At 50.7% G+C, this 61,965-nt stretch overlaps 2 protein-coding genes across 2 annotated transcripts in view; both read left to right on the top strand.

Moving 5' to 3' along the window:
- The first annotated feature begins 3,320 nt into the window (after positions 1–3,320).
- Positions 3,321–32,266, top strand: PDILT (protein disulfide isomerase like, testis expressed). Its single transcript, XM_036460230.1, has 11 exons — positions 3,321–3,525; positions 9,665–9,871; positions 12,046–12,179; positions 13,043–13,180; positions 16,043–16,153; positions 16,227–16,352; positions 25,754–25,951; positions 29,349–29,469; positions 29,715–29,893; positions 31,006–31,095; positions 31,988–32,266. The coding sequence occupies exons 1-11, from the start codon at positions 3,321–3,323 to the stop codon at positions 32,264–32,266; spliced, it is 1,788 nt and encodes a 595-aa protein (XP_036316123.1).
- A 28,515-nt stretch (positions 32,267–60,781) lies between these two features.
- LOC118731579 (pancreatic secretory granule membrane major glycoprotein GP2) overlaps positions 60,782–61,965 on the top strand; it is an 11,861-nt gene continuing 10,677 nt past the window's right edge. The window contains exon 1 of the mRNA XM_036460231.2: positions 60,782–60,944. Coding sequence (XP_036316124.1) covers positions 60,872–60,944 — 73 coding nt within the window. The 5' untranslated portion in view covers positions 60,782–60,871. The remainder of the gene's footprint in view (positions 60,945–61,965) is intronic.

Genomic DNA, 61,965 nt, shown 5'->3' with positions numbered 1-61,965 from the left:
CTGGCAGTGATGACAACTGCCTTTCATCCTTTCTCCTCTGGCAGGAGGGTGAGCTGGGAGGTGGAGGCTGTGGTGCTGTGGAGAGAGAGGCGTCTAGACAGACTGAGGATGTAGGGGTTGGAGGGGGGCGGCGGGAAGGCCTGGCTGAGAGCCTCCGGGAGAGGAGCCAGCACACGGCGCAGAGCCGCCCGCAGAGGGCGCTGCGGGGCTCAGGCTGCCTGGTGTGGGTCCAGCAGAGGACTGGCAGGGCCTGAGGCGGGCCTGCTTCCTGCCATCCAGGTCCTAGGAACCTCTTGTGACCCCGACAGCACCTGGGGGCTGTGCATAATTTTCTGGGGACGAGACTGAGCCTTGGAAAAGCCCAGTAACACCCCAGGTCACAGCGCTGCTCAGGGGCAGAGCCTGGGAGTCAGCATCCAACCTCCAGGCACAAAATTCAGGGTCTTCTGTGCCACGTCCGGTTCAGACAGGGGAGGAGGAGGCGCCCCCAGCTCCCTCCCCCTCCCCCGCCTCCAGGACCACTCCTGCCAGCAGCACAGGCAGGGTCCTCTTACTCAACAATGGCCATTCTCCCCCCCACCCTCCCAGAACCCGAGCTCAGAACCGAGCTCAGAACACGGCTGCGAGGCTGTGAGGCTGTGAGGCTGTGAGCTGTGTGGTCTCGGTGTCCAGGAGGGACCTCTTTCTGCCTCCGGGTCGGGTCTCAGAGCCCAGCCGACTGGTGCGGGACCAGGAGCTGCGTTGGCCTCAGCCCCCATAGGCCAGGCTCTCCAGGTACAGGTGGTATGCGGAGGGCAGAGTGAGGACGGGCCCTGCGAGGGCACAGGCTTCAGCTCCGAGGGCTGAGCATCGGCCCCCCTGCACCCCCGAGTGTGAACGCGGGCTGGTGTCGGCAGCAGCACCTTTAGGCTCCTCCAGAGCCTCACGCGGGGCTGGGCTGGGGGCACAGGCAGGTGTGGGTGTGGGAGAGCTGGACGGCATCCAGAGTGGCGGGAGCCTTGAGGGAGGCCAGGTGGGGGGAGCTGCAGCCTCAGGAGAGCGAGGAGAGGAGACGTCTTTGCGATAGTGACGCGACGGTGCCCGCATTCGCTGCTCTGACACCCGCTGGCTCCGGAGCAAGCCTTCCCGTGTCCCTGTCACACCTGCTCTGGCCCCCACTCACTGGTGGATGGTGCTCTGAACTGGCGGGTGTGAGCCTGGTCGGCGCCTGCATGGGGCGCCAGTCAATGTTCCCTGCCATATTGATGCCTCCCCCTCCCTTCCTCCATCTCTCCCTCCGCTTCTCTCTCCCCTTCTCTCCCTCTTTCTCTTCCTCTCTCTCCCTCCCTCCCTCTCCCTGCTCTCCTTCCCTCTCTATCTCCCCCTCTTGCCTCTGTCAAATCAATGAGCACAGACTCGGGGGAGGATTTTTAAAAAGTCCCCAGTCCCCCTCACCTGTCACTTTCCAACCTCCTGCTTCGTTGGTTCTCAGCACTCCTCCGAATCTGCACTCCGAGTGCCCTCTCTCTCTCTCTCTCTCTCTCTCTCTCTCTCTCTCTCTCTCCCCTCTCTCCCCTCTCTCCTCTCTCTCTCTCTCTCTCTCTCTCTCTCTCTCTCTCTCTCTCTCTCTCTCTCCCTCTCTCTCTCTCTCTCTCTCCCTGTCTCTCATCGCTGTTTCCCATCCTAGACCCCAGGCTCTAAGCATAGAATATGTCTATGTGGTTCGCTCCTGCAATCCCAGTGCCGGGAGTGGGACCTCCCATGTATGAAGAGATAATGAAACACTTGACTAGGAAACAAATGGACAAATGCGGATGAGTGAGTGAGATGGTGCTGGAGTTGGCAGGTGTCTGCCTGGGGGCTCCCCCAATGGAGAGGTCTCTGGTAAGAGGGACACTAGGAGCCCCCGTGTTTTCCTGGCCACCTCTGCCCCTGCCCAGGAGCTGCTCAGCAGCCCAGGCGGCTCCCGGGCGGCTCCCGGCCGGTGAAGGCGGACGGCACCAGAGGGTGGCCTTGGCCCCTGAGTTTGGCTAAAGAAGGACTCAGATCCAGGACTCAGCCGCAGGGAAAGTTTATCAGAAAGCCCGGGGGCGGCTCAGCTGGCTGGGCATCGCCCTGTGCCCGGAGGTCGCGGTGTGAACCACGGCTGGGTTCCGGCAGGCACGTGCCCACTTTGCAGGCTCGCCCCGGGCGGGAGGCAGGCCGATCCATGTTTCTCTCACATGGATGTCCCTCCCCCCTCTTCCTCTCTCTGCTAAGTCAGTAAAACAGCGTTCTTAAAGAGAAATCACAGGGAGAAGAGGGGCAGCCGCGCCTGTGGACTCGGAACCAGTTACAGAGGCCAAAAGGGAGAGGAGAACGGCCCTTCGTCCTGCGGGCTTCCGTGCCCCCAGAGGCGGCGGGGGCTCGCAGGGGGTCTCAGGGACGGGTGCCCTTCCGGGCCTGGGGCCCAGTGGCCACACCAGGGCAGGAGACATGGCTGCTGCCTGTGGTGCCTGGCTCTGTTCCCTCTGGTTTGTGCTCCTTGAGCCCCCTCTGAGTGTTAGGGAGACATAGATTGTTATGGAGACAGGCAGCTTCTGCCAAACAAACAAACAACAAAAACCCAAGAGAAAAAGAGAAAAGGAAGCCATGTTACAGATCTAGTATGTGCTGTTAAGGGAAGACGCTTAGAACATACTCCGTGTTAGGGAGTGAGATATCGGAACACCACACAACATGCATGTCTGAGTCTATAGGGGGTTCCCCACCCGCAAGGATTTATTCCCGACTTCACAGCAGCCTTTGAGGAGGTGGTCATGGGAAAGGTTTTTATTTTCCACTTTTCACATTTGTATTGTATTGGTTGGCATTTTACAAGTATGTGCTCTAGTCATGGCTTTTAAAAGACCTCATTGCACTTGAGGAAAACCTTTGTTCATAAGTAAAACGGGGCCATGGTGGTGGTGAGCTTCCTGTGATGGGTGTTCAGGCAGGAGCGGAGGAGTGGAGGAGCGGGAGGCAGGGGCTGTGGTGGGATGCACCCGCCATTTCTGAGAGCCGGAGCCTCGGAGGGCTCATCGCTTAGCGACTTGCTTAGTGGCTGGTGAGCGTGGGCTCAGCTGCGGGCCTGGGGTTTGGCTTCCCGCTGCCCTGAGTGGGCCTGGGCTCTGAGTGCTCCCGTGCCAGGCTCCCCGGCTGTGCGGCCCTCCTCCAGGCACTGCCAGCGGTGGGCGTCGCTGGGGAGACAGTGGCTGTGCTCAGCCAGGTCCTCCGGACACCGCAGGGAAGGAGGGGGAGCGTGATGCGCGCCCGCCCGCCCGACCCCGCGTTGCTGAGGGCCCGGCTCTGCCCGCAGGCCCATGGCGCTGCCCTGGGGGGCCCTGCTGCTGGCGGGCGCCTGCGTGTCGGCGGTGTGGACCTGGCCGGAGGAGGACGGCGAGGACGTGGACGAGGACGCCATGCCGCAGCCCCTGCACATCGTGCAGGAGGGCCACCTGATGGTGCTGACAGCTGCAGGCCTGGCCCAGATGCTCAACCAGACCCGCTTCCTCCTGGTGCTTTTCTGTGAGTGCCATCCCGGGCGGGGCGATGGGGGAGACCTGCTCCTTGTCCTGGAGGACAGAGGAGTTTATGTATTGCTACACACGAGAACGCATGTTACTAACGTTAGAAAACCATGTGTATGTAACCTCATCCCCACCCAGAGGAGAGTGCAATGCATCTGCATTTAGGCAGCCTTCCTCTGGGCCGGGGCTCCATGAGGGAGGCGGAGAGGAGGGAGGGCCTTCCTGAGGGGGGACCACTCAGCTGGGGCCTGGGGCAGGCAGGCAGCAGCCCAGGCCAGATCCAGACGAACAGCTTTCTGGCGGCAGAACCAGCAAAGGCGGAGGCCAAGGAGCCATCTGCCGCTGTGGCTGAGGAGAAGCCCTGGGGCGCTGCTTACAGGGAGCAGTAGAGCCCAGGCCGTGGCGATGGAGCCCAGGCAGTGGCAAGGGCGAGGGCGAGGGCGAGGGCGAGGGCGAGGGCGAGGGCGAGGGCGAGGGCGAGGGTGAGGGCTTTGCTGGCCTGCCCTGAGGGCTGGATTGTTGATGCCCACGGAAGGCCCACCCCTGGGAGCACCTGGACACTGTGAACTGCCCTCAGAGTGGCAGATGGGTCACCCTCAGAACACTGTCTCCTGCATGAGTGGGAGCCTGGTCTGACATGGGCTTCCCACCTTCAGCAACAGGGGCACTGCTGGGGCCACTCCCAGCCGTGCACGGTGGGCAGTGCCTGTGTCTCCGCTAGAGGCACACATGCCAGCTTGAGAGCAGAGATGCCCCAGACATGTCCACCGTGTGAGGAGGCACTCCCCTTCCTCAGGGGCTAACTCCAGCCCTCCCCCGCTAGCTCTGGGGCTCACAGGGGGCGGACTCTCTGCTAAAGGCAGCAAACACTGGCTCTCGGCCATTACCACGGCCACGTCTGCGTTCTGCGGCAGAGCACAGCCTGTTCACAGGCTCGCCCCACCCCCAGCGCCAGCCACAGGCAGGCTGCAGCCTGGGGCTGGTGACAATGCTGCCACCGCCTTCCCTCGCCCAGGAACAGTGGTCTGCTAGGATCCAGACATCTCCATGGGACCCGTCCAGAGGGGACCTGTCAGAGCTAGGCCGAAGGTTGGCCAGCCAGGTCACCACAGTGGTTCCGGTGGCTGGCACTCTGGTGCCAGCGCTTTGCTTCCGTGTAGGACCCTCCTCAGGGGCAGGACCCACTAACTTCTCCTTGTACAGACAAAGAAACCAAGGCACAGCCATATTCTAAAAACATCTTACTGGGCCTCAAGTACCACAAGCCACGTGACTGTTTCATGGGGGAACCTAAAGTGTTTGAGTTCAGCGAGCGCCCGACATGTGCCAGGCTGGACAAGGTGGCACTCAGGACCCGAGGAGGCTGTGCCATCCTGGCGTCGCCAAGCCTGGCCACACTAGCACGTCCAGCTGGCCAGGGCACGGCCACAGCTCTGGGAGGGATGTGTGTGTTCATCTTACCTTGACATCCTCACCATTGGCCTCCTCCTGGTGGCAGGGCCAGCGACCCAAGAGTCCCCAGCTTCTCTCCCACTCCCACCCAGATCTGGTCTTGGCTCAGCACAGCAGCCCCCCATGGCACCTCAGGCTCCAGCCACTCCCTGGCTCCAGCCCCCACCACCTCCCCGGGCTGTCAATGCTGTCAGGCCCCCCTGGCCACTACTTCCCTCTGATTTAATCTCCGTAGAGCATTCAGAGAACCCAGGACAAAGTAAGTCAGGTCACATCTCACTGGCCTCTCACCCTCCATATCTTCCACCACCCTCAGGGAAAGACCAGTCTGTGCAGTGGCCTGCAAGGCCCTACCTCAGGGCTTTGTGCCTCCTGTTCCTCTGCCTGCACACTCCCTTCACATGTCACATGGCCTGCTCTCATTGCCTTCAGTTTTAGGAAATGTCCCTGCTCGGCCTCCCTGCTCAAACCCAGTCCCCCGACCCTCCGTGTCCTTAGCACTGGTGGGCTTTCTCCCAGGCACTGACATCTGACCAGAATTGGCCCACTTCTTTCTTTTGCTTGTGATCTGTCTTCTCCAATGAGAGCGGGGTTTCTACCTGTTCACTGTCAATCCCAGGAACTACAGCAGTGCCCAGCTCAGGCAGATCCTAACATAGGATCTTGTGTTTGCCAGCTGGCTGGGTGGCCAGCTGACTGGTTGGATGTGTGGGTGGGTGGATGGCTGGCTGGATGGCTGGGCAATGGCTGGGTGAATTTCTAGGTGGGTGGATGCCTGGGTGGATTCCTGGGTGGGTGGATGTCTGGGTTGGTGGCTGGGTGGCTAGATGGATGGCTGGGTTGCTGGGTGGATGGGTGGGTGAAAGGTTTGTGGCAGAACGGGATGGGTGAGTGGATGGGTTGATGGCTTGGTGGCAGGGTGGATGGGTGGGTGGGGGTAGATGGGTGGATGGCTGGGTGGGTTGGTGGATGGATGGGTGGATGGCTTGGTGGCTGGATGGATTGGTGGGTGCCTGGCTGGCTGGGTGGATGGCTGAATGAAGCCCCATCATTGTTATAGGCAGGTCTTTGCCTTTGGCTGTCAGCTCCTGGCTATCACAACGTTCCTTCCCTTTGATGTGGGAGCCTGAGCTGGTGTGGAGCTGTGAAAGCCACGCCCCCGATGCTTCTCTTGCATGGAGCTGCTCCCTTAGAAGCCCAGGTTTGCAGGCTGTCAGCCACAGGCCGGCCCAGGCCCACCGCTCTGGGAGGCAGCGGGAGAGGCCGGCGGGCAGGGCTGCAGCCTGGCTGGTGCTGAGGGAGGGCACTGAAAGCAGTGATGGCCAAGGCAGGGGGACATGCATCCTCTGTGGGGGAAAGCCCGACTTACTCGCTGACAGGGTGTTTGGTGAAAAGGACCACTCACTTCCTGGCCAGCGGAGGGCTGGCAGGGCCGGTGCCTGCTGCCCGGGCTGGCTTTCTGTCTTGCTTCACAAAGACTTCTCTATAGAACTTGAAACCTGTCTGTGGCAGTGGGATGGTTTCTGTTCTCCAAGTGCCCCAGATGGACAAGGGTGCTGGAAAAAGATGAAGGTTCGGGCTTAAAAAGAAGCCAACGGCCCACTTCCCTGGCTCCACCCCCTGCCCAGACAATAGACCGTGAGGGCCCAGGTGTGAGGGCCCAGGTGTGAGGGTCCAGGTGTGAGGGCCCAGGTGTGCGGGCCCAGCAGTGTGAGGGCCCAGGTGTGAGGACTCAGGTGTGAAGGCCCAGGTGTGAGGGTCCAGGTGTGAGGGCCCAGGTGTGAGGGTCAGGTTTTAGGGTCCAGGTGTGAGGGCCCAGGTGTGAGGGCCCAAGTGTGAAGGTCAGGTTTGAGGGTCCAGGTGTGAGGGCCCAGGTGTGAGGGCCCAGGTGCGAGGGTCAGGTTTGAGGGTCCAGGTGTGAGGGCCCAGGTGTGAGGGACCAGCAGAGTGAGGGCCCAGGTGTGAGGGCCAGGACATTTCCCACCCTAAGCCCAGCCAGGAATTTTTTAATTTAAAATTTTAATACAGTGCTAGAAGACTGGTGTATGAAATTCATGCATGGTTGGGCCCCCTCAGCCCGGCTTGCACCTTCTCCAATCTGGGATCCCTCAAGGGATGGCCAACTGCCAGTTTGGCCTGATCCCACAGTTGGACATTCCTCTCACAATCCAGAACTGCTGGCTCCTTAACTGTTCACCTGCCTGCTGGCCTGATCCCCCTAACTGCTCTCCCCTGCCAGCCTGATTGCCCCAACCACCTCTGCCTCAGCCCCACCACCATGGTTTTGTCCAGAAGGTTGGCCGAAAGACATCCACTCTAATTAGCAAATTACCATTTTATTAGTATAGATAATTGGCATACAATGTTATATTAGCTTTAGGTATACAACATAGAGATTCACTTCTATTCCTGACAATGTGATTATTAGGCTGTCACTGTACAAATTAAAAAAAATATATATTTTTATTGATTTCAAATTGGAGGGAAGAGGGACAGAGAGATAGAAATATCAATGATGAGAGAGAATCATTGATCAGCTACCTCCTGCATGGCCCCTGCTGGGAATCAAGCCCACAACCAGGCATGTGCCCTTGACCAGAATTGAACTCAGGACCCTTCAGTCTGCAGGCCGATGCTCTATCCACCAAGCCAAACCAGCTAGCGCTCACTCTAGGGCACATGTGTCAAACATAAGGCCCGCGGGCCAAATCCGTCCCGCCAGGCCTTGCAATGTGGCCCGCACCGCGCTGTCATCACTGCACTCCGCTGCGTTTCCATCACAATGGCAGTTTATGACTGTTCAGTAAACCATTCGGCCCGCGATTTAGGCTGGATTTTAGATTTTGGCCCCTTCTTTGATTGAGTTCGACACCCCCTACTCTAGGGGGTGGCTTTAGAGGGTGGGGAGCATCACAACCTCTCCCTACAACCCCCCTTTCCTCCCTCCATCCCACACACTGGCCTCTTTACTGGAAAGTCCCCTGCATATTTTATGCAGTGGGAGGGCAGTGGGCAATTTGGCCTGTCAGCTCCTGGACTTGCCACAGGAGGGTGCTCCTGCTCTCCTGTCTCCCTGCTGCTCTTCTAGTGTCTGACCATAAAAATCTTACAATAATAATAGCAGCTATTACATGTCCTATCTAATAAAAGAGTAATATGCAAATTAACAATCACTCCGCTACACCCACAAGCCATGCCCAAAACCAATCAGGAGTGAGTATGCAAATTAACCCCAACCAAGATGGCTTTGGCCACAGAGTGAGCAGGAGAGAGGCTTGGGTTTCCCCAGCGATAAAGGAAGCCAAGCTTTCCACACACCCTGGCAGGCCCAGGCCTTCGCTCCAAGCTACAAAGTTTCAATTGTAGAAGATAAATAAACCCCAGATACCAGGACCTCTGCTTGGGTTTCCGGGGTATGTGGCTCGCCTGCAAACACCACAGGCCCCTTGCCCAGGCCACCCCACATCCCAAGGGAACCCTCAACCTGATCCAGGACACCCTTCAAGGCAAACCAGCTGGCCCCCACCCATGCACCAGGCCTCTATCCTATATAATAAAAAGAGTAATATGCAGATTGACCATCACTCCAACACACAAGATGGCTGCCCCCATGTCAAAGATCCTGCCCCATGTGGACACAAGATGGCCACCACAAGATGGCCAGCAGGGTAGGGCAATTAGGAGGGATCAGGTCTGCAGGGGAAGGCAGTTGTAGGTGACCAGACTTACAGGGGAGAGCAGTTAGGGGCAAACAGGCTGTCAGGGGAGCAGTTAGGCATCAATCAGGCTGGCAGGTGAATGGTTAGGGAGTAATCAGGCTGGTAGGCACAAGAGATTAGGGGCAATCAGGAAGGCAGGCAGGCAAGGAATTGGGAGCCAACAGTTCTGGATTGTGAGATGGATATCCTACTGCTGGTTTAGCATCGGGATCGGGCCTAAACAGGCAGTCAGACATCCCTCAAGGGGTCCCAGATTGGAGAGAGTGCAGGCTGGGCTGAGGGCCACCCCTTCCCCCGTGCACAAATTTTGTGCACCAGGCCTCTAGTGTACAATATAATATGTAATATGTTAAAATTTATTTTATGTATGATGTATGTATATATACACACATACAGTGCATGTTGTATTTATATGTAACTGTATATTATTACTATATTAACGCACAGTAACAGCATGTGCTGAGGGTTTGGCAGGCTGGTGGGGGTTAGAGAGCCTCCGTGTGGGTGCTGATCCTGGCTCCATGCTGCCACGTGGCCCTGGGCAAATGGGTCATTTTGTTGCCATCAGTTTCCTCCTCTGCACATTGAGATAAGAAGATGTACCCATAGGGCCCTGGGAGGATTAGTGGCGTAACCCATGTAAAGCTCTTAGGCACTTCTAACTGACTGTTCAGTGAACCCGTTGGTGTGACAAACCCACGAGGCAGCCACTGTTTCCCACTTTCCTGTGAGGAAGATGAGTTCGCAGAGTAAATCACCCAAAGCTGCATCGTTTCCAGGGAGACCGAAAGCCCCTCCCCCAACACCTGATCCGTGTCTTCCAAACTGGCCCTGGCAGGGCCCACGTGGGCCATCTCTGAAGCTGACCTGGCACCAGCAGAGGGTGAGACAGGCAGGGCACACCAGATGACTCTCCCCGGGGAGGCAGCCCAGCGCTCAGCGGGCCCCCCTCGCCCGCTCTTTCAGACGACCCGTCCTCCAAGCGGTCCAGGAACCTCGCCGCGGAGCTGGGCAGAGCTGTGGAGATCATGGGCAAGGGCAAGAACGGGCTCGGCTTTGGCAAAGTGGATGTCACAGTGGAGAAGGAGCTGCGCCGGGAGTTTGGTGTTCAGAAGCCCCCGGAGTTGAAGCTGTTTTTTGAAGGCAACAGGCTGGCGCCCATCAGCTGCAAAGGTAACGGTGCTCCAGTCGTCGAGGCAGCGGCAGCGGTGGACACACACACACCAGCATCCCGGGGGCTTAACAGAGTCACAGACTAGTTACTGCTCCCGAGAAACCCAGTTAGCAGCTAGAGTGGAGAGGGGGCTCGCTCCTCACCGCCGTTCACAGACCAGCCCCCTCCCAGCGGTGGCTCCTCTGTCTCCTCCGTGTCCCCCAGTAATGGGCAGGCCGCAGGGGGGCTGCTGGAGGTGGTCATGGCCCTGGTCTGCCGGTGGCAAATCACTTCTCTTCTCCTTCCGCTGACCAAATTCTGCTCCAGGACTCCACCAGCTGACACGCAGAGCATGTGTGTGGAGGAAAAGACAGGTTCAGTGAGCTTGTAGCTACATTCTCTACAGTTTGCATGCCAGCTGGCAGGTTCTAGAAAAGCACATGAGCTGGGATAGTGAGGTGCATGATTTATAAATCACCAGAGGTCACAGAGTGAATTCTTAACTCCACCGGACCCCGCCCCCAATCTTCTCTCTGGAACCATTTTAGTTTAAACCTGGTCCCAGGCCAAGGAAGCACTGGCTGCCAGAGGGAGCTGAGAGGTGATGGAACCAGACAGGCTGGGGACAGGCTGGCTCTGACTCTTCTGTCATCACCCATGTCAGCCACTGACCGAGTCAGTGGCTGGCTCCCCCTCTGGATGTGGAAATGCTCGGGGAATTGTGTGCTCAGTGTGGCTCATGCGGGTCACAGCTCTAAAGGTGTTACCTGAGGCTGTGCCCCGCAGGCCCAGGGGGCAGGTGGGAGGAGCCTGGATAGTCAGTATTTTAAGCCTTTGGGCCAGGTGATCCCTGTCACAGCTGCTTAAGTCTGTGGATGCAACGGACCAGCAGCCCTGTGTAAGCAGGTGGGTGTGCGGAGTGCGGATAAAACTGTTCTTATGAAATCAGTTGGCCAGATGGAGCTGAGGCTGGCTGGCCTGCTCCTGCTGTGCTGCTCTGAGTGAGTGGCAGGAGGGTTCCTCTTCTCAAATCACTGCTTTCCTGGCCCCACGGCAGGGCCTGGGAGGCTTAGGTTCCTAAGGGGCAGGTTTAGGGTTTGAGTGGGCAGAGTTGCAGGGTTGTCCAGGAGGTGGGCCGGGGGCTTTCCCACCCCCTCTTCCTCAGAGTCCCCACCAGGGGAAACGGCGTGGGTGCGGAGGGAGGGTGAGGGCCCAGACGGTATGCTGCTCACTGCCCATGAGAACTGGCCCGGCCTTTTGGTGTCTCATGTCCTCAGCAGGACAGAGTGGGCGCCACTTCTGCTGACTGGCAGGCTCCCTGAGCTGATAAGGGTGACAACATGACTTTCGTGAAACTCTGAGGGAGGCAGGTGGGCTTAGTCTGGTTGGGGCAGAGCCCCGGACCACAGGTCCAGCTCCTCAAGGCTGGGGCGGGACTGGGCTTTGGCTGTTTTTGAGGGAGCGGACACAGGTGCCTTCGGTACCTGCGAGGAATGCACGCACAGGGGGCCACCAGCCAGCATCCCCCGGGCGGCACTGTGTCCTCTCCTCAGACCCGAGCGCCAGGACACACCTGCCCAGTGGGAGGAGCTACTGCCAAGTTCAGAGCTACCTCAGTCCCATGGGGTCAGAGGGGCAAAAGGAGTTCACGGATCCTATAGAGCAGTGGTTCTCAGCCTTCCTAATGCCGCAGCCCTTTAATCCAGCTCCTCATGTGGTGGTGACCCCAACCATAAAACTATTTTCTTGCTACTTCATAACTGTAATTTTGCTGCTGTTATGAATCGTAATGTAAATATCTGTGTTTTCTGATGGTCTTAGGTTGAGACCGCAGGCTGAGAACCACTGCTGTAGGGCCCAAGACCATCAGAAAACACAGATATTTACATTACGATTCATAACAGCAGCAAAATTACAGGTATGAAGTAGCAAGGAAATAGTTTTATGGTTGGGGTCACCACCACATGAGGAGCTGTGTTAAAGGGTCATGGCATTAGGAAGGTTGAGAGCCACTGCCATAGAGGGTGGCCCAAGGTCAAGTTCCCTAGATCCGGCTGATAAGATTCTTCACCAAACTCACCTTAAGTGACTTGTTGGGCACCCAGTCGGAGTCAGACACGTTCAACTTGGGAAGAGCAGGCTTGCTACACAGTTCCCGGGGAACCGTGGGGCCCACGTGTCTGTCTCTCTCCAGGAGTGGTTGAGTCTGCTGCTTTGGTCGTTTGGCTGAGAAGACAAATTAGCGAGAAAGTGTTTCTGTTCACTGACATCCACCAGGTGGCAGAGTTTGTGAAAGCCAGGCCCTTGGTGATCATTGGCTTCTTCCAGGTACTGAGTTCAAGAGGTGGGATAGCTTTTCAGTGGGAGAGGAGTCCCGTGCCTGGGGAGTGGGGCGTGCGGGGCTGGAGGATAGGAGAGGTTAATTCCTTGGGTTAATTTCTATTCTTCATTTTCCAATGAACTGCTTTCTGGGGGAACTGCAGGGTTAAGATGAAGAGAGAAAAAAAGAAAGCTGAACGGGTAGGCAAAGCTGATGAGGGAGGTGGACAGGGGTGGAGAAAGGAGACTAAGCTGGTTTGATAGTATAACTGACCATTTGGGGTTTATTTAGAATAGCATCGAATAAACAATTTTCAAATTGTTTCCCCATTTGGAGAACGGGTTTCTTTACATCTTACCTCATTTCCTGTAACCTGGATGACTCCTCCCCTTGTCAGTGAAGTCAAAATCCTGGCACTGAGTCTACCCCTGGGAAAAGTTACTCTCTCACCTGTCCCACTTTTTGACAGTGTTTTTGGCCCTAAATTTTTAAACTAAAAAATGAAGCTGAAGCTACAGCCATATCTTGATACCAAAGTTATATTTGATGCTACATGTGGCCAATCAATTGCCCCTTCTGAAAGCAATTCAGGAATACATGTTACAAAGCCCCAAGCCCTCTAATATGTGGGGAAGGTCTATGCTATCAGCTCTCTCCATCATCTCTATGAATTTGCCTATTCTGGCCTTAGTCATGGCCATAACAGTATTCTGGGCATGATACCTCCATAAAATGGGATTGAGGTGACTCAGCAAAACCTCAAAAGTTGGAAAGGTAAGGAGACAAATTGTTCACCACTTCCACCTTGACCTTACGTGAACCAGCATCTTGCATTTCTACCAACACCTTACCATCATCCTTCCCCAAACAGGATTTAGAAGAAGAAGTAGCAGAGTTGTTCTATGATGTGATCAAAGATTTCCCAGAGCTGACGTTTGGAGTGATGTCGATTAGCAATGCCATTGGGCGTTTTCACGTCACCCTTGACAGTGTCCTAGTGTTCAGAAAGGTAGGCCTTTGAGCCCATTGCTATTGAGGGGTCTCTAGTCCAAAACAGGGGACTGTGCATGTATGTATGGGTTTTGGGTACCAATTCTGATTCTGCCCCTTATGAGCTAAATGCCACTGACAAGTTGGCTTTTGCAAAATCAGTTTTCTGACTTTTTCTGGCTTTTGTAGCCCTCTTCCTATAAGCTCATTCTCCTTTCTTCAACAAGGATGTGTTATTAAGTCCCACTTTCTGCCTTGTGTTTCCTTCTGGTCCACCCACCCTCACCCACCTCTATCAGCAGTTACTATTCAGTTATCCAGTGGCTTACAAGCCTCCATACTCCAGTCAGTTGTGTCTTTTCTCCAGACCTTTGCATCCATCACCAGATGTCTCAACATGCCAAGTCTTAATCTCCCAGCTGAGTCCTTTTCCAGGGGTTTTTCTCTCTCCAATGGTACAACCCTCTCTCCCATTACCCATCTGAGCAAAGCCAGTCAGCCAGGCATCATTCTACACCTCCCTCTTCTCCATCCCACATAAGCAAGTCATCACTCCAACCCTACTGATTTTAAATCCAAAGATCCCTTGCATCTATCCATTTTTTTCTACTGCTTTCTTCCAGATGGAGTGACCATTATTTTCCACAGCCCAATGCAACATCCATCCAACTGATCTACCACAGTCTCTTTTGTTCTCTGATGAGCAGCCTTTCGAAAATTCACATCTATTAGCCCATTAATGACTTCCCTTTATTAATCCTATTATTATAGGGAAAAGACTCAAGTCCTTAAAGAGACCCACAAGGCCTTCCACAGACTAGTCTCTATTACACCTTCCTCCTTCCCCTCTGGGGTCTAGATCTGAGCTATCCAGTATGGCGGCTGCTGACCATTTGTGACTATTTTCATTAAGATGTTAGTTCCTCAATCCAACTAGCTTCACGTGGACAGTGGCTACTTCGTTGGGCAGCTAGAGTCACAGAGCATTTCTGTTTTCACACAAAGTTCCACTGTGGTCCGGTTCCTTGAACATGCCTACTCCCTCCCCCCACCAAGTCAAATCCTTACAATAACCAAGCTACTCATAGGTGTGGCTCAGAGAGGTTGGGTTACTTGCCTAAGGTAGGTAGTCATACCCAGAGCTGACTGATCTTTAGAGAAGACTATGAGCCCATGGAAATCACTGAAAAGTGTTAATTCAGAGATTAAAATAACTTGGTTTGTGTATCTTGAATGGGACAACACAGAGTCCAGAAATAGTCCCAAATACATATGGTGATTTACTATCTGGTATCTCAGGTTAATAGGGAAATGGATGTTGTTCAATGACTAAAACACTAAAGCTAAATTCATGAATCACTCTTTTCACCAAAGTTATTTCAGATTAATCCATGATTAAAATATATAACAATGAGATGGTGGAAGGGTTAGGAGATAGCACAGGGGCATTTGCTTTGTGGTAAAGTTCTTTATAAAGCACGACAGAAACTCCAAAACAAGGAAAATAAACACTGCTATATTCGGACCACATAAAAGTGTAAAATGTCTGCAGAAAAACCCCATGGCAAAACCAAAGCCAAGTAGCCAGCTTGGAGAGTGCCTTGGGGAGAGATCTGGCCTATCCAATGGTTAAGGCCATGGCCCTAGAGCCAGATGCCTGTGCTGGACCCGGGATTTCTCCTACCAGCTTAGAGACCTCGGGCAAGCCTCCTCACTGCTCTGGCCTCAGTTTCCTCAGCGGCGAAGCAGGAGGACCACCATGTGCAGATCAGGAGGAGTTCTGAGGACTGAGTGAGTCAGGGCATCTGACGTGCTCAGAGTGGTGGCTGGTACACAGGAGACCTCAATGAGTCTAGTTAGCATCATTAGAATAGGTTTAGGGCCAGAAAAGACTGGACTTTATCTAGAGGACAACAGGGCCTATGAAGTGTTTAAGCAAGAGAATGACACAATCAGATTTGCATCCTAACAACTCACTGTGGCTGAAGTGTGGGCTGGACTGGAGGACAGTGAGGGGAGAGATTAGAAGACCATTGGGAATTTTTTCACAAGTGCAGAGAACAGGTATGGACTAGAGGGTAGGATTGGTGAAGAGACGAGGAGATAAAAAAAAAAAAAAGGAGAGAAATTAGGAGATGACTGATTCTTCTTCCCCACACCTAGACTTCGATCTTGGGCTACAGAGAATTACAGTGTTCCCTCTGCTGACCAAGGTCCTTCTGAGAATAAGTCATCAAGCAGGATTAAACATGTAGATTAAACATGGGTAGATTAGGCACTGAGACCCTTAATACCTCATGGAGGCCTGACCGAAGGAAGAAAGAAGAAAGAAGGAAGGAAGGAAGGAGAAGGAAGGAAGGAAGGAAGGAAGGAAGGAAGGAAGGAAGGAAGGAAGGAAGGAAGGAAGAGAGGGAGGAAGAAAGGGAGGGAGGAAGAAAGGGAGGGAGGGAGGGAGGGAGGGAGGGAGGGAGGGAAGAAGAGTCCCTGGCCACAGGGGAGTTCTTAGAAGTTATCAAAGCCCCTTAGCAGAGCGCCTGCATGTCTCAGAAAGGGGTTTGCCTTGTATTCCTGACACACTCAGTCATTGGTCAGGAGCCGTGGGAGGGCCATTCAGCATGGCACTGACTGCTGGATTTCCGAGCAGGGCAGCGGGGGTGCCGTCCACTGCACTCCTTGCCTTTGTGGATCGAAGGTTTCCATGCCACCACACACCCATGGTCTGCGGCCAATTGCCCGGCTGCCTTCCTGCTGCCGTGCCTGGATCATTGGATTGCTTTGTCATCAGGGGCTTCCTTTAGTCCCAGCGGAAAGTGTGCTGTTTATGTTTATTGAGAGCCTGTATCATGGGAGCTGCTGCTGCCAGTGTTTCCTTTTGTCCCAGGGGAGAATCGAGAGCCGCCAGGAGCTCATCAACGACAGCACCAACAAGCTTGTCCTCAACCAGCTCATCCAACAGCACCTCTCCGGCTTCGTCATTGAGTACAGCGCCGAGGTTAGTGAGCGAGCTCCTGGGAAGGGCTGCCGGGCCTTGGTGGGCGGGCATGACCCGTGTCCTTGTCATGCAGAGTAAGGACCTGATTTATCAACTGCACATCCGGAACCACATGCTGCTTTTTGCCTCCAAAAGCTGCAAGTCCTTCGGTGCGATAATGAAGCATTACCAGCTGGCCTTGGAGGAGTTCCACTACAAGGTCTGTGCAGCACCTTCTTCTCTTTTGTTTTAATAAAAAAAAAAACACCTTTGTTGTTGAGAGTATTACAGATGCTCCTCTTCCTCCATTGCCCCCTCCACCTGGCTCCCCCCCCCACCCAGGCCTCCTCCACCCGTTGTCTATCCACAGGTAGACAGGTGCCCATCCAATCTTTGGCTAATCACTTCCTGTCCCTCCTCCACCCCTTCCCTCTAAGATTTGTCAATCTGTTCCATGTTTGCATGCATCTAATTCTATTTCCTCCCAAAAATGTAGTTTTATTGATTTCAGAGATGAATCTCCTATTTCCTCCCAAAAATGTAGTTTTATTGATTTCAGAGATGACATCAATAATGAGAGAGAATCATTGATTGGCTGCCTCCTACAAGGCCCCAACTGGGAGTTGAGCCCACAACCCGGGCATGTGCCGTTGGCCAGAATCAAACCCAGGATCCCCTTCAGTCTGCAGGCCTATGCTCTACCCATTGAGCCAAACCAGCTAAGGCTAATTCTATTTTATTCATTAGTTTTATTTTATTCATTAGATCATTTCATTTATTTTGATTTTTAGATTCAATGTTTGATAGATATGCATTTATTGCCATTTTCTTGTCATATTTTTTATCCGTTTCTTCTTCTCCTTCCCCATTTCCTTCTTCTGCTCTGTCTTCTGGAATTGGCAGAGTGGCCTTGTGTAGTAGGTGTTCTGCAGGGCCCAGTGGCTCAGCCTCCCCAGTCACCTGAGCTGGGCACTCTAGCTTGGCTGGGTGTACAGTCTTGTACTTGAGCCTTGATTGCTGTTGGTGTCCAGGCCAATTGGCTGTGTGGATCAGCTACAACTACAGTGAAGAGCTGCTATGCAGGAGACACTCCTATGGGGCAGGACTTGCTTCAGTGGGTCTTAAGTGTATCCCTGTGGCTGTGTAGAGTTGTAATCTGGTGTGGTCTGAAGTTCACTGGATGCATTGGCTTTGGGTCCTCCTGGGCAAAGTCAGCCACTACCTGGGGCCACTGGGCAGGAGCTACAGAGAGATCTGCAGATGGCTGCTACTTATATTGGGCCAAAGAATGTCCAGATGAGTCACAGCTGTAAAGCAAGGCAGGCTGGTGCTAGTGCCAGGTCTTGGGCCTCTTATTGATAGTTATGGAGCACACTGACACCAGCTGCTACTTCTTTAAGAGATTTAAGCAAAATCTGAAGCCTGAGCCCGGACAGGCCATTCATATGGAAAAGCAGCTGCAAACCACTTGGATGGGGCTGCAAGTTGGATGGGGCAGGATCTCAGGGAATCACCAGGGTGGAGTGAACAGTGTAGATCATGCTGATGGAGATTCAGATATGGTGCCAGTCAGCTCTGCAATGGGGGAGGTATCAGCACAGGAATAATGACCTCTGTGAGCACCCCTCTCTGGGAGAAAGCCGCCCCAAGTTCCTGCCCTAATGGAAGACCATCCAGTTCCTCCTTGTATGTCCCTGGATTCCCCCAAAGCTGCCACCTGGCCCTGGAGGTCAGAGGAGACAGGACCTTGTCAGTTCATGTGCTGGCCCTTTAATACCTGGGACTCCAGCAGCCTCCATGTTACTCGGTCACAATTCCCACTGGTTTTTACAGCCTGAGGTTACAGGGTCTTCTCTTTCCAACACTGGAACCCTGAGCTGGGGGGCTGGTGTGGTGTTGGGACCCCTTGCTCCTCACAGGAGGCTTTGGAGATATCCCTCGCGATTAAAAAAGTGCCACAAGTGGGTTTTGGACCAGCTCACTCTGTGCCTCTTTCCTCCTACCAGTCTCAGCGTAGTTTATGCTTTACTTCTCTAGTTGTAGGATTTCCATTCAGGCAGTTTTCAGGCAGTTTTGAATGGTTGTTCTGTGTTGTGTGAATACTGGTGTCTACCTATATCACCATCTTGGTTCTATGGCACCATTCTTTCTTGGGGCTCCTGGATGATGATCCCAGACATGAAGACCCAGATGCCATTTACTTGCCTTGCTGGTTATAAATGAAGCCAGGAATAAGTTGCATATTAATTTATATACCAGTTTACTGATTTACATTTCAGTCCTATGAATTCTTTGCTATTTAATTTTTAATCTTCTTTTTCTTATTGTTGACATTACAATGTCCCCCCTTTTTACTCCCTGTTGCTCTTTCCCCCCAATTTCACCCCCCTCTCCCTCTGACTATAGCCACATTGCTGTCTGTGTCACTGGGGTGTGCATATATGTTCTTTGGCTATTCCTTCATCCTGTCTCACCCCTCCCTCTCTCCCTCCCCTCCTCTCTGACATCTGTCAGTTTGTTCTATGTGTCCATGCCTCTGGTTCTCTTTTGTTCATCAGTTTATTATGTTAGATTCCACATATATGTGAGATCATATGGTATTTGTCTTTCTCTGACCCCGAATAGTTGTAGCTATTTGTGGTCTTATTTCGCTTAGCGTTAAAAACTCCAGGTCCATCCACACTGTCACAAAAGTTGAGGGTTCCTTCCTCTCTAAAACTGTGTAATATGTCCTTGTGTAAATGTATCACAATTGTTTGATCAGTTCATCTACCAATCGACACTGGGCTGTTTCCAGATCTTAGCTATTGTAAATAATGCTGCTATGAACATAGGGGTAAATACATTAGTTCTGATTAGTGTTTCAGGATTTTTAGGATATAGTCCCAGATGTTGGATCACCAATCCAATGGCAGTTCCATTTTTAATTTTTTGAGGAAACTGTACTGTTTCTATACCAGTCTGAATTCCCACCAACAGTGCATTAGGGTTCCCTTTTCTCCACATCCTAGCCAGCATGGTTTGATTTATTGATGGTGGCCGTCTGGCAGGTGTGAGGTGATATATCATTGTTACCTCAATTTTCATCTTTTAGTTTTCATCTCTCTGTGATTAGTGACACTGAGCATTTTATTCATGTTTATTGGCCATCTATATATCCTCTTTGGAGAAGTGTCTATTTTGCCCATTTTTAATGGTATTGTTTGTCTTCCTAGTGTTGAATTGGGTAAGTTTTTATATTTTTTTGATATTAACCCTTTATCAGATATGTCATTGGTGAACATGTTCTACCCTACAGTGGATTCTCTTTTCACTGTGTTGATGGTTTCTTTTGCTGTGAAGAAGTTTTTTAGTTTGATGTAGTTCCATTTGTTCATTTTTTTCTTTGCTCCCCTCAGCAGAGGAGATATATCAACAAAAACATTTCTATGAGAGATGTTTGAGATTTTACTGACTATGTCTTCCAGGATTTTCTCCTTTTCCAGTTCATTCTTGTGTGTGGCATAAGTTGGTGGACTAATTCCTTTCTTTCTTTCTTTCTTTCTTTCTTTCTTTCTTTCTTTCTTTCTTTCTTCCTTCCTTCCTTCCTTCCTTCCTTCCTTCCTTCCTTCCTTCCTTCCTTCCTCCCTTCCTTCCTTCCTTCCTTCCTTCCTTCCTTCCTTCCTTCCTTCCTTTCTTTTTTTTTCATGTATTTGTCCAATTTTCCCAACACCATTTATTGAACAGACTGTCTTTACTCCATTGTATGCACTTGACCCCTTTATGTAATATTAATTGACTATAGAGGCATGGGTTGATTATATATATGCCTGTTCTTGTGCCAGTCCTGGCTGTTTTGATTACGGTGGTTTTCAGTATAATTTGATATCTGGTATTGTGATTTCTCCAACTTTGTTCTTCTATCTCAAGGTTGTTGTAGCTATTTGGGATCTTTTTTGGTTCCTTATAAATTTTTGGAATATTTGTTCTAGATCTGTGAAATATGCCATTGGTATTTTAATAAGGTTTGTGTTGATTCTATAGATTGCTTTGAGTAGTATGGACATTTTAATAATGTTAATGATTCCAATCCATAAACATGGTATATGATTCCACTTATTTGTGTATTCCTCAGTTTATTTCTTCAATGTTCTATACTTTCCCAAGACCAGGTTATTTACATACTTGATTAAATTTATTCCTAGTTACCTTAATATTTTTTGTTGCAATCATAAATGGGATTATTTTCTTAGTTTCTCTTTCTGATAGTTCATTATTGGTGTATAGAAATGCAATTGATTTTGGGATATTGATTTTGTATCCTGATACTTTGCCAAATTCATTTATTAGATCTGGTAGTTTTTTGGTGGAGTCTCTAGGGTTTTCTATGTATAAAATCATATCATCTGTGAACAGTTATGAGAAATTCGAGACGCAGGAAACAAAAGACTGAGAGTCCGGCCGGTTTAAAGAGGGAGGTTTTAATCTTGTGCTCCCGGAAGAAATTCGCTGGTCTGAGGATGGGCCAGGAAGTTCACGCCAAAAGGGAGTATCAGTACTTCTTTTATACAGTGGTTTAGTCAGGGGAGGGCAGAGGGCATGAGCCATGTGGAATTTCCTCCTTGGATCAGGATTCAGGTAGGCGCCAATTACCTGCATCACCATCTACCTTCTGGCTGCATGCATCGGCTCTGGACTTCCCCTCCTGTGGGGCCAGTCTATGTCCGGGCTTCGACCTAACAATTGAGAGTTTTACTTTTTCCTTTCTAATTTGGATGCCTTTTATTTCTTCTTCTTGTCTGATTGCTGTGGCTAGCACTTCCAGTACTGTGCTGAATAACAGTGGTGAAAGCAGACATCGTTGTTTTGTTCCTGATCTTAAGGGAAATACTTTTCATTTTTGCCCCTTGACTATGATGTTGGCTGTAGTCTTTCATATATGGTCTTTATGTTGAAATATGGTCTCTTTATTCTCAATTTGGTGAAAGTCTTTAATCATAAATGGGTGCTGTATTTATTGAATGCTTTTTCTGCATCTATTGATATGATCATGTGATTTTCATCTTTCATGTTGTTTATGTGATGTATCACATTTATTGATTTGAGGACATTATAATAGCTTTGCATCCCTAGAATAAGTCCCACTTGATCATGTTGTATGATCTTTTTTTTTTTTTTTTTAAACATTTCTTTATTGATTTCAGAGAGGAAGGGAGAGGGATAGAGAGCTAGAAACAACATCAATGATGAGAGAGAATCATTGATCGGCTGCCTTCTGCACACCCCCTACTGGGGATCGAGCCCACAATCCAGGCATGTGCCCTTGGCTGGAATTGAACCTGGGACCCTTCAGTCTGCAGGCTGACGCTCTATCCACTGAGCCAAAACAACCAGGGCATGTATGATCTTTTAATATTTTTCTGGATCCTGTTTTCTAATATTTTGTTGAGGATTTTAGCATCTGTGTTCATCAGGGATATTGGCCTGTAATTTTCTTTCTCTATAGTGTTTTTATTTGGTCTTGGAATTAGGATAATGCTGGCCTTGTAAATATAGCATGGAAGTCATCTTCCTTCCTTTCTTTCTTCCTTCCTTTTTTCCTTCCTTCCTTCCTTCCTTCCTTCCTTCCTTCCTTCCTTCCTTCCTTCCTTCATTTGCTAGTTAATCCTCACGCAAAACTATTTTTTCATTGATTTTTAAGAGAGGGAGAGGAGAGAGAGAACATTGATGTGAGAGAAAGACATCGATTGGTTGCCTCCCACATGCATGCCCTTGAACTCACACCCAGCTAAATGCCTTTGACTGGGAATGGAACCTGAGACCCTTTGGGCCTGACTTTCTGACTACTGAGACATGTTGGCCAGGACCCTTCTCTAATTTCTTTGGAATTGTTTGAGGAGGATAGGTATTAGTTCGTCTTTGAATGTTTGGTTAAATTCATCTGTGAAGCAGACTGGTCCAGGATGTCTGTTTGTTTGTTTGTGTTTTTTTTCTTGCTGCTTAAATATCATTAGTTGTTATTGGTCTATTCAAGTTTTCTGATATTCTTGATTGAATTTTGGAAGATTGTATGTTTGTACGAATTTGTTCATTTGACCCTGGTTGTCCCATTTGTTGGCATATAGTTGTTTGCAATATATTTTTTTTACAGTCTTTTGTATTTATATAATGTCAGTTGTTTCTTTGCTCTTTCTTTTCTTAAAAATAATTTGTTTTTTCATTGTATTTTTTTTTCATCGCCTTTATCTCCTTTATGCCCTATTCCACCTCCACCCACCCCACCTCTGCAATCACCACACTACTGTCCCTGTCCATGAGTTCTCTCTCTCTTTCTATATTTACTCAATCCCTCTTCACCCCTCTCCACCCCACCCCCTCCAACACACACAGACACACACACACACACACACACACACACACACACACACTCCACCAGGGCTGTCTGCCTGCTCTCTATGAATCTGTCTCTGTTTTGTTTGTTAGCTCAGTTTGTTCATAGATTCCAATATGAGTGAGGTCATGTGGTGCTTGTCTTTCTCTGTTGCTTTTTCACTTGCATATGCTCTCCGGGTGCATCCATGCTGTCGCAAAGGGTGAGACTTCCTCTTACACAGAGAGGAGTGTTCCGCTATGTGATTGTCCCACAGCGAGGAGTGTTCCACTGTGTGAAGGTCCCACAGCGAGGAGTGTTCCGCCATGTGAAGGTCTCACAGCTGTTCTATTATACCTGCTCACCTCCTGGTGGGCACTGGGCTGTTTTCAGATCTTGGCTGCTGTAAATAACCCTGCAATGAACACAGGGTGCATACATTCTTTCAAATTAGTGTTTCCAGTTTCTTTAGATAAATTTCCAGGAGTGGAATCGCTGGGCCATAGGCAGTTCGCTTTTCCATGTTTTGAGGAAACTCCATACTGCTTCCCACAGTGGCTGCACCAGTCGGCATTCCCTCAAAAGTGCACGTCACCCCTTTCATTTCTGATTTTACTTTTTTGGGTTCTCTTTGTTTTTTGATGAGTCTGTTGAAAGGTCAACCAATCTTATTTGACTTTGAAAGAACAAGCTCTTGGTCTCACTGATTTTTTTGTATTGTTTACTTTTAGTCTGTCTTATCATTTATTTCTTCTCTGTCTTTATTTCCTTCCTTCTTATGCATGGCCTGTCCTGTAGTTCTTTCTCTGTTCTTTTAGGTGCAGAGTTAGACTGCTTACTTGACATTTCCTGCTTCTGGAGGTGGCCTGCAGTGCTCTAAGTTCCCTCTCAGGACTGCTTCCCATGTCTGAGCCTCCCCGTGCCTCTTCCAAACCTGCCAACCTTCTCTCACCTGCGCTCCTTATCTCACCTGTGCTCCTTCTCTCACCTGCGCTCAGTGTGCTGTGCGGACTGATGGCTCCGTGGTTTCTCTGGGAGTGTCCCTCGGAAGCCGGCAGCTCGAAGCAGCATAGTGTCTGGCAAGTGATTACATTTCCAGGCTCAGGCATTGCACACACTGAGGTTAAATTCTCCTCCTGTTACCAGCAGGTTTTGTTTAGTGAGTTCCTTAAGCTCCCCCGCCTGTCACCTCTGGTGCACAGGGAGCTTGGTGGTGAGAGTTAGAGGTGCTTCATGTAAAGCAATGGGCAGATGCGCAATGAGAGGCGCTCATTATTGCTGTGGCCGTCCTCACCGTTAGAAACCAGTCTGTTTTCCGAACACCATGCTTGTCCTGCTGCGGTTTCCCCACCTGGACCAGGGCCCGACTTGCTTCCCTTTTCTCTCTATTTTTACAAGAGGCATTTTTTTTTTTTTTTTAAGAAAGCGACTGCAATTTAAACAAAACAATGAAAAACTTTGTAACTCTAAAAGAACACGGAGTGAAGTGTCAAGCTGCAAACCTGTTTAGTGGTTCGGGCTCCATTCTGCCCATCAGTCCCCTGAGGTTCCGGGCACAGCCACGCTGCCGGAACGCTTTCCTGGCCTTCCCATGGCTGTGGCGGATGTGAGGTGATTGCTCTGGTTTGCCAGTTTGCTTCCCCAGGACAGGAGTTCCACGGATGTTGTTGACTGAATGAGTGACGTCACGGATATCCTGGCCATGACAGGATTTAGAGTGCTGACGCATTGACATGTTGAGCATTTTCTCCCTCCCAGTCACTGAGCACAGCGGTCACACACATCGTCCCGGCTAGTTCTCACTGCAGCCCTAGAGGAGCAAGCTCTGAGTCTCTGTGGCACAGACGAGGAAGCTGAGGCATAGAGGGGACGTACTGTTTGCTCAGGGCCCAGGATGAGGCTCAGGATGGCCTATGCGTGTGGATGGGGTGCAGGCAGTGCCCAGGTGCCGGCTGCCCTGCCCGGTGGAAGGGGCCTCAGGAGACCTCCGGCGCCATGGACCCTGCATTGTGCCTTCCCTCTGCTGCCCCCCACTTCTCTCCCTCTGTGAGGGACTCAGTTCCTTCCCCCCTCCATGACCTCCAATACCCCTTCATGACACTCCCTTGCACAGTTGTGGGAGTGTTGACTGGTGCAGCCACTGTGGGAAGCAGTATGGAGTTTCCTCAAAACATGGAAAAGCGAACTGCCTATGGCCCAGCGATTCCACTCCTGGGAATTTATCTAAAGAACCAAAACACTAATTTGAAAGAATGTATGCACCCTGTGTTCATTGCAGGGTTATTTACAGCAGCCAAGATCTGGAAACATGTTGCTTCGGACAGGTGTGGTTGGGGTCTAATACCCCGGATGGCAAGCTGGGACAAGCTAATCGCAGGTTCTTGTCTCACGAAGTCTAAAGAATACATTCTCAGACGGAAGGATTTTAAGCAAAAGCGTGGGAGTTTATTACAAGCACATATAAACCCCCTGGGGAGGGGCCGTAAATGGGGAAATCCCCTCTCTCTCTCAAATGGTTCGAGCCTCGTCCAGCGAGTCTCCGTCTGCGGGTTGATAAATGCTCGCAGCTTCTTTTTTAGTTCACCTCACGTTCTAACCGGACCTTCCTCAGCTTTTGTCCCCTGCGCTTTTCCTAAGTGGCCACCTGCCCCTGTGCCCTGCGCGGTGTCCCGGCCAGTGGGACAGCAACGTGGGAGCGAGGAGACACCTGGAAGGGAATGAGGGAGGACAGGAGACGCGGAGAAATGGAGGCAAGACAGGGTTCTGATCAAGCCTCAAATTTTATTTGTTGCAGCCGCAATATATGTACACAGGCTGTAGGGGGAAGTTGCGGAGACATTCCAGGGCGGGGAGGGTTGTGTATCAGCAGGATGTGTCTGCAGGGGCGGATACAGCAGAGATTCTCCGGGGCGGGGCGAGTTATCACAACAGGTGTGCCTTGCTCGATGGCCAGATATGCTGCTAGGCATTTAGATTGTTTCTAGTTAACTGCCACACCGCAGCTTGTCACATGAGTTCTGGTCAGAAACTCAGTGTCTAAGATGGAGGTGTCTTTTAAGATGTAGTCACTAATTCTTTTTCGGCTTCCGACAGCACGGTGTCAGTTTCACAGTGTCAAAGCCGGCCCGGTGTCCCCTCTCCCCCCTAACCTGTAGCAGTCTGCAGTCTGGTGGACAATCCGGCAGCTGAAGTGGTCCCGCCCGTCACTATCTGTTCCTCTCCAGGACCCCTTCCCTAACCCTCTCCTGTCTCACATCCTTCCCATCTGGCAGATCCTCTTCATCCTGGTGGATGCAGATGAACCCAGAAATGGACGTATCTTTGAATACTTCCGGGTCACAGCGGTCAATATCCCATCCGTCCAAATCCTGAACCTAAGCTCTGACGCGAGGTACAAAATGCCTTTCGAGAGCATCACCTCCGAAAACCTCAAGACATTCGGGCGCAGCTACCTGACCAGAAACGCCAAGGTGAGTTCGCTCTCACAGAGGTTTATCCAGAACCTCAAAGTCACTTTTTAAAATCTAATTCTGCTGGAGAAGAAAGGTGTCTCAGGCTTCAATGTGGGAAATACCTGCGTCCTACCTCTGATCTGTCCAATTGTCACTGTCCTGACCTCCAGTTCCACTGTTAGTGCTTTACACTTAAAGTGACGGTGTTTCCTTTGCAAGGTGACCCACTGAAATGCTGGCTCCCCATGGATGGCACCTCATTCAGATTCTGGTGTAAGAGGTGTCCTTGCCTGCCAGGCTCACAGCAGCCCCTGAGCGACAGACGGACAGGTCGCTCCACACAGGTCTCTGTGTAAGAGGGGCTGGGGACTCTTACTTTGGTCATAAGAGCAATCCTGTTCGCTTGCCTCATTGGCTTTTACTGTAACGACAGGTGAACTCAGATTCATCTCTGGGTGCTCAGTGGTGAAGGTAGAAATGCCCGTGACACCCTGTCCTGTGTGGCAGAGACACATTGATCAAATCTCAGAAAAAGAAGCTTTCAGCAGGGAAAGCACATGCAGGGTCAAGGTCAGGTCTTTAAGACTAAACAGAGATTCCAGCAAAACACCCCAGAGCTCCGGCTTGTTTGGAAAAGTCAAGGCAGGGGCTGCTGCCTTCAGCAAGGCCCCCTCAGAGGCCCGGTCCTTCCAGACACCCGCCGGTTGGTCCCGGGCTTCCCCACATTGGCCTCAGGGGAGGGCTGCTTGGCGATGGGAGGGGCTGGACTGTAGTCAGTACCAGGGTTCAGCCTCAAGGCTCGGAAGGAGGCCATTTTGTAGAAAGACAGGTTAAGAGGCTGCCTGAGGATGTGCAGCCCTTGCTGCAGCCTCGCTCCCTGCCGCCCCCCTTAGCGCCTGCTCCCCTCTGCCCCTTAGTGCCTGCTGCCCCTTAGCGCCCGCCCCACTGCCTGCAGAACAGGGGGCCACAGTTTATTTTCTCAGCGGGAACACTCTTGAGAGCGTTGGCGGATTCTTTGAGCGAATTCCGGAGCCACTTTCCAGGCACAGCAGCGTGCACGGTGGCCTTCGCTCTGCGGCTTCTGTCCATGGCCTTGTCTGTCCCCACACCACCCTTCCCTGCGGCCCTCATGTGACAGCTCTTTTCTTAGGCGCATAGTCCTGGTTGATGTCCTCTGTGCCTCCGCCGTCACGTCTGCTCCTCCTCCTGCCTTCAGGATGCCCTCCCCTTCCCAGGTCCTCAGGCCCCATGGCTGTGGCTGATCTGCTCCGGGCCCCAGCTGCTGCTGCTCTCTGAGCACCCCTTCCACCCTCGGGGCTTTCGCTCTTCATTGCAGACCTCCCTCCACCCCGACTCTCACCACTTCCTCCAAAGAGAAGCCAGAGCCCGCTGTTCTTTCCTTCCCTCACTCACAGGCTACCCACTGAGGTCCTATCTGCCCAGCAGTGGGCGCTCAGTGGTGAAGGTAGAAATGCCCGTGACACCCTGTCCTGTGTGGCAGAGACACATTGATCAAATCTCAGAAAAAGAAGCCTGAGGAGTCACGCTGATAGGGACAAGGAATAGCACCAAGTGCGAGAGCGTGTGGTGCAGGCCGGGGAGAGTCAGGGTGCGGCCCCAGCCGGTTCTGAGGGAAAACCAGAGAGCAGCAACGCGCAGGCCTGAGGCTGGCTCGGGAGCTGGCAGGCCGGGTGTGAAGAACGGGTCGTATAAATCTTGGCTTTGACTCTCATCTAATGGGGGACAGCTAATATTTTGTGGGGGGAACAAACTCAAGATATTGAGGACATGAAGCTAGCTCTCAGCTAAGGTTTCTAAGAATCATGTATAGTTAAACCTTGTTTCTCGAGTCTCCCATCTCGAACTATTCCAAATTGTTCACAGGGAAAATGTCTCTGTTGTTGAACCAAACTTCAACCATTGGCACAATTTTATTTATTTATCTTATTTATTTATCTTATTTATTTATTTTTTACTATTATTATTATTTAATCCTCACACAAGGATGTATTTTCTGTTGATTTTTAGAGAGAAGAAGGGAGATAGAGAAACATCAATCTGTGAGAGAAATATTGATCAATTGCCTGCCATATGTTACGCCCAGACTTCGTGATCCCCAAGGACCACCAGGGAGCCGAGTCCAATGCAATAAACAAAAGAGCCTTTTCCATGCTAGCATGGGCTCCTCCCACTCACGCCAGCAGCATGGCAGAAGAGAGGGCGAATTTCACCCAGTCCAGGGGTTTTACTCCGGTCGGTGGTGATGTCACTGCCTCGGCTAACCCCGATTGGAGGGCTAGGGAGCTCATCTTCGCCCTGCCCTGCCCTCTCATTCCCCCCTTGTCTAATGTGCCTAGTCAAATCATTGACTCAGCCTACTTCCTTTCAGCATAAACAACAAATACAGTTACCAAGACCCTTAGTATCACAGTTCCCATCAGTATTGTCCTCACTGAAGTCCAGTTCCCCTCCTGCAGGCATCAGTTCTCTTCCTGGCCTGTAGTTGCCAGGATCCAGGCCCTGCAGGAGCTGGGTGATGTAGTCAGGTCTGGGTGCCATCTATTTCAACAGCAGTGGGTGTGCTCAGAATAACAGTGCAGCGTCCTTTTGAGTCCTCGGGCAGTGAATTTCTTTACCCACATTGAGTTCCTGGGCTACAGGGTCTGCGGCATTGGCACAATTTTAAAACATAGAGGCATCCAGAGCGCTGATGTGGCTCAGGGTGCGGGAGCAGCATGGCCAGGCCGCTGAGGAGGTTGATTTGGACAGAGGGAGAGCAGGAAGCCCTGCAGCGTGTTGGAGGCAGCGGTCTGTGAGCGAGCGGAGATGCCACTTGCTGACTGAGACACCGCAGCGGTCAGAATGTGACTGAGAGGCTGGGAGGGGCGTTCGGTGCAAGTAAAGTGGGAAGTGCTTGTTCACAGATCAAACAGCACAGTAGACATGCGCTGTGTGTGAGGAAGGTTAAAATGGAGCCAATTGGGGTCTGGGAAGGATGAGTTACACTATTCCTAATGGGAAAAGGATTTGGTGCTGAACAAATTGATTCTTGAACCATTTGGAGCCTGCCACCTCCTCGCCTCTGACCCCCATTTGCCGGGACAGCCCAGCCTGACACCAAACTCACGATGGACAATCGGAGATGCTTTGGAATTAATGGTGGTGGTTGCACAACATTATATTTAGGCATTTAAAATAAACTGATTAAAACAGTTCAATCAGAAATTCTGTTATATGAATGTTACTTTAAAAGAGTAAAATTTTAAAGTAAAAACACGTGCTTTCCCAGGTCTTGTAAGAACCAGAGCACATGTTCCCTGGTGTGCAGGCAGGGCCGGGAGTGGGGGGCAGGGGGTGGGGGAGAGGGATTGCCTACCTTCTCTGGAGACTTCTGACTTCTCAAGGTGCTTCCTAGAAACATGAGCCCAGCGAAGAGGTCCCGCCACACTGGGACCAGGGGCCGGTGAAGCGGCTGGTCGGGAAGACCTTCGACGCCGTGGTCTTGGACTGGGAGCGGGACGTGTTCGTGCTGTTCTGTAAGTGCTCTGTGGGGTGGGGGCCCAGACACACCTTTCCAGTGTCCTTCCTCACTGCTTGGGCACCCAAACCTCCCAGTCCGCCTCAGCGCCATCCAGGGCGGTCTCAGACACCGGAGAGTGCCTGCGGGGGTAATGGCCTATGTGCTATTGAAATAGAGGGGCGCGGTTTCAGGGTCCAGAGCCTTGCTAGGCCCCGGGAACTTGGGGCGGTCGCTGTGGCTCAGCGCGGCCTTGCCTTGCAGATGCGCCGTGGTGCCGCCAGAGCAGAGGGCTGCTCCCGGCGTGGGAGGAGCTGGGCGTGAGGTACCGCAACCACTCCACCGTCACCATCGCCATGATCGACGTCACGGCCAACGACATCTCGCTGGCGCCCCTGGACCGGCACCCCTTCCTCCGGCTCTTCCCCGCCCACTCGCAGCAGGTGAGGCCCTGGTCTCCGCCTGGGACCCATGTGTCACTCATGATGCGGTTCTTCCTATTCTCACGCTCGGCTCTGGGCATGGCATGCCCTTCTGCTCAGAGTGTCTCCCACTGAGCCCCACTCACTGTCACTGCCAGCCTAAGCCTGCGCTTAGCTCTGGCCCAGGCCCCGTGGCCAAGGGGACATGGGGGTTTGGATGTGGCACCCAGACTCGGGGGGATTGCCAGGTGAATGCTGGGGTGCGGCTGCTGGGAGGAGAATGTGTGGTGAGAACAGTCCCGCCTTGGATACTCGATGTTAGTCAGCGGATGGCATCCCTGTGGAAGGAATGCACTCTCCATGCTGCTGGGCCCAGGGCAGGTGTCAATCAGAGGATGACAGCCAGGTGCCCGTGCCCAGGAGAGTGACTGAGCATGGGGGAGGTCAGGGTGGGCCCACCTCCGCCGCCATGGGGTACAGAGGCCGGGGGTGCGGAGGCTGGGGGTTGGGGTGCAGCGGCTGGTCCCAGACAGAGGAGGCTGGGAGAGGTGAAGCAGACACGGTCTTGAGAAAGAGTGAGGGTCAGATGAGGAGCCGGAAGCAAGGGTGGGAAGCATAAGGGTGGCCGCAGCCACGAAGGGTGCCCCAGGGCAGCAGGAGCTGGGGAGGTGGGGTGAGCTGGGTCCAGGCTGCTCTCTCCAGACCCAGAGGCTGGCATTGTTTAGCCAGCGGGCAGGCAGGGAGCAGCCACTCCCACTGAAGGTGCAGAGGAGGAAGTGCGATGCTGAGCAGCGCATGCGGGAGGTTTTGTGAACTGGGAGCTCTTCCTCCTCCCATGAAAATAACGGTAATAGCCAAAGCGGAGCTGATCACTCAGTCTGCCCGCAGCCAGCAGCCCGCAGCCTGCAGCCAGCCACGCTGCAGCAGGGAAGGGAGTCAGAGCGCAGCCAGACCACGGCGCCGAGAGGAGCCTGGGGTCCCGGCAGGTGGCCCAGCCCGCCGCTGAGGGTTTTGTTGTTACTTGGAGCCCTGGTGGCCCATGGCATGCAGCAGTTGGGAATTCCACCCGTTCCTCCATGCGGCCATCCCGTCTCCTGCAGGCAAGGTTGCCTGACTGTCCGCCTTCTCCCCAGGCAGTGCTGTACAAGGGGGAACACACCCTGCAGGGCTTCTCTGACTTCCTGGACAGCCAGATCCAGGCCAGAACTGAGGAGGGAGATGAGGTAGGTGAACAGCACTGGATTCTTACCTCTCCCAGAACAAGAGCTCAATGGGCTGGGGAAACGTATGCTCCTGGGCTAGAGGGTAAACAGGCAGGCAGGTAGCCGAGGAGCTGATGGCAGACTTAGAGACCTGGGGTGGGGGGGGCGGAGGGGCGGGCCACAGAGGCTCTGAGGTTGCACAGGCTCCAGGCTGCGCCCAAGCCCCCTGTCCTACAGGTGACCAGGTGTCGCAGTGGGATCCTGGCTCTGATGACATCCTTCTCCTGATATCATCAGAGCTAGGATGACATCACTCACACTGGTAAGGATCCTCCGGAAGGTGCCGGACGCTCTGGTTAGGCTCTAAGCCAGAGACTGCTCTTTGGCTTAAACCACAGAGGGTTGTCCCCCACACCTGGCAGAGCCCCACCCGGCGGTCACTCACCTGGTCTGTCTCCACCTCTTTCTTCCATGCTGACCTCCCCTCCAGCAGCCACTTCCCCCATACCGTCTGCTGAGCAAGCCCTGATTCTTAACAGCCACAGCACATGTTCTGGCAACAGGCTCCATCCCAGAGCTCAGCAAGGGGCAGCCACATCCCAGGGACTGAACCTGGAGGAAGGATGGCTCCTGCCCACAAAGCCACACGTGGGCACTCCCCCAGCCAAGCTCCTCCCTCAGACAAGCCACTCCCCCAGACAAGCCACTCCCCAACAAAGCCCCTTTCCTAACCAAGCCCCTCCCCCAGACAAGCCCCTCTCCCAGACAAGCCCCTCCCGCAGCCACAATGGGCTTCAGGCCCACTAGGTTCTCCAGGAAAATGGGGTTTTTCCTTACCATCACAACCACCACCTGCGATCTGCCTCTTTATTTCTTTATCCCCTCCTCCCTCACCCTTCCCTTCCTCCAATAGCTAATGTCCGCTGAGCAAAATGAGGCCACAGAAGAGGAGGCATTCACCGAGGAAGAGTTTCCTGAGCTGGAGAGTGGGACCAAGCTGGAAGAGCCCGCAGGGCAGAAGGAAACTGCAGAGGTGGAGGGGGAGGAAGAGGAGCAGGAGCAGGAGGAGGAGGAGGACGACGACGACGACGATGATGACAAGGAGGAGGTGGAAGAGGAGGAGGAGCTGGAAGCAAAGCCAGAGGAGCCACCCAGACTGGAGAAGAAGCCTGGAGTGAAGGAGGAACTGTAGCTTCTTCCAGGGCAGGGGGGGCATTCTGCCCTGGGGGCTCTGCCAACCACTGCACCTGCCTGTCGGGGGGTCGGGGGAGACAGCAAATAAAGCGCTGGTTTCCGCTCTGGTCACTGCGGTGCCGGTGCTGCCTGCCTGCGGAAGTCCTTGGCCTGGACCCGGGCTGTGGGAGGCCTCAGAGCACCCCCGAGGCAGCGTTACACCCAGATTTTGTGATCCCCAAGGACCACCAGGGAGCCGAGTCTGATACAATAGCAGAAAGCCTAGCATGGGCTCTGTCCCACTTACACTGACAGCGGTGTGGCGGAAGAGCCCCAGCTTCAACAGATCAAGGGGTTTTATAGGAGTGGTGATGCCACTGCTTTGGCTGACCCTGATTGGTTGAGTGAGGGCTAGGGTCCAGTTACACAAAATGGATCAGAGCTCTGCCCTGCCCCACAGTACAAAATGGAGTCAGGAGTGAGTCCTGCCCCGCCCTGCCCTCTCATTCCCCCCTTGTCTTATGTGCATGAGTCAAATAATTGACTCAGCTCACTTCTTTTAAGGGCATTTACTGTTCTGTTATCTAGCCTTACTTAGCTCTGGACTTTCTCACTGGCTAGTAAAAATGTTCTTACAGTTTCCAAGACCTCCAGTACCACAGTTCCCATCAGTACTGTCCTCACTGAAGTCAGTATCAAGTCTCCTCCTGGCCTGTATGGAACCCAGGCTGGGGATCTCACAGGGGAGGCCACTAGTTGCCAGGATCCAGGCCATTTTTCTGGTGCAGGAGCTGGGAGTCATGCAGTCAGGTCTGGGTGCCATCTACTTCAACAGCCGTGGGCATGCTCAATAACAGTGTAGTGTCCCTTTGAGTCCTTGGGCAGTGAATTTCTTTACCCACACTGAGTTCCCAGGCTACAGGATCTGTGGTGGGCACTGGCAGTGCATCTGGAACTACCAAACTTGAGCAAGGGAATGGTTATGAATTCCAGCTTTCAGTTTCTCCCTGACCCTGGGAAGGATGGAGAGATGTTTACCATACATGATCCCCAAAAGAGGGGAACCCGTCCCAGTACGGGATACACCTGGCCCTTAAGAGGGCGAAGGGCAGGGGATTGGTCCAATTTTCACCGGTTCTAGGACACATTTAGTTAAACTCCTTTTCAGAGTCCTGCTCATGCCTGTCCTAAGGCTTGAGCTATACTTTGAGATACCTTGGCTACAAAGGTTGGGCTGTTATCTGATCCTATGACTATTGGCAACCCGAATCTAGGTATAATCTCCTGTAGTAACCTCTTGACTACTATTGAGGCACTTTCTGTCCTAGTGGGGTATACTTCAACCTAATCTGAAGTGTCTACAAAAACTAGACCTTAATTCTGGTGGCTTAATCTCTGAAATCCACCTACCAATGCTCTCCTGGGGAAGTTCCCTGGGACACAAATTCCCAGAGGGACCCCCTTATTTTGCTTAGCATTTACCTGTGCAGTACTTCTAGCTACTAAGCTTTTAGTTACCTTATCTAAGCTTGGTAGTATCTGCCTCACAGAAGTTCAGAAGTCTTAGTGACACCTAAGTGGGTAACCTGGTGTAACTGGGCAACTAACGTCTGACATAGAGCCTCTGGGACCAACAGTCTGTCATCTGGAGGGTCTACCAACCATCTGGTCCTTTGATTGTTTGTGTTCAGCCAATTCCTCCTTTCCGGCTGCAGTTGGTAACCCTCTTTCCCTGTGGATGGCACAGTGTCCCCATCAAAGGGCCTGGATTAAGGCCAAAAGTTCAGGAACTGTGCCCAAATGGTGTGGTCCAGGTTGACTACCGCTGTCTCTGCATCAGTACTGCAATTGTTACCTCTATGCAGTCCTGAATGGGTTCCTCTGGATCATCATCTGGAAGCAGGCTGGCAGGGTTGATGGCCAGTGTCTGGGATGTTGTCAGGGCTAGCTCCTGGCCCAGAGTCTGCTTATCTGCCTCCTTCAACAGCAATGCTGTGACAGCCACTGCCCGGAGGCACGCTGGCCACCCTGCTGCCACACGGTCTAGCCTCTTAGAAAGATAGACCACAGGTCTTTTCCGGGACCTAGAGTCTGAGTGAGAATCCCTTTGGCAATGCCCCTTACCTCACGTAGAGATGAAAGGGCTTCGTGACATCTGGCAAGGCTAGCAGGTTCTGAGATGAGAACCTTCTTTAGCTCCTCAAAGGCCCATTGTTGCACTTCGGTCCAGTTCAGCAGCTGCTGTTCCCATCCAACAGAGGTAAAGAGCAAGGAACCCCCCCAAAACAAACAAACAAACAAACACCCCCCAAAAACCAAAAATGATCTTGCCTGTCCTCTGACGTAAACTATACCTCCTGCCTCTCAAGTTGTGTGTGTGGGGGGAGTGCTTAGAGTTTATGAGAAATTTATCCGGATGCGTAAATGGCCGAGTATCCTCAAAAGCCCATCATGTTGCACTCTTGGTAGCTGTGCTGATGTCTGGTGGGTCATGGGGAATCCTGACTTGTGGCCTTGCCCAGCGAATGGAGTGGACTGTGCGCTCTGATACAATTGGCTCTCCCTTCCCCTTTGGCACATCGTAAACCTTCTTCAATGGACAGACAGGCTTGGAAGAGGAGAGAGAGTCCAGGGGCTTCTTTGGTCCCATACACACAGATCCCATTGGGGTTCCAGGAGGGGTGCCAAGGAGTTTAAGCTAGAACTCAGATCGCCACAGGGTTTGAGTCTGTCCTGTGTTGGTGGCCACTGTGAACAAGAATGTGGTGGATTAATTATATTCACTAGAACCAGCAAAGGCTCGTTTACTACACTCGAGATGCAGCTAAAGGAATAGTGAGCAGCTAGATGCCAGCAGCAGGTAAAAAATCACAGGTTGGCCTTGGATTCGGTTCTGGCAGAAGGAGGAACATGTGTAATGTTGGGGCCAGTACTGCATATTTGTCCCTGACAACACAGCACACGGACCATCACTGAGCCTGAGGCATCGGCAGCTTCAGTGACACGTGAGCTGGAGCCTGGGTCCAAGGTGTCTATTTCACCCCTTTGTTTAGGAGCTACAGTGATGGGATGTCACATCGTCCCATGTCTTATCCAAGGGCTAATTGAAAACTCATTGACCAAACATCAAGTTAGTCTCCTCCTGGATGTTGCAGAGCAGGAAAGACAATGGATGTCAGCCAAGTTTGAAGAAAAGAGTTTAAATAAAGAAAAGGGGAGAATTGTGAGAAGAAACAAACCATCATTTTGTCAAAGAACAGTTTAGACAGCAGCCATTTTGGACTGTGTGACTTGGTAGCTGCCATGTTGGCCACAGGGCTTGCAGCTTCCATGGGGGCCGCCATCTTGAAACAGCAAAGGCAAACCCCTCCCTTTGAATTAGCTAATCAGAAAAGACTGTGCACTTGAACTTTAATCAAGAGTGAGGGATATGTCACATGTGTCAGGGATTATAAATCCTGAGCAAAACACCTGCTTGGTATGTGTGTGCTTCCAGACCACGTGCAGTCAGTGGGTAATTCCCTTGAGGATTTGTTTGCTGCATGTCCTGAAGGCAAAGCTATCAAGGAAAGGAGTGGACATGCCACCAAAAATGTGGTCTGTAGACCAGTAGCACCCACCTCACTGGGAGCAAGTTAGGGATGCAGGACCTGGAACCCCTTCCAGACCTACTGAACCAGACCTGCATTTCAGCAAGAGCCCAAGGTGACCACTTGCATGCACTGCAGTTTACAAGCAGAGGGTTTGGGTCCAGACCTACTGCTGGATAACAATGCAGAGCACTGCCCAGGTGTCCAGCCAGTGAGCCGGCTCAGAGGGCGTGGGATCCAGCTCAGAGGGGGTGCCGTCCTGGTCCTCTCAGCTCCTCTCCCCTGCAGTCGTCACCCTCAGCCCAAGGGGATGGGTATGCTCAGCATGTGGGTGGCCCTCTTCCAGAGCCCTGCCTACATGCAGCCCTGCCAGGGCTGCCCCACAACCCTGTCCACCATGGCCTTTCTCCATGTGGGCCCCACGCTGTTGGGGTGACGTGTCCCGCTTGGCCTATGATGATCAATGGCTACCCTGCACCAAGTGGCAGCTACACCCAGGGTAGCTGCAGACCTTGTGGAGCACTTTATTACCCAGGACAGGGAGGCCAAGGATGAGCTCAGGGACTTTCCTGGAGGCTGGCCTGGAGGGGGCCAGATGCTCATGTGGGACATTTTGAAAAGGAAGCAGAGAAAGGATGGCTGCTGTGTTTGTGTTTGTGTGGGAGTGGATCGGGGACCATGGATCTAGGAGAGGTGCCAGACACCACAGGGTGAGGAAGGAAGGCAGGAGGGGACAGTGCCAGTGCTCATAGAGCACCAGGAAGCCGGCTCAGGTTGAGGGTAAGCTGGCCAGGGCCAGGCTGACATCACCCTCTGGCTTCCAGGAGGTGGTACTCTTAGCCTCAGGGCTGCCATGTTGCCAAGGCGAGTTTGTGTCTTTGGCATCAAATCTGAGTTGTGAAGTGGGGGACACAGGGCAGACGTCTCCTTCCCAGCCTCACTTCCATGCAGCCAGTGTCCCACCCACCTCCAAATCCATTCTGATCATAGTGTGAAGAGGCTGGGTGCCCACCTGGCCTGCACAGCACACACGGGTCTCTGCTGTGTTTTCAGGATCTGCACATGTGTTTTGGTGCAATTGTGTGAGTGGACAGAGGGCACACACTCCAGTTTGGTCAGGGACTTCAGGACTCAGAAGTTCCCATTGTTACATTGGTAACAGGCACCCAGTGCCATAATGCATGGTTCCTGGTGCTGTTTTACAGCATCATCAATATGTTGTACCTACAATGCACCACATACTGGGGCAACACTTTGTTGTTGTTGTTGTAATTAAAATTTTTTACAATATACAAAATAAATCTATTATCAGAGTGTAGATACAAAATAATTAGCCATTTACATGCAATAAACATTAATATTTTAAGAAAAATGATTTTAATTTTTAAATGTAATAATACTAGTGGCCCAGTGCACAAAATTTGTGCACATTTAAAAGGGAATTAGAGGAAATATTTTAATATTGCTATTTGCCCTTTATCTATAATAGAAGTTCTCAGAGATGAAAGGTAATTAGTAAAATGTGTATGGAAATCTCCCCCCCCCCCCCCCCCCCCTCATCAGAGTCTGAGGTGCACTGCAGGATCCAGAGTTAAGTCCTCACCCACCCACACTTGCCTCAAAATTGTGTAAGTCTCAGACCTGGCTGGTACCACCCCCCATCAAGCCTGGCAGGGTGTGGGGGGTCGGGCCTCAGATCCTTCAGCCCTGAGCTGCGGCCTCAGGCCACCTGGTCCCAGATCGTTTATCTTCCTTTTGTTAAGTTGTATGAGTTTCCTTGTAAATTTTGGAGATTAAAATCTTATTGGATATAACATTGCATAGTAACTCTTTTTTAAAAAAAAAATATATTTTTATTGATTTTTTTACAGAGAGAGGGATAGAGAGAAACATCAATGAGAGAGAATCATCGATCAGCGGCCTTTTGCACAACCCCTACTGGGTCTGTGCCCGCAATCAAGGTACATGCCCTTGACCAGAATCGAACCCGGGACCCTTCAGTCCGCAGGCTGACGCTCTATCCACTGAGCCAAACCAGTCTCAGCTGCATAGTAACTCTTTATTATATAGGATTACATGCAATAAACATTAATATTTCAAGAAAAAAGATTTTAAATATAATATTAACAACATTGTACTAACATAGTATAATATCACAAAAGTTGTAGGAAATATTAAAAATCTGGAAATAAGAGAGAAACCAAGACTTCGGCATATGGTAGACACTCAAATGCAGCCTACCACAACAAATTTGAATTTAGAACTGGGAAACAGGGGAGGCATTGCTCTGAAGCACTGGACGGCTAGCTGAGAGGAGGCTCTGCCATCTGGGAAGGAGAAAGAAGGCGCGCTGAACCTCAGGAACTGTGAAGGTATGGAGAACTGTGCGCACAAAAAGGTGCATGCTTCCTCCCAGCTCAGTGAGAGGAAGGGCAGGACAGAGATTGCTGCTGGCATACTCTGGGTGCACGGAGAGGAGAGGGTGGGCCGGGCTGAGTTCGCTGCTGGCTTACTCCCTGCTTGCGGAGAGGGCGGCTGGCTTTCTTGTTTAAGAGGAAAACAGAATCACCCTATTGCTCTGATAGACGGCCCCAGACAGGGAGAGGCCAGACTGTCAGGCAGAGGGCAGAGATCTCTCAGAGGTGTGTGAAGCCAGAGGTCATTACTGCGGGACTTCGGGAGGAGCTGACGGGAAAACAAAGATTGTCTGCACAAACTGAGACTCTGCCCCATCCAAGCTGAGCACAGAAGCTTTCCAAGAGGCTGGCTTTCACTAAGAAGGGACTGGCCAGAATCCAAAGCTTGTTTACGCCTTTACCAAAGAGGTGTGCGCGCCTGCAACCAATCTTCTGAAACTCACCGTGAACAGGACTTTTCTAAGGCGAGACTGACAGGGAACTAAAGATTGTCTGCGCCACCCCGAGACCCTGCCCATCCAAGCAGAGTACAGAAGCCCTCATAGCTGAGACACTGCTGATCCTCACAGCCAATTGGCTTGGAGATCAACGCTTCCCAGTGATATCAACAAGGCTTAACAACAAGACTGCATACACAGCCCACAAAGGGCTACACCAAGACTGTCCACCGGAGGTAACTGGGAAGGCTGTGTTACTGGGCTCTACCAGAACACCTAGCACACAAAGCTATGCCATCAAATCAGGGAAACAACTAAAATGCAGACAAGACAAAGAAAGGAGATGGAGGAAAAGAAAAGATTGAACATTGAGTTCAAAACTACAGTTATAAGGTTATTCAAGAATATCCTAAAAAAGGCTGATAAAATAAATGAGACCTATGAGGATATGAAAAGGGAGCAACTAGAAATGAAGAAAACATTGTCTGAAATAAAAATATTACAGAGTCCTAAAAAAAGACTGGAAGATCGCAAGAATCAAGACAAAGATTTAGAACACAAAGAGTCAGAGGACACTCCTCCACAGAAGCAAGAAAAGAGAATCCAGAAAGTTGAAGATAGTGTAAGAAACCTCTGGGACAATTTCAAGAGAACCAACATCAGAATTACGGGGATCCCAGAAGAAGAGAGAGAGCAATATACTGAAAGAATACTGGAAGACATAGTGACAGAAACTCCCCGCCCCCCCCTGGGAAAGAAATAGACTTCTCAGGAAGCCCGGAGAACCCCAAACAAAAGGAATCCAAGGAGGACCACACCAAGACACATCATAATTAAAATTCCAAGAGCAAAAGGCAAAGAGAGAATATTAAAAGCAGTAAGAGAAAAGCAGGTAGTTACCTATAAAGGCGCACCCATACGATTGTCAGCTGATTTCTCAACTGAAGCCATGCAGGCCAGATGGGAATGGCAAGAAATATTCAAGGTGATGAATAGCAAGAACCTACAGCCAAAAATACTCTATCCAGCAAAGCTATAACTCAGAATCAAAGGCCAGATAAAGAGCTTCACAAATAGCTGAAACCTGTTTGGCTCAGTGGATAGAGCGTCGGCCTGCGGACTATAGGTGCTCCTATATTGGATGCATATATGTTTACCAGGTTATGTCCTCTTGTTGGGTAAATCCCTTTAATATTATCTAGTGACCTTTGTTGTCTCTTGTGATATCCTTCATTTTGAAGTCTATTTTGTCAGATATGAATATTGCTACTCCAGCTTTGTTTTTCGTTTCCATTCCCATGGAAATTTTTTCCCATCCCTTCACTCTCATCCTGTGTGTGTGTTTTGTTTTGAGGTTGGTCTCTGGTAGATAGCATATAGTTGGGTCATGTTTTTCTATCCATTCAGCTACCCTACACCTTTTGATTGGAGCATTTAATCCATTTACATTTAGAGTTATTATTGCTATTTTACTTTTTTATTGCTATTTTAATTCTGTATGGCTAGGTTTCTCTCTCTGTTTATTCTTCTCAGCCAACCCTTATAGCAATCCCCTTACTATTTTTTATAATGCTGGCTTGGTGGTAATGAACTCCTTTAGCCTTTTTATTTTGTTGTTGTTCAGGAAGCTCTTTATTTCACCATCTATTTTGAATGTGCACTTGAATTAGTATAGCCTTGCTGGATATAGTAATCTCAGTCTCAGATCCTTGCTTTTCATCACCTTGAATACTTCATGCTATTCCCTCTGGCCTGTAGAGTTTCTGATGAGAAATCAGCCTTATGGGAACTCCTTTGTAGGTAACAGTTTTATTTTCTCTTGCTGCCTTTAAGATTTTCTTTTTGTCTTTAATTTTTGGCATTTTAATTATGATATGTCTGGGCAAAGGCCTGTTTGGATTCTTCTTGTTTGGGGTTCTCTGTGCCTTCTGAACTTGTGTGACTTTTTCCTTTACCAAGTTAGGGAAGTTTTCTGCCATTATTTCTTCAAACACATTCTCTATCTCTTTCTCATTTCTGCCTCTTCTGGCACTCCTCATATTCTAATATTGTTATGTTTCACATTGTCCCAGATATCTTAAGCTCTCCTCCTGTTTTAAAAAAAAAATTTTTTTAGATTCTCCAGTTGAGAAATATTTTCAATTCTGTCTCTCTCTCTTTTTTTTTTTAATATATTTTATTGATTTTTTACAGAGAGGAAGAGAGAGGGATAGAAAGTCAGAAAGATCAATGAGAGAGATCATCGATCAGCTGCCTCTTGCAACCCCCCCCCCCCCACTGGGAATGTGCCCGCAACCAAAGTACATGCCCCTGACCAGAATCGAACCTGGGACCCCCCAGTCCGCAGGCCGATGCTCTACCCACTGAGCCAAACCGGTTTTGCTTCAACTCTGTCTTGTAATTCACTGATTCGATCCTCAACTTCCCTTAATCAGCTCTGTATTTCTTTCCACGTGTTCTTTATTTGTGTTATGTCATTGTTATTCTTTATCTCAGACTGTTTTTTTTTTTTTTTATAGTTACTACTAGAGACCTGGTGCATGAATTTATGCACCAGTGGGGTCCCTCAGCCTGGTCTGCACTACTGAGCTAAAACTGACTCTCTGACACCCCCAAGGGGTCCCAGATTGCAAGATGGTGCAGGCCAGGCTGAGGGACCCCACCGGTGCACAACGGGGCTGGGGAGGGAGGCAGGAGGTTGGCCAGCCAGGGAAGTACCATGGGAAGGTACCAGGTACCAGGGCATGTCTGGCCCATCTCACTAAAGTCCCAATTGGCTGGACCCCAGCAGCAAGTTAACGTATGAGTCAGAGCATGTGCCCCCTGGTAGTGAGTGCACATCATAGCCACTGGTTGACTGGTTTTCTGTCTTTCCCCTGATGGTCAGTGCACATGATAGGGAGCATTTGAACATCCTTAGCATATCATTAGCATGCTATGCTTTGATTGGTGAATGTGTGACTGGATGACTGGACACTTAGTATATTAGGCTTTTATTATATAGTATATCTTTTTTTCATACTGTTGAGCATTTTAAACTTCATTAATCTGAACTCTGTTTTAGATCAATTTCTTATCTCCACTTCATTTATCTCTTCTTCTGGAGAATTTGGTAATTGTTTTATTTTGGGGTTTGTTTCTTTGTTTCCTCTTTTTGGTTGTCTGGGTTTGTGACTATGTTTTAGGTAGATCCTCTATACCTCTCAATCTCTAGTGTAGGGCAGTGTTAAAGGCTATTTCTGACTAATTGGATCAGGCAGAGACTCAAAGCCTCCAGAGACCACCTCCGCCTACAGACTTATAGGATTCCTACTTGAATTGCACCCCAGGCAGTTTCCTCAGGTGTAGAAGAGTTGTTGTTTTTTTCCAACAGGGTGGGGCTGTTGCTTTTGTCTGGAGGCTAATTGTTATTTTTAATCACTTAAGTGGCCTCAGGGCAAGATGTTTTCTAATAGGGACATCAACACTGTCTTCCCCCCAGGCAAGGCAGATGTCTATGTGGGAAAGACTCAGCCCAGAAACTTGGGGTGTCTGCCTTCTGAGCTCTATGCCCCAAGTTCCTAGTCCTGGGTCCTGCTCTCGCAACTCCAGTCCACTTCATCTTCCCTCTGCCAGAGCACAAGATGGGTGGCTCCACAGGGAGTTTAGTGTGTTGGCCCTTTAAGAACATGTCTGAATTTTCAGCTGCCACTCCCTGGCAGGCAGTACCCTACTGATTTTCACAGCCAGATGTTAGGTGGGTACCCTCCTCAGTTTTGGTGTTCTCTGCTGGAGGTCCAACTTGGGGATGAGGTCCCCTTATTCTCAGTGGCAAACTCCACCCCCCCTTGAGCTGAGATATCTCTCTGGGACTTTAGTTGCTGTCTGTGGGTGCCTGGCCAGCCCTTTTGTGCCTCTGGCCCTCCTACCAGTCTCTATGTGCTCTGGTATCAGGTTCTCTCAGGTGAGTTTTCATTGATTATTCAGGAAGTTTTTTGTATTTTAGTTGTGATTCCATTTCGTTCCTAGGAGCATGTCCATGAAGCATCCACTTACTTCACTGCCTTTTTTAATCTCCTGGGCAGGTCTTTGAAAAATGGGCTCAATCCTTGCAGCTATCTGTGGCACAGGGTAATGTTACTGCTCCTTATTCACACCCAGGGAAACCAGGGCACGGGGAGACTGAGCAAGGGGTCCAGGTCACAACGGCGATTGAGTGAGGTCTGGATTCAGGAAGCCATCTCCACAGCATTTGTTCACCCAACCATGCTCTCTGCCAAAAACCCTTCAGGTGGCCATCTACATGGTGGGGAACGGGGAGCCCATGAGGGCCAGCTCTCTTCCCAGATACTCTGTTTTGTGGGAACAACAGCCTGGTCCACTTGCACCATGAAGTATCTCTGACATTACGAATAGAAACTGCAACCTGTGAGCCACCCCTCCCTGCACTTGTATGCGTGCCTCTAGCCTTTGCCCATCTCCCCAAACCAGAGATGTGGGGCCACAGACCCTGAAGGCATAAAGAGCCGCATCTGCTGTGCTCCTCTGCAGGAGATGGGTAGGGGCTGGCAGGGGACCATGCTCCCGCTGGTCTGCAAGCTCTTCACTTTGGGATACTTTTCCCATTGCTTTTCAGATGGGAGAGAGAGAGAGAGAAACATGGATGTGAGGGAGACACATTCACTGGTTGCCTCAGCATGCATCCAGCATGTGTCCTGACAGGGGCCCCGACTGGGGGTGGGGAGCAAACCCATAACCCAGGTATGTGCCCTTCACCAGGAATTGAACCCATGCCCCTTCAGTCTGAGGGTGGATGCTCTAACCACTGAGCCCAACTGGCCAGGGCTGAGGTTGCTATTTTAAAGCACCACGTGCTCACTTTCTAAGTTAATTTTTGATCCTTTGCAGCAGCTCTGTGAGGTCTGCATCTTATCGGCTACTTTCTTTAGTGGGGAGAGCGGCTCAGAGAACATAAATGACTTTCCTAAGATCAACAGGTACCAAAAGGTAAGATGGGCATGAGCCTGGGAGTCCTCCCACCTCCTGCCTCACCCATCCTCAAGCCAGCCTGAGGCAAGAGGCAACCTGCTGAGGTCGGCCCCTCCCCGGGGCCGGGCCACAGGTAGTCTCCCTCATGGGAGGGCTCTGGGTAATCCTGTCCCTGCAAACCTGCTCTGGGCCAGACTCCACAGACCAGAGCCATGTCCCGAACATTGTCCCATCCTGGGGAAGGGGAGGGGCCTCTCCCGCCGGAGCTCCTGGTGGAGAATGTTCTTAGAGATGAGGAGGGAGGACAGGACCTCGTGCTCGGGAGTAGGGGCTGGAGCAGGTGATTCTATGGGGTAAAGCGAACTGTCAGCTGCCTTAGTTTGCCACTTCTCACGCATGTACTCATTCATGACCTGCATTCCATTACTATTGTGTGCCAGACCCCAAGCCGGAGGCTGGGTATCTTACAGGGAGCAAAAACAGATTAGATAGATAGATATAGATAGATAGATGATATAAATAAATAGATAGATGATAGATAGATAGATAGATAGATAGATAGATAGATAGATAATAGGTAGAAAGATGATAGATAGATGATGATAGATATAGTAGATAGATGATAGATAGAGATAGGTGATAGATGATAAACAGATGATAGATAGATATCTAGATAATAGATGATTGATAGATAGATGGTAGATAGATAGATAGATAATGGGTATAGATACAGATAAAAAATATGTTGGAGACTCTGAGCTCTTATAATACGAGAACCAGACCCTATCTGGAGGATTGGGGAGGATTAGAGCTGAGCACTGGTAACTGAGGCAGGAACAGGGGTCATGGAAAGGGGGAGGAGCTCTCTGGCAGAGGATACAGCCTGTGGGTGGGGCACCTGCTAGAGGGCTGGAGAGCAGGTCCTGAGGAGGGAAGGAGTGGGAGGTGGGAGCTGAGGCAGGTGAGCACAGACCCCGAGGGCCTGCAGTTCTCACTAAGTGCTGGGGCCTTCCTTCTGAAAGCAGCAGAAAGTCTGCTATCTATCTATCTATCTATCTATCTATCTATCTATCTATCTATCTATCTATCTAATCTATCAATCATCTATCTATCATCTATATCTATCTATCTATCTATCTATCTATCTATCTATCTATCTATCATCTATCTCTATCTATCTATCTATCTATCTATCTATCTATCATCTATCTCTATCTATCTATCTATCTATCTATCTATCTATCTAATCTATCAATCATCTATCTATCATCTATATCTATCTATCTATCTATCTATCATCTATCTCTATCTATCTATTTATCTATTATCGATATCTATCTATCTATCTATCATCTATCTCTATCTATCTATCTATCTATCTATCTATCTATCTATCTATCTATAATATCTATCAATCATCTATCTATCATCTCTATCTATCTATCTATCTATCTATCTCTATCTATCTATCTATCTATCTATCTATCTATCATCTATCTCTATCTATCTATCTATCTATCTATCTATCTATCTATCTATCTATCTATCTATCATCTATATCTATATCCCTGAAAGGCCCTGACCCGATCCCACGGGGCTTTGGCAGACCATCCTGGCTGCGAGGAGAAAGGCAGGCTGAAGGGCGTCTCCTAACCTCTGGCCCAGCTCCTGCCATCTTTTTCCTCAGACCCCCCTCAACAGACATCCAGCCACAGGGAGCACGCTCAGGCCGCCATGGAGAGGGGGTTTGTGCTGGGTCCCGGGAGCCAGGAGAGCCAGCCTCTGGCCTCAACCCTGCTGCTATGGGGTGCCTGGGCCTGGGCTGTACCTGTGCACATGGACCCCTGTCCCTCATGGTGCATACCTGCACACAGCACAGGCATGCACAGACAGGAACATACGAACATACATCGTCCGTACATGTTTGCACACACATGAGGCCACGTGCATGACTTCCTATTTGCACATACAGCTGGAGTTGCATGTGCTTGTGTGCACGTGCACACACACACACACACACACACACACACACACACTCTGCAGACCTGTGCACAGTGACATGCACCCATGCTAGACCTGCACCCTGGGTAAGCTCCTTGGCTCATGTCTAACAGGGCCTTGACTTTCGTGGCCACTGGGTGGTCTGACGGGCTTGGATAAAAAGTGAATTTGTCACTGTTGCCTTAGTGGCTCCAGGCGCCTAGACCCGACGGGGCATCTGCACCAACCTGGTGTTTGCTCCTGGTGTCCCGTCCCCGTGCACATGACTGAGAGTCCAGAGTTCCTGACTGCCTGTCCTGTGACCGCCCAGGCGCCGAGGCTTGGGGCAGGTGGCACCGCACACAGGCCCTGTAGAGGGTGCCTGCCCAGGGCCAGAGGACAGGCTGTCTCCCTCCCCTGGGAGGGCGCCTTTCTGGTTTTCAGCCCAGAGAGGCACCTTTCCTAGCTGGCTCTTAGGACAGATGAGGAGAAGGTTCCCTTTCATACGTGGCCACCCAGAGGACGTGTCCTTTCCCACCTGGCCAGGCCAGGGGAGGCATCCAAACGCCAAGGCATCGCAGTGCTGCCAGTGCAGCCCCCCTCCCCTTGCCTCCCCATAACCTCCGAAGGGCTGGCTGCCTCTGCTCAGTGGCCTCCTTGACCCTGAGGTAGAAGTGATTGGCAGCTGGAAAGCTGTGCTCTGGCTCCGGGCCCCTGCCTGAGGCTGGGGCGGAGAGCAGAAAGGGCTCCCACTCCATTCAGCCCGCTTTCATTCTCTACCTTCTCACCCTTGCAGCCACGACGGCCATGTCTGTGAGTGCTGCCTTCTCTCCGAATGGACTGTGCCTGCCCTGGAGCCAGTCTCCTTAGCAAGTGTGGTAGAACAACACTCTTAAGAGCGCCCCATCTGCAAGCCATCCACACAGCCCTTGGCATTCCTGAGCACCCACTCTGCCGCGGACCCATGTAAGGAACGCCAGCCTCCTGCCCTGCTGCACAGCGTGCCCAGTGTGGTCAGCCCTGGTGTTGTGTGACCTTTGACAGAATGCACAGTGTCTCTGAGCTCCACCCTTCCATTTTTTCAGCCACCCATTCATTGCTTAGTACTGAGCACCTACTATGTGCTGGCTGCTGGGTTACAGCATGAATGTAGGTGACACACTCCCCGCCCTTTTGGGCCTTAAGGTCTGGCAGGGGAAGGAGATGGTAACAAGCATGCCGGGCATTGCCTAGATGGAGGAGAACGAGCTACTGTTTCTGGAATGGGAGAATAGCGACGCCCCATAGGGCTCAGGTCCTCTTCCAGCACCAGGATGTGCGTGAACCAGACAGATACAGCCCCTGCAGTCAGAGGACTCACCATCCTTAGAGACGATGCATTTGGACATCCTAGGGTCCCTTCCCTGCCCTGCGCGCACCGCCCCCCTCCCCCGCCCCAGTCCCCCAGGATGCTGACCTGCTCCCAGAGCCACAGCAGCAGAGAGCAAGCTCTGACTCCAGTTGGGAGGGATCCTTTGCAATGGGACCTCCTGGGAGCTCCTGGAGGCACAACCAGAAACCCAGGGGCTGCTGGGCCGGGAAACCAGAATCCCAAAGGTTTCTGACTTCTTCGCCAGAGTGGGCAGAGGAAGCCGGTGCTGATGGGAAATGCCTGCCGGGAGGCCAGCTGCCTCCCAGAAGCCAGCTGCGGCTTTCCAGGAGACGAAGGTCCTGACGCAGCATGAGAGCTTGTGGCCCAGGGAAAGTCACACGTGGCGTATCGGAAAGGGGCCTGCAGGGACAGCGTATCTTGAATTAGGGACCTCTTATCACATGTAAACACACATAGAACCCACGCCCCCTGCTGCTTTCACGTGAAGCTCTGGTGGACCACGTGCTCAGCCCCCGACTGGAGTCAGTCTACAGTGCCTGATAGGGCCAGGTGCAGACTCATACTCCAACTCAGGGACACAGGAAAATAAAACCGCGGGCAAGAAGGGAGATACGTATTTGTCCTTTTGTCCCTCTGTTTCCTTTCCTTTCCTTTCCTTTCCTTTCCTTTCCTTTCCTTTCCTTTCCTTTCCTTTCCTTTCCTTTCCTTTCCTTTCCCTTCCTTTCCCTTCCTTTCCCTTCCCTTCCTTTCCCTTCCTTTCCCTTCCTTTCCCTTCCTTTCCCTTCCTTTCCCTTCCCTTCCTTTCCCTTCCTTTCCCTTCCTTTCCCTTCCTTTCCCTTCCTTTCCTTTCCATCTTTTCCTGCTTTCTGCCAGTTATTTAGCTCAATAGTTAATAGATATTTTGAGCACAAATTCAAAGCCAGACCTTTCTAGGCAGCAGGGAAATAGCAAGTAACCAACACAGCCCTTGCTGGTGAGGAGCTTAGTTTTGAAAGGGGGAGACATTGAAATAATAACTTAAAATGTCAGGTGGTGCTGAACACTTTTGGGGATAAAAACTAAGGTAATAGAAATATAGGATGTTGCCTCACATGGGGTGATTGGGAAAGTCTCTGATAGCAGAGCTCAGAGAAAGAGAGGGAAGTGGGATACCTGAGGAAGAACACTGCAGGCAGCGGGAGAGCAGATGCAAATGCGTGAGGCAGGCTCTCGCCTCGCTCCACCAAGGCTTGACAAAGGCTCGGACTAAGCCATAAACTGGGGCATCGCCCACGGAGAGGGTCTGAAGCATGTTGTGATTTTGTCACCCTGTTTCCTCAATAAGTACTAGGTACTGGTTAAGACTGCAGAGAGGACCCTGTCCACAAAGGTCCTGTAGCCTTCAGAGAGTGAAGATAAATCAACCGGCAAGGGGGAGAGATTGAAATCAGCTCAGACAGGCAGGAGCAGAGGAGAAAAGCCCAGAAAGCCTGGGGTCTTCGGGAAGGCTTCCTGGAAGAGGCAGACCTACATGACAGTGGTAGGAGGCTGGGAGTAGAGGGACTCAAGCAGAAGGAACACACAAAGGTCTAGTTGTAGGGAAGAATCAAAGAACTGCAAATTAACTGGAGCAGTGGGCATGTGGGGAGAAGCGGCAGCCCAGGCAGGTGCTGTGGACAGGCCAGGTTCCAGGAAGCCAGGGTACTGGGAGTGGGAGGATGCTAAGGGGTGACTATGGCATCTGGCTATAGGGAAGAGGCAGGTTTCCAGTTTGGGTGACCAGGTGACCAGGTGACCTATAAAAGCGGTGCTGCCATTTGTTAAACAGATGATGTGGCATCAGAGGAATAGCAGCATGGGGGCTCCCCTTGGTCTCTACCCTTTGAAGTTTCAACAATTTGAACAGCCTTAACTCAGCAAAGGATTCCCTGCTCAACACAAGCCTGAGATGTCCACACACTGAAATATTTAAGGCAGGCAAATGAGATCAAGAGGGGAGATGCTGTGGGGCAGGGCTGAGACAGCCATGGACCCCGCAGGAGCTCACAGCGGGTCTCAGCCCAGAGTGAGACGGTCGTGTCTGGTGCTCCCTTCAGGCTGGAGGAGCAGAGCGTTTCAGTGGCTTTCCTGCAGGAGCCACCAGTAGGAGCTGCAGCTGAGCCCAGAGTCTGGGAAGGACATGGCATGGGGGTGCTTCCATGGCTGTCAGGGGTCCACATTCCAGTCAGAGAAGCAAAGGCATGGAGCCCTGCACCCTGTGCCCTCCCAGAGCTTGCCTCCCTATGCCCTTGGTGTTGGGTTGGAGAGCACATTCTCTGCACACCCAAGAACTGGTGCTGCAGAACCACTTTCCTCCCTGAGCAAAGGGTGCACTTTGTGACTGGTTGAGGGGTTGGGCATGGCAGAGGGGAACCCCCACAGAAGTCTAGGTCACAATTACTGGGAGGGCAAAACAGCAAAGGAACTGGCACATTTTTCCAATCTCCCCGCCCTTCTCCCCCCCCCCCCCCCCCCCCGCCCCCAGTACACCACAGCTACACTGCTGGCAGGGCCTGGATGTGGAGGACAGCACTAGGATTTCACAGAGCTAAAGCTTTGTGATTCAGTGCCATCAGGCCATCTGCTGGGAAATAAGAGTAGTCCTCATTTTGTTAATCTACTAAAGAACTGCCACTCACATATTGATGCCTAGACAGAGAAGGGATCCATCAAATAGCATGAATAACCAAGGTAGTGAGGCAGATTGGAAACAAAATAAAAAATCTCCAGAAAACAAACTTGGATTTTATCAAATGCTTTTTCTGCATCAATTGATATGACTATATGATTTTTATCTTTCAATTTGTTTATGTGATGTATTACGTTTATTGATTTGCGGATATTGTACCATCCTTGCATTCCTGGAATAAATCCTTCTTGGTCATGGTGTATGATCTTTGTGATGTTCTTCTGGAGTCGATTTGCTAGAATTTTGTTGAGGATTTTGGCATCTATGTTCATGAGGGATATTGGCCTGTAATTCTCTTTCATTGAGTTGTCTTTATCTGGTTTTGGTATTAGGGTGATGCTTCATAGAAGGAATTTGGAAGTATTTCTTCCTTTTGAATTTTTTGGAATAGTCTGAGGAGGATAGGTTTTAATTCTTCCTTGAATGTTTGGTAAAACTCTCCTGTGAAGCCATCTGGCCCTGGGCTTTTGTTTGCTGGAAGCTTTTTGATAACTGTTTCAATTTCTTCCCAAGTCACTGGTCTATTGAGATTTTTAGATTCTTCCTAATTGAGTTTTGGAAGTTTGTATTTTTCTAGAAATATGTCCATTTCCTCCAGGTTGTTCAGTTTGTTTGAATAGAGTTGTTTGTAGTATTATGTAACAATCCGTTGTATTTCGGTGGGGTCTGTTGTTATGTCACCTCTTTCATTTCTGATTTTGTTTATTTGGGTCCTCTCTCTTTGTTTCTTGGTTAGCCTGGCTAGAGGTCCATCTATCTTGTTTATCCTTTCAAAGAACCAGCTTTTGGTTTTGTTGATCTTATGTATTGTTTCTTTGGTCTCTATGTCATTTATCTGTGCTCTGATTTTTGTTATTTCCTTCCTTCTGCTTAAACTGGGCTTTTCTTGTTGCTCTTTTTCTAATTCTTTGAGTTGTAGAGTTAGATAATTTGTTACCATTTTTTCTAGTTTTTTGCAATAGGCTTGCAAATATATGAACTTCCCTCTCAAAACTGCTTTTGCTGTGTCCCATAGATTTTGGATTATTGTGTTTTCATTGTCATTTGTTTCCAGGATGTTTTTAATTTCTTCCTTGATTTCTCTGGTAACCCAGTCCTTGTTTAATAGCATGCTGTTTAGTTTTCATGTGTTTGCTTTCTTTGGATTATTTTTATTGTAGTTTATTTCCAGTTTTATGCTATTATGATCTGAGAAGATGCTTGATATGATTTCTATCTTCTTGAAGAGACTTTGCCTATGTCCCAAAATGTGGTCTATCTTTGAGAATGTCCCATGTGCACTTAAGAAGAATGTATATTCTGTGGCTTTGGGGTGGAATGTTCTGAAGATGTCAATTAATTCCATCTGGTCTAGTGAGTCATTTAGGATTGATATTTCTTTGCTGATTTTTTGTTTTGATGATTTGTCAAAGGGTGACAGTGGGGTATTAAAATCTCCTAATATGATTGTATTGCTATTAATCTCTCCCTTAAAGTCCTCCAGCAGTTTTTATTTTATTTTATTTTATTTTTTTATGTATTTGGGTGCTCCTGTATTGGGTGCATATATATTTACCAGGGTTATTTCTTCTTGTTGGATTGTTCCCTTTAGTATTATGAAGTGGCCTTCATTATCTCTTGTTATGTCCTTCACTCTGAGATCTAATTTGTCAGATATAAGTATTGCTACACCAGCTTTTTTTTTCATTTCCATTTGCCTGGAAAACTTTTTTCCATCCTTTCACCCTCAGTCTGTGTGCATCTTTTTTTCTGAGGTGGGTTTCTTGTAGACAACAGATGTATGGGTCTTGTTTTCCTATCCAATCTGACACCCTATGTCTTTTGATTGGAGCATTTAATCCATTTACATTTAAGGTTATTATTGATAGGTACTCATTTGATGCCATTTTTATTCTATACCCGTGTTCCTTCTTCACTTCCCATTTCCTTATTTTTACAGTAGACCCTTTAGCATTTCTTGCTTTGCTGGTTTGGTGGAGATAAATTCCTTCAGTCTTTTTTTGTCTGTGAAGCTCCTGATTTCCTCTTCAATTTTGATTGATAGCCTTGCTGGGTACAGTATTCTTGGATTCAGACCCTTCCTTTGCGTGACTTTGTATATTTCATCCCATTCCCTTCTGGCCTGGTAAGTTTCTGTTGAGAAATCAGTTGCTAGTCTGATGGGGGTTCCTTTGTATGTAACTTTCTGTCTCTCTCTAGCTGCTTTTAAGATTCTTACTTTGTTGTTGGTGTTTGCCAATTTAATTATAATGTGCCTTGGTGTCTGTCTTCTGGGATTTATTTTGCTTGGGACTCTGTGAGCATCTTGGATTTGTGTGGTTTTTTCTTCTCTATTTCAGGAAAGTTTTCTGTCATTATTTCTTGAAATACTTTTTCCATGTCTACCTCAGTTTCTTTTCCTTCTGGAACCCCTATTATTTGAATATTATTTTGTTTTGTATTGTTCCAAAGCTCCCGTAGGCTCTCCTCCTGCTTTTTAATCTTTTTTTTCTAGAAGCTGCTCTAATTGGGTATTTTTTTCCATCTTGTCTTCTAGCTCACTGATGCGGTCCTCTGCTTCATCTAGTGATGCTTTCTATTGAGTTCTTCATGGTAGTGATGTCATTTTTCATTTCTTCTTAGTTCTTCTTCAATTCCTCTTGGTTCTTCTTCAATTCCTCTTGGTTCTTCTTCAATTCCTCATGGTTCTTCTTCAATTCCTCATGGTTCTTCCTCATTTCTTCTTGGTTATTGTCAAATTTCTCTTCCATTCTTTTTAGCCATTCTATGATCATTACTCTGAATTCTTGCTTTGGTAGGCTGCATGCTTCTGACTCACTTACTTCCTTTTCTGGTGATGCCTGCTTTTCTTTCATGTGCGGGCTATTTCTCTGTCTCCCCATGGTCTCTCTTTTCAGGATGTCTGGTTATGTGGTGTTCCTTCTCCTTTCCGTGGGTGATTGAAGAACTCCCTTGAATCCACGTGTTTGAGCCGACTGGGGCATCACAGCTGCTCGATGGACTCCTCCGCTGTGGGTTTTCCAGGCCTCAGAGAAGCTCCTCCTTTCCTGGTAAGATGGTGCAGCCTTCCCTCTGAGCCCGCAGCTCTGGGAGAGCTCGCTGCTGTAGCCGCAGTGCTGGCCGCTTGGTCAGGAAATCCTGTCCAGTGGACCCTTCCTTACCTTCCTTGAGAGTTCCGCTGCCCCTTAGCTGCCAATCAACATTCCCTGAGCGACTCAGATGCTGCTTTTTTCTGTTCTGGGATCAGGGTCAGAACAAGTCCGTCTGTTCGGTTGCCATCTTCAAGCTCCGCCCCCAGAAAACAAACTTAAAGACATAAAAATATGTGACACAAATGAAAGAGAATTCAAAATTGCAGTTCTGAAAATACTGAATGAGATGTAGAAAATACAGACAAGCAATTTATTGCTCATAGAAAAAAAATCAATGAACAAAATGAGTACTTTACCAAGGATACTGAAACTTTAAAAAAGAACCAAACAGAAATTTTGGAGGTGAATAATTCAGTAAAAGAGATCAAGAATGAAGCAGTGAAATAGAATGGAGCAGATAGAGGAAATAATTAGTGATATTCAAGATAAAAATATTGGGGGGAAAAAGCATAAGAAAGAAGAAGCAACTTGAGCATAAAACACACAAAAACTCTATAAGAACTATTTGACTCCATTAGAAAGACAATCCTATATAATAAAAGGTTAATATGCAAATAGACCAAATGACGGAGCAACCAGAACAACCAAACAACCAGTTGCTATGACATGCACTGACCACCAGGGGTCATGCACAGAGCATGACAAGTATTGGCCATGGTGGATTGATGGAGCAGGTGAGCAGGGGTGCCAGACCAACATGGGGTGCCAGTAGCTTGGTGTGAACCTCTGGTGATTACTGATAATTCTTTGCTCCTGTCCTGCCCAGTGCTTGCACCTGCTGCCAGTGTAGGCCCCACTCACATCTGCTGCTGGTGCCAGAGCTGCTGCTTGCATCCACTGCTGGCACCCAGCGCCAGCCCCAATTTTGGTGCCATCAGCGGGTGCAAGTGCAACTGCTGGCCCCAATTACCCTCAGGGTTTCTCCACCTCCCTCTGCTTCTGAGGGGCAATTAGGGCAGCAGCTGGAGTTCACACCCACTGACAGCTCCAGCCCCACTTGCACCCACTGCTGGCGCCGGCCCCAATTGCTTGGCGCTTTCAGCGGGTGTGAGTGGGGCTGGTGCCTTCAGCATGTTGGAGCAGCGTTGGTGGATCATAGCTGCTGGCAGACAGGGGACAGGGGACTGCAGTGGGAGGTGCCAGGCAGGGGCATGAAGGATGGGCTGAGACACACCCCTGTGCCTGCAGTTCTGTTCAAAGTGCATGCGTTCATGCACTGGGCCTCTACTATTAGAATAATAGACACCCCAGAACAAAAGAAGAAGAAAATGGGAAGGCTACCCAAACATAGTGGATGAGAACTTCCCAAACATATGGAAAGAACTAGGTCCTCAAATCCAAGGAGCAAACCGAACACCTGGATACTTCTATCCAAATAGGCCCTCTCCAAGGCACAGTGCATCAAAACAGAGAAAAATTAATGACAAAGAAGCAATTCGCAAGGCATCCAAGAAAAAGAAGAAAGTGACCTATAAAAAACTCTACGAGGCAGGAAAGAGTGGAACAAAACATTCAAACGACTGAAAGACAGTAATTATCAGCCAAAAATAATATATCCAGCAAAGTTATTCTTTTTTTTTTCACGGTCTGCATTTATTTTATTTTATTATTATTGCTGAGCATTATCTTATAGGAAGGCCGTGTTAAGGTGTCCCACTCTGGGTGTCCCATACACCGCGAACGCTGTGTGCGCTCCCATAACTGCTTGTTGAGCCAATGAAAGAGGGTGCGGTTTCACCCAGCCGCCACCAGGTGCCGCTGTTCCCACAGCCAAGGCCGCTTGGCTCCTGCCCGGCCCTGCGTCTGGGTCTCTCCGGTGGAGGTGCGACCCCAGGCTCCTCCCTGCTGTGCAGGTGCCCCCGCTCCGCGCCGCCCTGCCCCTGCAGTCCATTCACCCCAAAAACACTTTTCTTCCAGGGTTCCCCAATCCTATCACCCCTGCCCCCTCCGCAGCGGCTTTCTCCAGAGGGTCTTAACGTGGACTGAGTGACCATCCTGGCTCCGGCACCTCGGAAAAGGCCTTTATCTCAGGCCGTGCACGGCCGTTGGCGGGGCTGGGGCGCAGCGCGGTGGGCCCGGGGGAGAGGGGTCGGCTGTGTGGCTCTCGAGCACTGTTTCCGGCTCTGGCTGCGGAGGAGGTGGGCTGGCTGCGGTCTGACTGTGTGGGGAGGCAGTTGTACAGATCTGGGGCCTGTGTGTGGCACAGCCTGTGGGGGCTCCTTCAGGCTGGGGCGCGAGTTCACAGGCCGGGCTGTGGGGTCCGAGGCTGGCTGTGGGGCCGGCTGCGCAGGCTCTGCTGTTCCAGGGTTGGGGTGGGGAGTGGAGCCAGCAAAGTTATTCTTTAAGTATGAAGAGGAAATGAAGAATTTTCCAGACATACAGAGCTGAGGGAATTCTTATCAGAAGATTGCCATTGTAGGAAATACTCCAGTGGTTATTCTACCTGAAACAAAGAACATAATGTCACAACACTGTGAGTACAATCACCAATAAACTAATAGCATAAGCAGGGACAATTTATGAAAACCAAAACGTACAAGGAGATGGAGAAACGTCTGAATTTGCAAAGGGGAATGGAGATCAGATTCATTTAAAAGAAAAAGGACTACTGCATATATGGAACTTTCTTTGTCATAACCTAAAGGTAATCGCACACACACACACACACACACACACACACCACAAAACTGGGACACATGGCTTTAAAAAGTGGGAAAGAAGTATGGAACACCACCAGACAAAAGCCACAGGCAGAAACACAAAGGGAAGGAGCCAACAGAGGCACAGAGCTACCAGAAAACAGAAGATAAAGTGGCTGTAAGAACCCTCCTACATCAAAATTACCCCAAATGTAAATGGACCAAACTCACCAACAAAGAGGCTTAGAGTAGCAGAGTGGATAAAAATAAAAACCCAACCATATGCTGCCTTCAGGAGACACATCTCAGTTGTAAAGACAAAGTTAGGCTCAAAGTGGAAGGGTGGAAAATGGTTCTCTAAGCAAATAGCACCCATAGAAAAGCAGGTGTGGCCATACCTACATCTGACAAAATAGATTCCAAGTTAACAAAGGTAACAAGAGACAAGATGGACACTTTATATTGATAAAGGGAACATACATCAAGAATATATAACACTTCTTTGAGGTACTTTCCTTCGATTCCCATTTTCTTGGGTGTTTTAATCATACGGCCATATATGACAAACCCTCAGCTAATATTCTCAATGGTGAAACACTCGAAGTTCTTCCTCTAAGATCAGGACCAAGACAAGGATGCCCACTCTCACCTCTCCTATTCAGCATGGTGCTGGAAGGCCTAGCCAGAGCAACGAGGCAAGAGAAGGAAATAAAGGATCCAAATAGGGAAGGAAGAAGTCCACCTGTCACTTTTCGTGTATATAGAAAACCCTAGACTCCACGAAAAGATTAGCAAGATACAAAAATCAATGTACAAGTCCACTGCTTTACTATATACTAACAATGAAACTTCAGAAAAAAAAAAAGAAAAAAACTATTCCTTTTTTCCATTACAACCAAAAGAACAAAATACCTAGGAATATACTTAATAAAGAATGTGAAGGGCCTATGTACTGTAAACTATTAAGTATAGTTATTAAAAGAGTTTGAAAAGGACAGAATAGAATGTAAAGATGTTCTGTATTCATGGATTGGAATGAATACAGAATAGTTAAAATAGCTATATTACCCAGAGCAATATACAGATTCAATGCAATCCTCATCAAAATCTCAATGATTTTGAAAAAGTCACCAGATTTGTATGGAACCACAAAAGACTTTGAATAGCCAAAGTGACCCTGAGAAAGAGGAACGAAGCTGAATTACCAGCTACCTGACTTCAAATATATTACAGAGCTGCACAATCCAAACAGCATGGTTTGGCAGAGGAACAGACACAGATCAATGGAATAGAACTGAGAGCCCATAAATAAAACCACACATATATGGATAGATAATTTTCAACAAAAACATACAATGGAGAAAAGAAAGCCTCTTCAGTAAATGGTCCTGAGAAAATTGGAAAGCCACATGGAAAATAATGAAACTAGATTATAGTTTGTCCTCATATATAAACATTAATTCAAATGGATCAAAAAACCTACATATAAGATCTGAAACAATAAATTACATATAAGAAAACAGGTACTAAACTTATGGACTTTGGCCATAGAGAACATCTTATGAACTTGGCCCCAAAGGCCAGGGAAATGAGGGAAAATAGCAAACTGAAAAGCTTCTGCACAGCCACAGAAACTAACAACAAAACAGGAAGGTAACCAGCCAGATGGGAGAGGGTATTAGCAAACAATAGCTCTGACAAAAGGTTAATATCCAAAAAGTGTGAAGAACTCATATAAGTCAACACTAAGCAAACAATCTATAATAATACAAGAGTAATAAGCTAATTAGACCAGATGTCCTTCTGGATGTCTTTCTGTCCTCTGGAAGTAGCGGGGCCTGCGAGGGAAGCTGGTGGCAGCACTGGGGGAAGGAAGGCCTACTTTTACACGGATTTTGTGCATCGGGCCTCTAGTCCAATGTAAATGGCAGAGGACCTCTCCCAAGAAGACATGTGATGCTCAACCTCACCAGCTGTTAGGGAAATGCAAACCAAAGCTGCAATGGGAGAGCACCTCACCCCTGTTAGAATGGCTGTTCCACACAAGATAAGTAGCAAGTGCTGGAGAGGCTGTGGACAATAGGGAGCGTCCTTCTCTGCTGGTGGGAATGTAGACGGCCCTGCCACTATGGGTAAGAGCATGGCAGCTCCTCAAAATATTAAGACTAAAGGTGTCACATGACGCAGTTCCTCTTAGGTATCTCCCTGAAAAGCTTGAAAACATTTACTCACAAGTGTTTCCTTAGAAACAGCTAAGAGCCATATGATTTCACTCAGATGTGGGCTATAAAAAGGAAACTCATAGACACGGACAGCAGCATGGTGGCTACCAGAGGGAAGGGGTGGGGTGGTAAAGGGAAGGGGGCACAGATGTGGTGACGGAAGGATGTGACTGGGTGGTGGGCACACAGTGTAGTATGCAGATCATGTGTCATAGGGATGGACACTTGAAACCTATTTAACCCCATTAACCAGTGTCATCCCAATAAATGTAAATTTTAAAAAGATAGATGATGCAACGAGGAGGGAGAGATTTAGGGAAATTAATGAGGTGGTATTTGGAACTTCTGAGTTCAAGATGCCGCCAGCATCTAAGCCACACAGAGAGGCCAGCACGCTGCTGCGTAGGTGGCCTGGGCTTCAGGGGAGTAGTCAGGAATGGGGTTCCAGATTTGGAACCCACAGCCTGTGGGTGTACCAGGCACCAGGAGTTCCCATGACACCTCCTAACAAGAGCCAGGGAGTGAGAAGAAAACTGTGACCTGCCATTGTTTTCCGGGCAGCGGGAAGGAGAGGGCAGGAGCAGGTGCACGCGGGCAGAGGGGATCAGGAGTCGTGCAGGTAGAAAGGACCACGGTGCCCGGGGCAGCAAAGCTACCCAGTGCCCAGGCTGTGGATGTGCCCAGGAGGGGACCTGAGCAGCAGTGGCGGCGATGGCCGCAGGGCTCAGCCTGGCCCGGAGCTGCGGGGACGGACGTGGAAAAGGCAGTGGCCTCTCAGAGGTTGGGAGGACGGAGGAAGGAGGAGGCCCTGCATGCTGAGGGGGAAGGAGACAACCTTCAGTGACGTCAGGGTGTGGCCTCGGAGAAGGGGCGTGGTGGGAAGTGGCACCTGGAGAGGTCACGGGGGAGGGTCTGGTGCCGTCCACAGAGAATGGCTGGGCCTTCTGCGGCCAGACGCCTGCTCCTCCAAAGGCGCTGGATGTGGAGAGGTGGCTGCGTGGCCTCTCTGGTGACGGGCTGAGGCTGTGCGAGAAGGTGTTACCGATGCCACGACCCCTGCCCCGCTCCAGCCGGCTCTTTACAGAGTTTAGCACGGCAGAGGCGGTGGCCGCTGTTTGTGAGAGCGGTGGCTCTTTTCCCACCTCCCTGGCCACTGGGCCACAAGCCAGGCCCGGGGCCCGGAGGTTAGGTCTCTGATGCACAGCCGCCTCCCAGTCCTCCCTCCAGCCTCCAGGGCAGCCACAGGCACAGAGATGGGAGGGTCCCTGGACACCCGTTCTGCCCAGGCCTCGCCACCCCGCACCCGCGTTCACCGTCAGCGGCGGCCCTGCCCGGTGCCTTCACCGTTCACGGAATTGTGAAGCAGGAAGAGAAAGCTGTGCTCCTCTGGCTGTCACCTCACACTGACAGTGACGGCCACAGCGCACCGCCCTGCTCAGAGGACAGAGGAGGCCCCGCTGTGGCTCAGCCTCCTCTGACAGGGGGTCAGAGGCCAGCAGTGCCCAGGCCAGGCCCAGGGGCGTCCTTCAATCACCCCTCCCGCAGGGCGTGGTGGCCTCACCTGGCCCCGCTGGGTGTGCAGGGAAGCCTGACAGTGTGTGTGTGTGTGTGTGTGTGTGTGTGTGTGTGGGTGTGTGTGTGTGTGTGAGAGAGAGAGAGAGAGAGAGAGAGAGAGAGAGAGAGAGAGAGACAGAGACACAGAGACAGAGAGAGAGAGAGAGAGACAGAGACACAGAGAGAGACAGAGAGACAGAGACACAGAGACAGAGAGAGAGAGAGAGGGAGAGGGAGAGGGAGAGGGAGGGAGGGAGCTCACACCCCTCCATTGCACTGTGCCGTCCAGTTTCCTCACTGGCTATAGCTGCTCTCACAGAGCCCCTTTCATAAGCTGAGCTTCTTCACGTGGGCGGAGGCTCGGCACTGCCGTGGCTGCAGGCACTGCCGTGGCAAGGGTGACACGGAGGCCGAAGCGGAAGGGAAGCCCGGAGTGTTTACACGGGAGGGAAGGGCCGAGGGCCTTTCTTTCATCATCCTTGAGGCAAATAGCTTATCTCACCTCCAGGCCACGCCTGGGAGTGAGCCCAGGCTCCGGCGCCAATGGTGGAGAGCCACATGGGAGGGAAGGGCCATAAAAGGCCGGCAGCCCGCAGCTGCGCATCCAGGCCGGCGAGGAGCACTGAGTTTGTCCGGTAAGTCCCGCGCAGCCCAGCGGCTCTAGGACCCCACGTGGGCTTACGAGGGCCATTTGTTTCTGGAAGCTTTCAGAACCCAGCACGGAGCCTGGACGCTGCCCTTGCCCATGGCCCGGAGGCCACTCCGGCCCATCCAGTGCTCTTCTCACGCTTTCACACTGCCCCTTCCAGACACAGCTCCTCTCCTTAACCCACGTCCCCAGCGGTGGTGGGAAGCCAGGTGGAGGCTGCCCGTTGGCGGAAAGGGTTTCCTGAACACACAGTGTCACTGATGTGGGCGTCGGCACTTGTCTCTGCCCGCTCGCCCGCTCTCATTTCTCAAGCCTTGACTGAGCACCTGGGAGCCAGACCCTGCCCCCAGCATGCCCTGGCCAGCCTGGCCGGCCGCTTCACTGAGACCTGTGCTCCCCATGGCAAGCAGGGGTCTCAGCGGGCCTGCACACAGCACAGGACAGCCCCTAACTGTGAGCAGGTGTGGCCACACGGCACCCCCCACCCAGCTCCCAGACCCTCCCCTGCCTGAGAAGGAGCGGGACCTGCCAGACCCGAGACTCCCGCAGAGCAGCTGAGGAGCTCCCATCCTCTCGCTCCCCCCGCCCTCCTTTGCTGACTCCTCGGCCTGTCCCAGCTGCTCCCAGACAACAGGGCCTCCGAGAAGGAGCATGTCCCTTCTGTGCCATAAGCCAACGGCTCACATGCTGTGCTGCCTGAGGGGCTCACTGGAGGTTCCGGACCATGTTCTGGAGCCTCAGTGGTGTCCACCCTGCAGGGCAGCAGCGTGCGCCCTTGGAGGCGGCTCAGAGCTGTAGATGAGCCTGTGCCAGAGGAGGATGGGCCTGGTGGGCACCGTGCGAGCTCCCTCCGGCCTCACACCCTGACTGGCCTTCCTCTCCAGCTGCATGTAAAGTCGGAGCCAGTGAGTGAGCCGCAGTCTGGATTGTGGAGAGGATGCTGAGCTCCCCGGTCCTGTGGCTGCTTTCAGCCACCTGTGCCCTGGCCTTGGCCTCTACAGAGCAGCCCGGTGAGTGCTCTGCCGCCTGCAGCTCCCTGGGAGCTGTGGCCAAGGAGAGGAGCGGGCCTTAGGAGCTGGGAGTCTAGGGGCCAAGGAGAGAAGAGCCAGAACCGAGTCCCTTTCCCTCAAGAGCTGGTCAGAAGCCCCCGCCAGGAGAGTGGGAGCCAGTTAACAGCTCCCCTGTCAGGGTGGGGGACCCTGGGTTGTGAGGCAGGAACCCCGACGCTCCAGGCTCTAGCCTGGCTGTGGCAGTGCCTTGGCCAGCCTCTGTCCCGTGTGCCCAGTGACCCCTGTGGTTCACGCAACCCACGATGGAGCACCCGCCTGCCATGGGAAGGGTCCCTGTCACACTCGGTGAACGTTTCTGCAGGGGTCACCTGTGTGGGGGCGGGGGAAGGGACCTCCGTTCATGGCCTCCCTGGGAAAGCCCAGCGTGTGTGGGAACTACTCCAGGAACCAGTGCAGAGTCCTTCCCTTAGAACAAGCACAGGCGCCCCGGGCTCGAAATCCCCACGCCCTGCGCTCACTCAGCTCGTCCCACGGGCGCTCACACCCCGTCTCAGCCGCAGCGGGCCAGGCGCTCTCTGGACCCTCTAAGGAGCCTTCCGGGCGTGGCCTCCCACGTGGGGCCCCCCCGCACCAGGGACTGCGGGTCGCGGGTGCATGGTGAGCTCCTACGGGATTTGGTGCTCCATGTTTCCCTGTGCATTACACACAGAGCCATACGTCGTACTCAGGGTGAAACAGATATTACGCCTGGGGTGAAATAAATTTATAAGAAAGTCATTGGAAAAAGCATCTGAAGTAAACAATAAGACAGAGGGACACAGGGGTGTGTGTGTGTGTGTGTGTGTGTGGGAGGGGGGGTTGGAAACCACTAGCTCACAGGTGTTGTTTTGCAAATGAGTCTCAGCAGAGTTGGGCCACCAGCTAAGGCCAAGGCCATCCAGGCAACAGGTGTGGAGCTGGCTTTAACCCAGACTGACCAGCTGTGGTCCCTCCCCTCCCGTGTCTTCACACTCAGGGCCCT

The sequence above is a fragment of the Pipistrellus kuhlii genome, unplaced genomic scaffold, assembly GCF_014108245.1.
Source record: "Pipistrellus kuhlii isolate mPipKuh1 unplaced genomic scaffold, mPipKuh1.p scaffold_m20_p_31, whole genome shotgun sequence".
NCBI classification, from domain to species: Eukaryota; Metazoa; Chordata; class Mammalia; order Chiroptera; family Vespertilionidae; genus Pipistrellus; species Pipistrellus kuhlii.
This window is presented reverse-complemented; position numbering and strand designations above follow the sequence as displayed.

Coding starts and splice junctions, on each gene's coding strand:
- PDILT (XM_036460230.1), top strand. CDS start 3,321: ATGGCGCTGCCCTGGGGGGCCCTGCTGCTGGCGGGCGCCTGCGTGTCG. Junction 13,181..16,042: donor GTGTCCTAGTGTTCAGAAAG/GTAGGCCTTTGA, acceptor CTTTTGTCCCAG/GGGAGAATCGAGAGCCGCCA. Junction 31,096..31,987: donor GAACTGAGGAGGGAGATGAG/GTAGGTGAACAG, acceptor TTCCTCCAATAG/CTAATGTCCGCTGAGCAAAA.